The sequence below is a fragment of the Schistocerca americana genome, chromosome 3, assembly GCF_021461395.2.
Source record: "Schistocerca americana isolate TAMUIC-IGC-003095 chromosome 3, iqSchAmer2.1, whole genome shotgun sequence".
NCBI classification, from domain to species: domain Eukaryota; kingdom Metazoa; phylum Arthropoda; class Insecta; order Orthoptera; family Acrididae; genus Schistocerca; species Schistocerca americana.
The window spans coordinates 256,928,183-257,000,271 of NC_060121.1; the positions used below are offsets into that span (position 1 = coordinate 256,928,183).

At 41.6% G+C, this 72,089-nt stretch overlaps 1 protein-coding gene across 2 annotated transcripts; it reads right to left on the reverse strand.

Annotated features, from left to right (window-relative positions):
• Window positions 1-20,282: 20,282 nt before the first annotated feature.
• Window positions 20,283-34,003, reverse strand: LOC124605640. Of its 2 annotated transcripts, XR_006978665.1 has the most exons (4): window positions 33,750-34,003; window positions 32,168-33,663; window positions 28,983-29,096; window positions 20,283-20,570 (listed from the first exon to the last, which is right to left on the reverse strand). XR_006978665.1 is itself a non-coding variant. In XM_047137461.1 (3 exons), exons 2-3 carry the CDS (start codon window positions 29,094-29,096, stop codon window positions 20,376-20,378), a joined length of 309 nt encoding a protein of 102 aa, XP_046993417.1. In that variant the 5' UTR covers window positions 33,750-33,988; the 3' UTR covers window positions 20,283-20,375. The 2 variants fall into 2 exon arrangements, 1 of the variants encoding a protein (XP_046993417.1); XM_047137461.1 differs by lacking the exon at window positions 32,168-33,663 and having other exon boundaries at window positions 33,750-33,988.
• Window positions 34,004-72,089: the final 38,086 nt, after the last annotated feature.

Sequence of the window (72,089 nt, forward strand, 5' to 3'; positions counted from 1 at the left end):
TTTTTCTGTAGCACAATTCTAAGCTTGTATTCTCTTCTTGTCTAGGCTGTTATTAGTTCACTTTTCACTTTTGTACAAGGTTACACCCATGAGAAATACCTTCAGAAAAGAATTCCTTAATAGGCGGTGCTAGGTGGGAGTGTGGGTCACCCAAGAGGTGGGCCGAGATAGTCTGCGCAATTGCGATAAACACTGTGTACAAGTGGCACACTGGTAATAGCTGACATCAATAGTTCCTTTCCTTTCTCCCCACTCCACCTTCAAGTTACATAATATGTATCACATGCAGTGAAGGTTAACCGGTCACCAAGCAACTAAGCCTTTTTCTGTCTGTGTAAAGGACTATATCAAGTAACTTTAAACAGCAGAAATATCAGTTCTTTAACATGGATGGAGCAATTACAATTCCTAGATGCTGACAGGCCAACTCTTAACTTGGACATGGTGGAATATAGCAAGGCCACCACTCTGCCTATAGTTTCGAAAACTATTTTTAATGGCATTTTGTCATGGTGTACTATACAGAGCTGTGGATGGGCAAGAAGATATTTAAATACAGCTTCAAAAGTGCTAAACTAATTACATTACTTCCAGAATGAAATTTTCACTCTGCAGCGGAGTGTGCACTGATGTGAAACTTCCTGGCAGACTAAAACTGTGTGCCGGACCAAGACCCCAACTCAGGACCTTTGCCTTTTGTGGGCAAGTGCTCTGCCAACTGAGCTTTAATTCCACCAGTACCTCATCTCCTACCTTCCAAACTTCACAGAAAGTCTCCTGCATACCTTGCAGAAGTAGCACTCCTGGAAGAGAGCTCGAGTTCGAGTCTCGGTGTGGCACACAGTTTAAATCTGACAGGAAGTTTCATATCAACTCATACTCCACTGCAGAGTGAAAATATCATTCTGGAAACATCCCCCAGGCTGTGGCTAAGCCATGTCTCCACAATATCCTTCCTTCCAGGAGTGTTAGTTCTGCAAGGTTCGCAGAAGAGCTTCTGTGAAGTTTGGAAGGTAGGAGACAAGGTACTGGCAGAATTGAAGCTGTGAGGACAGGTCGTGAGTTGTGCTTGGGTAGCTCAGATGGTGGAGCACTTGCCCACGAAAGGCAGAGGTCCCGAGTTTGAGTCTTGGTCCCACACACAGTTTTAATCTGCCAGGAAGTTTCATATCAGTGCACACTCTGCTGCAGAGTGAAAATCTCATTCTGGATCAGTATGAATTCCTCCGCACCCCAGTTATACAGGGTGATCAAGCCAATACATTGGAAGTTTGTTCCACCAAAGCTCCAGACCAATTCATGCACCAGCTCTTAACAGCCCATCAGTCAGAGCCCGGTCAGAAGCCACTGCAGCTGGAAGCACGAATTTCCGGCGATATCCTGAGACGTACCTGTCGGCCAATACTCTGAACACTCAACTTCCGTCATCAGGGATTATCAGTGGCATAGTCTTCATGTCCCACTACATTTATTCACTGTGTGCTCCAGGCGTATGCCAGTTAGCATCTGAGAAGTTAATCATTTTTATTGAGAAGACTTTTTCCTTTGTTATTAAATCTCTCTACTGTGGTCATATTACACAAGTGTGTGGATTTTCGTCATGCCATACATAGTTATTTCTACTGTTGAACTTGTCCTCTCAATAAAAATGGCCCAATCAGTAAACAACATGAAAGCAGGAAAATTGGGGCCTTCTGTACATTGCTGTAGGAACAAAATTGCAACCACCATGTGAAATGGAAAGTCCGCTGGCTGCAAAGACTGCACCTTCTGTGGATGATATGGGTGCACTTGTTGTTCAAGTAAGACTCTCAAAACGGGTGACTAGCTTTTGTTCCGTGGTGATGCAATGCCATAACTACTAGAGACAGGACTGCCATCAATCACATGTAATACATTCTTTTTCTTGTCAGGTGTTCTAGCACACCTCACACACTCAGTATCTTCTATCTCAACGTGGAAGAAACCAGTTTCTCATAGGCGACTATGTACAGATGCAAACGTACTGCGATGTGGTTGCTGTTGGTGTGGAAACAGCTCAGCATAGCATTGTCGTGCCATTGTTCCACTGCATTAACTGGACTCATTGACAAGGTTCATACCATCCAACTCTTCAAAGTGATTCAGAGTACTGCTGTGCATCATTGTTAACTCACAACTAGCAATGCCAGAAAACAAAATCCTAGACGGAATCGAGCAGCACTGAACACGTACTTGAGGGAGAGGCAAGGACGGCATTATTGTTGTCAACAGGAGATACCATGAGTGAACGAAAATAAGATGCAGCATAGCATATACTGTCAACATTTGCAATGTTGTACACTATTTTAAGTGCAATACAGATACAAAGCTAATGGGGCCAAGTAATCAGATGAAATACAATAACTCTACCGCAAGCCTCTGGTATTCCTGAATATCTGAAAGTTTGTCGGTTAAACTCTGGTTCACCCTGTGTGTCATTCCTGGTCTGATGTGAGAATACAGCCTGAAAACCCTGATCTGGGTAATTTAAATAGAAAAACCAGATACCAATGCATCATTGGACTTTAGCTGGAGAAATAACAATGAACTTTGCAACAGCAGTTACATTTACGGATAAAAACAAATACGGTGTTCTGCAGTCCAGTGATGGTGTTAAAGACAGTGTATATGGTCCAGACCTTGCAAAAGACAATGCGCTGAAAACGAATAATCACTCTGAGAAAAATGAAGATAAACGGGGAACATCAGGTAAAAAGAACAGTGTGCTTCTTCTGACAGACAGCCATGGCAGGAATATATCTAGTATGTTTCGAGAAATAAATCAAGACATAGCAGTAACCAGTGTTGTCAAACCTGGAGCAGGAACTAAACACGTTTTAGACACTTGCATTCAAACAAAATCCAAGCAAGAAAATGACTGTCATATGCATAATGGGATCAAATGATGTTGCGAAAAATGAAGCGGATGTTTGCGTAAAAGTGCTTCAAAACTTTATAGAAAAAAATAAATCAAAGAATACAGTTGTTGCTACAGTGCTTCATAGGCAAGATCTAATCTACAGTTCTGCGTTAATAAGGAAATTCGAAGAACAAATATTAAAATAAAGAAACTGTGCTCTGAATACACAAATTGTGCTGTGGTCAATATAAATAAACTGCAGCGTAACCTTCACACCAGACATGGGCACCACCTAAACTATAAGGGAAAAAGTTTGTGTGAGAACGTGTCAACCAAATAATTAAAGACAGACTCACATGGGATAAAACAATCTACAAAAGTAGTGGTTTGAGTAATACCTGGAATGTACATCATTTTTTAGTATAAAAGTCAGTGGATCGGCAGGTAATAAACCTCCTGTACGTGAACTAGGTGCTAAAAGCAACATTTGAATGAGAGAGTGTTCACAGACAATAAACAGAAATCTGTTACCGTGATGCAAACGAACATTCGCTGCATTAGGAACAAAGTATTACAATTAGAACATTTTTGCAGTATTGAAAACATTGATGTTGTTTGTGTCTCAGAACATTGGCTGACAGAAGTCCAAGCACAATATTTTGTTCCTCAAGGGTACGCTGTTGAAAACATTATGTGTAGAAGTGAAAGAAAGAATGGAGGTGTTCTAATATTTGTTAAAGATACTATAATGTTTACCAAAATAGAGGTTCGCTCTTACTGTGCACAGCTAGATGGAGAATTTAGCTGTATAAGACTAAATGCAGAGAATACTATAATTGTTAGCTTATATAGATCACCAGGTGGAGATGCAAATACATTTTTTGAAAGATTTGAGCTGCTTTTGAGGAAAGTACTAAAATCTAAAACAAAACTAATTATCCGTGGCGATTTCAACATTGAAATGGCCAACAGTGATGAATATGTTACTAGAACATTTTTTAATATCTTAAGATCACTAAATTTGCAATGTACAAATTACATACCAACACAGGATAATGTGTGCTTAGATAATATTATAGTAAATTTTTCTAGAGATACGAATGACGTCAGGATTGCCAGTGGAGCCATAGCTGATCATGAACTGTCGATTTTAACATTCTGCTGTGACCAGTTGCCTAAATCAGACATACCAGTTAGAATTAAGTCTAAAGCCACATGGATAAGAGGGCAGAAAGATGAATGTATTAATTTATTTATTGACAGATTATCTGATGTTAACTGGGACTTTGTATACAACGCACAACCTGGGAAGGGGCTGGTGAAATGGTGTTTAACAACTTCCTGAAAATACTCACACAGAGTTATGGTACTTCTGGTCAACATTAATCAAAAGTAGCCCTGAGCATAAACAGAAAAACAAACAGCTAAAATGGTATACAGATGAGCTAGTTCTCACTAGGGAGGAGATGATCAGACTGTACAGAATATATAAAAATTCTTGTAAACAAGGACCTGAGCTAGATAATACTTCTTATAGAGCTTATTTAAAATAAGTTTATTTAAAATGTAAAAAAAACCTACAAAGACAAACTGTCCTTGGCCAAAAAACATGCGTGTGAACATTACATTGAAAGTGCTCCCAACAAACGTAAAGCAGCATGGGACATCATCAACCAATATAATTCACAAACCCACACACAAGATGCAATGATGGTCCCAGAAGAAGTAAATAATTACTTCCTAAACTCAGTGAGTGAGCTGAAAAACAAAATCAAGCAAAATGGCACTTGTGCACTAGATCATCTTAGTGCTGTGCCCCATAGGAGGTATACTTTCCACTGGAATGTTGTCACTCCAGATGACATTGTAAAAGCTGTGGGAAGGTTCACCAACTTCAAAAGTATGGACTGTTATTGGTTCTCTTACTATGTCATGAAAAAATAATAATGCACTTTATCTGTCAACCTCTTTCTCTCATTTTTAATGTGTGTTTAGAATCTGAAGTTTTCCCAGATGCATTCAAAACTGCTAAAGTGATACCAGCCTTTAAAAAGGGAGACAAGCATCTGTCCCAGAACTATCGACCAGTTTCCATTGTCTCAATTTTCTCTAAAGTTTTAGAATATCTAATGTACAGCCAACTAAACAACTATTTTGAAAAGCATGATCTCCTCTCCAACAGACAGTTTGCATATCAACATGGTAAAAATACCACTACTGCTGTCGCTGAAGTTGTTAACCAGGTGTTAACTGCATTCGAAAATAAGGATCTAGTATCAGTTGTACTTTGTGATCTTAGCAAAGCCTTCGACTGCATACCATTTAACACACTACTTGCAAAACTGGAATTTTATGGCATACACAAACCATCTTTAGATGTAATCGAATCGTACTTAAGTAACAGGAGACAGTTTGTATCAATTAAAAATAGATGCTCTTCACTGAAAGAAGTTCTGACTGGAGTGCCTCAGGGCTCAGTCCTTTTCTGTTCATCATTGCAATTAATGACTTACCTTACTATGTAGGAGCAAATTCAATTGTGTTTCATGCAGATGACACAACACTGCTCAATTAACACCATGACACAACAGAACTGCATCAGGCAACAGGAAAAACTAGAACTAGTAATGAATTGGTTTTCTTCTAATAAGCTCCTACGTAATCCTGATAAAACAGAAGAACTAATACTGGGTTTAACTACAACTGTTGAAAGCAAATTAGTAAAATTGTTAGGATTCCACAGTGATTCAAAATTAAACTGGGAGGAACATATTAGCCATATCTGCAAGAGAATAGCAAGAGTGTGTTATCTCATCTGGAGACTGACAGATGTAGTCACTGATGAGTATCTAAAGGTGGTATATTTTAGCCTGTTTCAATCGCACATTGCCTATGGCATATTGTTATGGGGACATTCTTGCTTTGTCAGTGAAATTCTGAAAATTCAACAAAAAAAAAAAGTAATCAGAATAATGAAAAAAGTTAAGTCTAAGGAACACTGCCACCCCCTCTTTATCAAGCATGTAATATTAACTGTTGTGAATCTATACACCTACAGACCACTGCTTTGTGTCAAAAGCAACTTAAATGACTTCGGGACCAGAGAGAATATACATCCCCACAACGCCAGAGGCAAACTGGACATACCACGACACAGACTCACAAAGACTGCAAACTCACACAAAATAATGAGTTTAAAACTCTTCAATAAACTTCCAGCATCTACTCGGTCACTGACCAGTAATATTTTCAAATGTAAGATTTATGACTGGTTACTCAAACACCCATTTTATAAGATAACAGAATATTTTGAAATAATCATTGACATTAGTATATAAGAATGTTGCTAAAAGAAGTGGAATTAAATTGTAAAAACAATTCGATCATTTGCTCGAATTGTCCAGAATGTTCCTCAAACCATCCACGAACAATTTTGGCCCAGTGACATGGTGCCTTTTCATCCATAAAAGTGCCATTGTTGTTTGGAAACATGAATGGCTGCAAATGGTTTTTAAGTAATCAAATATAACCATTTCTGGTCAATGGTCAGTTCAGTTGGGCCAGAGTACACAGTCCATTCCATGTAAACACAGCTTGCATTATTATGGAGCCACCACCAGCTTGCACAGTATCTTGTTGACAACTTGGGTCCATGGCTTTATGGTGTCTGTGTCACATTCTTACCCTGCCATCAGCTCTTACCAAATGAAATTGGGACTCATCTGACCAGGACACAGTTTTCCAGTCATCTAGGGTTCAAATGCTATGGCCACAAGCACACGAGCTACAGGTAATGTATTGTTAGCAAAGACACTCCCATTGGCAGCCTGCTGACATAGCCCATTAACACCAAATTTGGCCACACTGTCCTAACAGATACGTTCATTCTATGTAGCACATTGATTTCTGTGGTTATTTCACATAGTATTGCTTTTCTGTTAGTACTGGCACCTCTACACAAATGCTGCTGTTCTCTGTTATTAAGTAAAGGCTGTTGGCCACTGCGTTCTCTGTGGTGAGAGGTAATGGCTGAAATTTTGTATTTTCGGCACTCTCTTGACACTATGGCTCTCACAATATTCAATTCTCTAATTATTTCCAAAATGGGACGTCCAATGTGTGTAACTCCAACTAGCATTCTGCATTCAAAGTCCATTGATTCCCGTCATGCAGCCTTAATCACATCAGAAACCTTTCCACATGAATCATCTGAGTTAAATGAAAGCTCTGCCAAAGCACTGCCATTTTATACCGGTTGTTATGTGTGCATATTGCTATCCCATGGCTTTTGTCACCTTAGTTTATTGGCCCTACTCAGTGGTGGTTGCTGTGTAAGAGCAAGTGAACACCCTAACTTTCGACACCTTGAAGATTTATTCGTTATTTTTCTTTGAATGCTGTTAAATGTAACATAGCTGCTGCAATCTGAAAGATACAACACGTAGATTTACTGCGCCACTGCTCTTCTAAGCCTGTGTGAAATTTGGCATCAGGGTTGCGAGCACTTCCTCAGCTGTGCATGTTTTAAGAAGCTTTTGCGCAACTGGGTCACGTAACTGCCTTATGGGCTACCAGGTGGTAGCACACTGCAGCAAACTTTTATCCCCATTTGCTTGGCATAAATCCCACCAGATGATAGCACACTCCTCAGATATGCCAATTCACTCACTATATAGTAAAATTAGACTGGATGTCAGTATATGTTAAAGTTGTACTGAGAGAAAAATCTATTTTGTGGGTTTCTGAATGATTTATATTATATTAAGTTTTGAATTTTATCATATAGTAATCCATTTGAGGTCCGCCCCTCGCGGTAGCGTTCTCGCTTCCCGAGCACGTGGTCCCGGGTTCAACTCCCGGTGGGGTCAGGGATTTTTCCTGCCTCGAGATGACTGGGTGTTGTTGTGTCGTCTTCATCATCATCATCATCATTCATCCCCATTACGGTCGGAGGAAGGCAACGGCAAACCACCTCCATTAGGACCTTGCCTAGTAAGGTGGTGCGGGTCTCCCGCATTGTTCCCCTACGCTCTGTAAAGAAGCATAAGACTTCATTTCCATTTTCCAATCCATTTGAGGCACTGACAATTGTAAGGGCCTAAAACACATCATTGTTGATTGTGAGATTGTAACATTTATTCATGCTTCTGGAATCTGTTGATCATATTGTGGGTCAGGTTCATCTGTGCTGTAGGACATTATGGATCTCAGTGCCCCATTTGTATTCTAGTCAAGTGACCATGTTGGTAGACATTACTACTTGAACTGATCATTTCCACAGACAGCAGTTTGTGTCTGCAGTTGGTTGTTTACTGTGTGGGGATTGGCTTTTGGGTGCAGTGTAAATGTGAACTGTGTTGAATCTATTTTAAATGCTATCAGGAAAGTAAAGCTGTGAGTCATGCTTGGACAGCTCAGTCAGCAGAGCACTTGCCCACGGAAGGCAAAGGTCCCGAGTTCAAGTCTAGATCTGGCACACAGTTTTAATCTGCCAGGAAGTTTCATATCAGTGCAGAGTGAAAATCTCATTCTGGAAACAGGAAAGTAAATTACCAACAAATGTTAGCCACAAAGGAACTATGGCCTCCGAGACCACATCCATTCATTGAGAGAGTGACAAAATCACGTAAGTGTGATTACAAGCAAACATTTAGCAAGAAAGTGTACAATTAGTGCAAGTTGTGTGGGTGCAACGTAAGAATATCTGATTTCCAGCCTGGAAGTAAATTCGTGGACTAATACATATGTTAGACAACGGCCTTGCCCCAGTGGATACACCGGTTCCCATGAGATCACTGAAGTTAAGCGCTGTTGGGCGTGGCTGGCACTTGAATGGGTGACCATCCAGCCGCCATGTGCTGTTGCCATTTTTCGGGGTGCACTCAGCCTCATGATGCCAATTGATGAGCTACTCGATCGAATAGTAGCGGCTTCGGTCAAAGAAAACCGTCATAACAACCGGGAGAGCGGTGTGCTGACCACACGCCCCTCCTATCCGCATCCTCAACTGAGGATGACACGGCAGTCGGATGGTCCCGATGGGCCACTTGTGGCCTGAAGACGGAGTGCTAATACATATGTTAGGGATCTTGTACATTTGCCTGCAAAATGGAAAAGCATGAAAACTCCCACTTACACAAAAATGCGATACAGAGAGTTGCAAAAACTTATACATATTTCAATCTTGCCCTAGACTCTACTGAATTATGCACAAAACAACAAAATTCCATATATTTTCTTTTGTGAGATAAGTTATCCATATTATTATTATTGGCAGTGACTGTAGTTGTATAAACTTGTTGACAAGCATTACTCTCATACATCAGATGCTATTAACCTCATACTCTCAAATTTATCTAAATGCATGAACATCCAGAATGTATACTCATGAACCGCCAGTGGTCCTGTGTACTGTATACACACAACAAAAATTTAATTATTTTTTGTGCTCTCTGGCATTGCAATTTTAATAGGAAGCAAAACATTAGAGGAAGGCAAGAGAAGATTGCAGTGGCATTATTAAGGTAACCCCTGTTACTGTGATGATAAAAAATAATTAATGCATTAAACATTGTAACAAAGCTGACAAATGTAAAGTAAATGATTATCATTTGTCTGTCTTTCGAAGGATTTCTTTGTTCTGGCACTGATTAGTTGACAACAATTATCTGTTAATGGGAAGATTAATTAACTACAATGCCAAGTGAATTGTTTAAATGAAATGTTTTGAAAGAGGGATTTATGGGGTTATTTTTTATTTGCAAAAACTAATAATTTATTGAGGAAGGTTTGAGGCCAGTAGTAACAATGACATTGACATAAACAAAGAAGTTGAATTTTAACATCCTCACTGTATATCACAAGTCTTTTACTGTGACAATGAGTCGGTTGTTTTGACAGAATAATTATGAAACGTTTTATTGAGAAAAATTAGCGTTTCCAAAAAGTCTTCTATCTTCTATATGTAACAACACAATTGTATCTGTAAGAAAAGAATAAAGTATTATTTATAGTAAAGCTGGTATCTGTGTCTGACGGGAATTGCTTTTCACTAGTACATGTCTTTTTTTTCCTTTCCTTTTTTTCAGTCATATCTATGAAGTCCAATGTGTCAACAGACATCGAATCTTTGATACTGGATTACACATAATGTATGTGGATAAAAGAAGTCAATTTTTCATTACAAGCAAATGGAAAACAAAATCTAGAGGTGCTGTTGTATTGGTGGGTATTATTAACGTGCTATCTGGTAATAGTTGTGGACTTTAAATACTTTTTCCACTGTGAAAATATTGTTATCTACAAAAAAATGAGATTCACATTTTTGAGACACTGCTGTATTTGGATTTGATTTGAACAGCAGCAGTCCTAGCCCACTACTACCTGCACCAAAACAAGGTTTATTGTGTGGTTTAATTTCCTGTGGTTCTAGTAATGCTGACCAGTATCCTTGAACAGTAGTACAAGGCCCTTTACTAGTTGCTTATAGACACTCCTTCTGGACTTCATAACCTAAATGTTCTGTGTCTTTTGATCTCCAACACTTCACACTGAAAGGTGTGGTGTGGTTTCATCATCCTCACCACACAGCCTAGAAGTAGGGCTTCTTTCTTTATATCCATCATGTGTAGGTGTTTCCTAAAGTTTCCATGGCCTGTCATGAGTCATACACAAGTGTAGTCTGTCTCCTGTTCAAGCCCAGGATTGAAGAACTTTGACAAAATGCCTTTGGCATCATTAGCTTGACATGTTTTTGTGTCTGGAGCATACTCTAATCTTATACATGCTGCCTTCTGATCTAGTTTCTGACTTTTTATTTAACCATTGCCTTCATGATGATTAGGACGGTTCTGGTCCAACAGAGTTGCCTCACCTGTCCTGGCTACCCTGTCAGCTTGTTCACTGCCACTGATTCCTGGGTGACCAGGAACCCACACCAGGTTTACCCTGCTTTTTTCCCCCGTAGTTTTAGAAGGACTTTATGGCATTCTGAAATGATCTTATACCTTGTTGCAGGCTTTGATAGAGACTTCAGAGCTGCTTGTAGATGCTACATCTATATACCACTTACACAACTCCTCCTCCACACATACTCTGATATCCACCTGGAATACTGTGGCCAGCTTCCCTAGAGAGATGGCACACTTTACTCTAGGTTGTACACAAGATATTCTGACCCCACTGTCTTCATATGTTTTTGACCTGTCAGTAAACCAGACTATTCTCATGCACAGTGTCATGGTTCAGTCTTCCACTGCTCCCTACTTCTGATTGTTACATGGAAAGGTTTACTGAAGCAGCTAAGAGTTTTTGTATAGACAGCAGGTATTTCCCTGACCATTTCTATCTTCACCACATTCCCTTTATTGGTGTGAGATTCAGGATATTCTAAAGGTATCCAGTTTTTAGCCTGTATGCACCTGCCTCCATTTCAACCCACAGGTATGATGGGGGCATGTCCAGTGTGGTCTCCAGCCTGGCAATAAATGTGCTGCTACATCCACCAGTTATGGCTAATCAGGCCAGTCTCTGCACCTTGCAGAGCTCCTCGGCGGCCACCATCTGTTCTACTTCATTCCAGCATACTGTAGCACCATAAACTATCATAAGTCTTAGTACAGAGGTAAATATCCAGCACACACTCTTGGTGTTTAGACCCCATTTGCTACAGGCTTTTCTACTGCTCAAAGACTACCTTTCACTTTTGAACATATATTTTTCATGTGAGGGGTCCATGATATTTTTGCTTCCAGATACTTCACTACCACCTCTCAAGGTAGAGTTTCATTGAGAAATTCACAGTTTCAGTATGTGTGCTGGATATGTTTCCTTGTAAATGGTGCTACAACAGTTTTCTTGCAGCTGAACCTTAAATGCTGTTTTCTGCATCAGTTTTGCACCATATTCAACCCACATTGTGCCACAGTACTAACAGTACACTGGTGTCCAAAATTAAAGCAACAAAGTGCTATTTCCCAGTCCTGTGTCTAATTCACAATATAATCAAACAAACTGTCAACAGATGTCAGTACAATCGTGTTCTGCGTGGAATATGACATTCCGATCCAGGGTGGTCTCACATTCACTATCGCTGTGTACACAGTCACTGACGGCACGGTGAAGGCGCTCATCAGACTATGCGGTGGAGGGTCATAAGAGGAATGGAAGCAGGACAGTCCCAAACTGATGTGGCCCAATGACTTAATATGAATAACTCTGTTGTTTCTCGGATATGGTAACAGTTCATAGAAACCAAAACTGTATCCCAAAGATCAGGGCAGCACCAACCAGTGTGACAACAGAAGGAGAGGACTGTTAATTGGCTGTAAGGGCATGATGGTATCACCTTAGTATTGCATGACAGCTGGCATCTGATCTCGCAGCATCCAATGGACAAGTTGTATCGAGGTAAAAGGTGTACAGAAGGCTTCGACTGATGAAACTGTGTTCATGAATTACTGCACTGATGGCAGTTGAAGGCTTTAGTCTGAAATGGAATATATCTTCTCCAAATTTCAGAGTCTTCTGTTTTCTTCTCCATACTGAATTACCCGGTCTGAATGTAAATATTCTCATTCCTCAGACGCTCTCGTCAAGAGCCACATAAGTTCAAATGGCTCCGAGAACTATGGGACTTAACATCTGAGGTCATCAGTCCCCTAGAACTTTGAACTACTTACACCTAACTAACCTTAGGACATCACACACATCCATGCCCAAGGCAGGATTCGAACCTGCGACCGTAGCAGTCGCCTGGTTCCGGACTGAAGCGCCTAGAACCGCTCGGCCACCGCGGCCGGCAGTCACATAGGGATAACTTCTAGAGGCATTATATTTGGTAAATGTTCAGCACACCGTGTTCTTTCACCCACAGCACTGCATGCTACTGACATTTTGAAAGCTGGCCAAGTTCTTGTTTGTGTACATGTTGATGAAGTCAATGCCGCAATACAATGAGAGACAACAAGAGCAATGCTCCGTGACAACACAACAAACAGTAACTTTGTTAAAATATCATAATATTGGATACATCCAATCTTATCATTTACTGGACAGATTTATACATGCTAGATATTGACCAACTGCTATTTTATGGCAGCAGTTAAACAACGCTGGATTTATGATTACCTGGAAAATATTGCTCAAATTAACATTTTTTGCTTTGCTATGAATTTCATATCAGACAGAGATGGCCTTACAAACTATGCAGTTAATATTCTAAATACGATAAAATGCTCTGTCACAGACACACACTGATCATCATCCTCTTAGTTGTACTTAAACTGTGTGGTAGGCCATATGAATCATCTCGCTGGTGGTCAAACTTAAAATAAGAGGATGTAAAATGATTGGATTTACCTGAGGGAACTACCCATTATAACAACCAAATTTTAATTACTATTGGAAATTAACAATTATTGATCTTGGCTATCATGGCACCCCTGGTAACATGCTGTTTAAGAAGACTGCTGCAACTGCACCTAATAAACCAAAATGGCTTTTCTGTTACGTGTGCTGCTTCTGGCAGCTAATGACATTTGTCTCAATGCTATGCTGACTAGTGCAAGAGAATGCACAAAGTCTGGGTCCAATAGCCATTCTCAAGGAATTGCTCTGTGCTTTTGTGGCTGATTAACCCATACCATTTACTATATATGCATGGAATCTGCATCTCCACCTGCTATATGAGCAGAGACACAAAGTCTCTAGTGGTCATATCCTCAGGAGACTCTGACACCCAGTTCCGTAACATACCTCATCAGCTAATCATCTTTCCATGCAAATATTTCTTATGATAATGTTTGGTCTTTAGGTGAATGGCCATTTGTACTAATATCTCCATATGGAACAATGGCTACTGTGATATTCTTAAGATTGCAAGAGAGTGGTGACAGCTAAGTAAGCATAGTAACTGCATCCACCTGACCTGGAATTGGTAGCAATTAGTTACACTTTTCTCCAGAGTTAATTCTATGCTTCAACAACATACTTTAACTACATTTAAAATCATGCTAATTGGAAGCTATTCTATTAATTGGGTTCATGAAAAAAACTAAAAAATGCTTTGTTCATTCTGACAACAAAACAAAGATTTTGACTGCCACTGTGGCATCTCTTGAACGGTCTTAGTTTGGGCTGAATTTATCTACACACCCACCACCACAATTTATTATTATTATGGCTCAGACTACACTCAGATGTTGATTGACTCGATCGGTGGAGTGCCTCGTGGTATGCTTGATGGAGCTTCTCAATGGCACCAGGGAAGCATTGGATAGGACATTCACTCACAATGTGGCTCATTGTTTGGGGGTCACCATATTCACACATACTGTCACTCGAAAAGCCCCACTTGTGCATGTTGTATTTGCACCTACCCTCTTCAGTCCGATATCTGTTTAACTGCACCCACACCTCCCCTGGTTGGTGGAAGCCTGGAACTGGAACTGTTGGGTTGTCTACAACTTTGTGGTTTCGGGTTCTTGTAGCTTGCCACTCGCGTTTCCACTCTGCGTCCTGGTTGAATCCTGTGGATAGCATTTGGACTCCCATTTCATATGCTGATCTTCTAAATCTGAGGCGTTTCCTGGGCAGTGATAAGAAAATCGTCATGAAGAGGGATCGAGTTGTTTTCAGAAACTTGCTGACAGAGACTGTAAAGAGCAGCCTTTCGACAGAGATCTGGTGGACAGATGTTTGAAAGCACTGGTAGCCAGAGGCGATTTAAAGATAATTCCAACAGCGATTACGAAATTAACAACAATATGAAAACCTATACAAATGGCACTGTTCAGAGCCAACCTGGAAACGTGCTCAGAATATCTCAACTGAATGTTGAGGGACTGTCCAGAAATAAGGGCGAAATACTATCTAAAATTTTGAGAGAGAATAGGGCAGACGACTTAGCGCTGCAAGAGACTCATACTGAAGATGACAACGCTCTGTGGAAGCGAGGGAGCATCCCAGGCTATAAATTAGTGTCCTGAATTAACCACCCTCAATATGGAGTTGCCAGCTTTGTCCGCAACAACTTAAAGGATGTCTCAGTTATTCTTGAGGAGAAATCAGACAAAGAAAACGCGATGGTAGCAGTGATTCAGATCGGAAATATAAAAATAGCAAATATCTACAAACCACTGAATAGCACTTGGCACAAACAACTCCCAGTGCTAGAATGTCCTGCAATATATGTAGGTGATTTTAACAGCCATAGTTATGCTGAAGAGGATGAAAATGGTAGATGTCTGGCAGAATGGATGGAAGCAAACAACTTAAAGCTCCATTATGATGCAAAGGGAAAAGGCACATTCAGGTCTGGAAGATGGGGTACAGAGAGCACACCTGACCTCTGCCTGTCAACTATGGACCCTTCGGAGAGTAGTAGCGGAACCATCATCAGAAAGGTCCTGCATGACTTTTCCAGAAGCCAACATCGCCCCATTCTCATTTCCTATGGGCTACACATTCCCCCAGTGCGATCTGCTACTGTATCCCCCTGGAACTTTCAAAAAGCAGATTGGGATAAATTTTCTAAATTGCTGGACGAGTCAATAACACAGGTCCCTGCACTTCCAAAATCATACTCAAAGTTTTTAAAGATCATAATATCTACTGCCAAAAAGAGCATACCCACAGGATGCCGGAAAGAATACGTTCCTGGCTGGAATTAAGAGATACCAGCTGTTTAACCAATTCAAGGAAATTGGAGGCCAAGAAACAGCTACGAACCTTATGAATTCCTTAAATGAACAAAAGAGAGAAAAATGGCATAAAGAAACAAGGGACCTCCATTTCACACACTCCAGTAGAAAAGCATGGATGCTGATGCACAAACTTGGAGAAGACCCTACCCACAACAAAGAAAACTCAACGGTCTCATGCGACTCAATTGCCAGTCACTTAGTGAGAGTTTACAAGGTCCCAACAGATAAAGCAGATCTTCGGCAAGTAAAGAGAGAGCTTACGGAACTCAAGAAATCTCTGCAACATAACCCGGAATTCTCTTCTTCATTTACAATCACTGAACTGGAGACAGCCCTTAAGCATGCGAAATGTAGATAAGCTGTAGGTGCAGATGGGCTTTACCCTGAATTTTTGGTGCACAGTGGACCGGTAACGGGAAATTGGCTAGTTAAGTCTTTTTAACAAAATTCTTCGTACAACGACATTACCCAAAAAATTATCGCTATAAAAAAGCCAGGGAAAGAGGGTGTAGTGTAACGACGTACTAATTTTGTATAAATGATTTTCTTTTGACATATGACCACGTGCAGACTTCGTCACCTACGTCAGTTACAACACACTTCAAAATTATTTAAATTCTTTTTAAAATTGTCTCTGAATGGTTCTTGAACGAAACTGTAATTAAAACATCATCATTTGAGTCGTATGCGCAGAATTACGTCACCCAGTCCAATTGGTTTGCGCAAATTTTTTTCAATTTAGATGTCGTTTGTTTCTTCTCAGAAATTATATTAATGCAAGTTATCTGCTTTAATAAATATTAGAACCACATTGAATAAACTTTCATGACTCAAACTCGAGATGAACGTTGTCAAAATTAATAATCTTGTCAAATAAATTAGTAATTCATTAACATAACTCTTCATAAATAAATTCTCGGAACACGTATTTAAACTTTAGTAGCATCCACTAGTTTATTATCTTCCTACATATAGACGTGAACCTGAGCCTTGACAAGATAGGACTGAACATTTACAACATGATTAAACTTTCTATGACGTCATTGTTGTAGAAACATTACAAATTCTTATTTTTTCAGTTTTTAGAAGCACAACGCAACAACTCGGTTTCAGGATCTTCTGTTGCTCTTTGGCTGTCGACCCGCGACGTATAGTGGCCAGCAATTTTCTCTCTGGTCTCGATAGTGAAGATGCTGTCTCCGTTCGTTGCGCCGCCCTCTCCATACATGAAACATAAAAATAAATACAAACTTTAGACAATTCACAACCATTACAAATATTACAAAATACATAAACAAAACACTAAATTAAACTTATATTCACCTGCAAACTGGGCTGACACTGGTGGATGGGTGACGCTTCAATTTCGTGTCCCACTACAAGGAAACAACTGCAGAACACTTCCACCCAATATCTCTACTTAGCTGTGCTTACAAGCTATTGCAAAGAATGATTCTAAACTGAATCCAAGATCAAATTAAAGCTATGATACCACCTGAACAAGTTGGATTCAGACCTTATAGAAGCTGCTGTGAACAAGTGCTCTCCTTGACTACTCACATAGAATCTGGATACCAAAAGAAACTTAAAACTGGAGTAGTGTTCATTGACCTGTCAGCAGCTTATGACACAGTGTGGCGCGAGGGCATATTACTGAAATTTTTGAGAGCAATACCTTGCAAAACTCTAGGCAATAGGCAGTTTTAAGTACCACCACAATTGAAGTATCTTAAGAAATACACGAAAAAGTAAAAGCTTATTAGTCTTAGGAGAGGCATCCATTGCATATCCAACATGCTTGTTGCGAATTAATATATAAGAAAATAATGTGTAGTGAAACTGAATTTTGCGGTATGCTTCTCTTCCTGCTGGCCCAGCTGGTTTTGCTCGCGAAGGCCTGGTGCGTAAGAGTCTCACAAGAGGGCACATTTGATGGCATATGGACAGTACACGCATCACTCCAAGCTTCTCTACCTCAACGCTATTTGGCAGTGGACAGTCTTCTGTACGGAGAAATGCTGTCAACATCATCTTGAGGTCACCGCAGTGGCCATTGGAAATGGCTGACAGTCCTGCGTTGTGTCATTGGGGAATAGGCATTGGCATGACGGCTGTGGTTATATGTCGGTGGGCTGGCCTTGGATGTGCTGGTCAGCAGTAAGGAGCAGACACACAACACCAACTTGAGCCAGTGCCAGATGCCCAGTGAGGATTGACTTCATGGGGCTGTGTTGGGGTACTGTTTTGGTTTTGGCGTTGCTACTCCAAATAGTTGCTGCAGTTCGTTGGTGCCCTGCAAGGAACATGGAAACAGGAAAAGTCTGGAAGTTGAGTGCTGTGGGGTCGGACAGGGTGTGAAGAGTTACAACGGTCAATGCAGGACATGACCAAGCTGTATGCGGATGTTGCCCACTTGGAGAATGGACAGGATCTTTTTTCGGTGTCCAGAAGAAGATGGCAGCCACAGACAGACACAAGGAATAGTGGAGGCTAGCTACTGCGGTACTGTACAAAGCACTAAGTGTTATTCATTAATGACCCATATCTACTGATGGGCAGCTGATGTGTTGTCAGAGGGAAATTACTGAGCAGCAGGTGCTGAGATCAGGGGAGATAGCCAGTGGCTGTTAACGTGTTTGCAAACAGAGATTAACCGTTACCAGTTGTAATACCTATCCTGAACGGCATGACCATGACAGCATGAGAGAGGGATTTCTATAGTGTGTATTGTATTCACACTGGGAGGAGGGGGGGGGGGTGTTTTTATCATTGTACATAGTCACAAGTTTTCTGTGTCTAGATCTGTGTAGTCTGTAGTGTTAATGAGTGGTTGGTGGACGTTCTTGGTAGTGGAGCGTAGCTCTTGTTATGGCTTTATTAATTTAACATACTGTGTTATTATGGTTGATCATTTAGAAGTTACAGTCGTCTGATACTCTGATTTCTGTTCGTTTGTTCCGGATCGATGCCTGTTTTATGTCACCTGGGCTGAATAAGATTATTGCTTTCAAATATTGTATCTGCTTAGAATAAGTTTATTAATTATCATTATTATCTGTACTGTGCCCATTTCAAGTAAGAAGTATTTCTCGGCAGAATACCATATACTTTTATATAAACCACCACGCATTGCTATTGATGTTATATGGGTTTTAAAAGAATATATGCCATTGTAAAATAAGTCCACTATTGCACTACCCCCAGCCCAAAACCCACTCCACTCAGATATTTAAGTCTGTCACCAAGTGTATGTATTTTACCATCCTGCATTTTATGAGCTAAAATTCATAAAAAAGTAGAACGGAAGGAGTTGAAAAAAAAAAAAAAATTAGAAGGAATAATTACTGATGTTTTTTATTTTTTTAGTCAATAAACCATACTCCCTAAACAATGAATCCTCCATAATGTACTTTTTTTCTTTTGGTATTTTTCTGCAAAATAATCTTTCTATTTTACTTAACTCTCTTCAAATACAGGTTGTACATAAAGTCCAGGAACACTTTCAATTATTTATTGCACAAGAACTAAACAATGTACAAATGTCATACATATTGCATTTTGAAGAGACACACAGAATTTTTTTTTTTTTTTTTTTTTTTTTTTTTTTTTTTTTTTTTTTTTTACAAACATTCAAGATGCGAACCATGAGTGACTCAGCAGACATCAATACGGCAATCGAATTCTTGCCATACCTGTCATGGCATTGTCGACTGTGGCAGTCGCTTCCCATATTCTCTCCCGGAGCTCTGCTACAAAACTTGGTAGAGGCGGTACATACACCAGATTCTCACAGGAAAAAGTCACACAGAGAGAGATCTGGTAATCAGGGAGGCCATTTCATGAAACAGCTCTCCCGGCACCTGAACTCACCATGTTTGCAACTGGCGCTGACTACCAGCAAATTGCCAAACTATGCTGTGGTGTTATACATGAAAAAAACTTTCATGATTTCTCTTCAAAATGATGTATGGATGACATCTTTACAATGTTTGGTTCTTGTGCAATAAATAATTGAAGTGTTCCTGGACTTTACACCCTGTACTTGTAACAGCATGTGTCTGTACAACTCATAGAATCCTATTACTTCAATTTTCCCTTTGCAGGGAGGGGGGGAGGGGGGGGTGGCATTAAATCCCTGATCATCAATCTTTGTGCCAATTTCTAACTTCTCCACACTGTCTCCAGAAGTGAGAGCATGCAACACTGTTGATGGTGATCCATCTGTCGGACAGAGACATTAAACTCAGCAACCCTCTTGGTGCTGCATATCGTTTCGCCCTCTCCCTTCTATCATCAAAACACACACACACACACACACACACACACACACACACACACACACACACTGATAAGGGCGGGGAGGGGGCAACAGGGAAGAGTGGGGGGGACAGGGAAGAGGGGAAGCGGGGGAGCCAAGGTAATGGGAGGGAGAGGGAGGGGGAGAGGGAGGGGGAGAGGGAGGGAGGCAGGGAGGGAGGGAGGGAGGGAGAGAGAGAGGGAGAGAGCTAAGGGGAGGAAGAGGGATGTGTGCAGGGGGGAAGAGGGCTACGGGGAGGGGCTGAAGATGGCTACAGGGAGGGTTTGAAGAGGACTACACGAGTATGGGGTATGAGCGATAGTTATTGACAGAGGCATCAAAAGTACATGTAAAATATAGTAGTGATAAGGAGAATTAAAAAATAAATAAAAACAACAGCTCACTCTAAAATAGAAATTTGTATTCATTAGCGTGATCAACAACAGTCATAAAAACATTTATTCACCAGACACAAAAGATAACACAAAAAAGTTCAGAGCTTCATTGCACAAACTTTTTCTGTTGCTTCTGTAGTTTCCACTGGTGCCTTCTGTAGACTGACAGAAGGCAGAGGCCTTTTCTCCTCTGTCTTCTGAGCTGCAGTTTTTGAGGGCTGTGTCAGCTGTGTATGTAGTTCTACCAGCTGATTATCAATGTCTTTTATCATTTTGCGATTTATTTCACTTATCTGAAACAAAAAATCAAGCATAAAACAACACTCAGAAACAATTGTTTGTAAATGAATACACACCGACGAGCCAAGATGTTACTGCCAGTTAATAGTGGAATACAACAGGGATTATGCATGACACTGATTTGACAAGACTTTGTTAGAATTCCAGGCGTACATGGCACCACATGTCTATGTACAGGCTACACTATTCCTGTACATTATGGGTGCGGAGCTGGCACGTGATAGTGTCCCACATATATTCCATCGGGTTCCGATCAGGCAAATTTTGTTGCCACCACAACATAACATCTGGATCATCAAATCAACCATGTTTGACACAATTTCTGTGTGCATTACATGTTTCAGTAAATGGACTAGACTGGTCTACCTGCCCCCCACCCCTGACTTAAATCCCACTTGGATGCACTGGGCAGATATATTGCAGCATGTTCACATGTACCAACGAACCTCCAGCAGCTGTCAACTGCTTTGGTAGATGAATAGAATGCCCTCTTATAACAGCTCCTTACCAATGATATGACCTGCATGAGAGCACATTAGAGAGCGTGCAATGCTGTCCATGGTGGTCACAAACCCAACTCAGAATGACATTCCGCAGTCTGTAATGACCAAGGGACTCATGAATTTCTGTGAGTTCGGTGTATTTACTGCTTCAGACTAAAAGTGTAATTATCTTTGTGTATTTATTTCAGTTACCTCCTATACCATACTGTAGCAATTCTTCCTACGTAAGTTTCATCGAGATATGTTTCTTGGCAGTGATATGTCACACGAAAGTTGCTTTCTCCTTAAATTCCCACTAGTGTATTTTGCTTAACAGTGTTAGTTTTATTTAGGGAAAAAATGGTGCACAGAGTTTCATCTATGAAAGTCAAATTCAAATTAAGTGAGATATATAGAAGTACTACTATTACCTCTTCTTCTTCTTGGGTAGCTCATACAACAAAAGTTTTGCCTGTCAAAGAAACAGAACAGGAATGAGTTCTCATCTGGCACTTCATTTTATTCTGCCATGAACAGGGTGCATACGTGGACAAGGAAAAAAAATTTCCAGATTTTTCCAGGATCTCCCAGTTAAAAATACACTTTCTCCCAGGTGAAAATACACTTTTTCCTTGTTAAGTGACAGTATACTTTCCCTCGGAACTGTAAAATTTGTAAATCATTTGAATGGTTATGGTTTTTTACAGCAGCTTATAATTTACCGGCACTTTAAAAAACGAAACACAGGGGAAAAAAACATGTTTTGGAATGTTCTTTGATGTGCAGCAACATGTACGCTGCATATTTTTGTTTTACGAAAGTATAAATTCACATTCCACCGAAGACCGCATGTTACTTTCCGAAGCACTGAAATCAAGATTGCGATGCGCTTTTGTAAGCCTGTCGTAGCTCATATCACGTGATCTCGACAGTGGATATTCAGAGCATAGGACACGTGATGTAGTCAGTCAATTGCAACATCACTGTTAAGTAGCGTAAACACACGAACAGGAAAAGTTAATGGTTTAAATTAATATACATAGTGTTTTTCCCAAGGGCATGCAGCTTTACTGTATGATTACATGATGATGGCGTCCTCTTGGGTAAAATATTCCGGAGGTAAAATAGTCCCCCATTCGGATCTCCGGGCGGGGACTACTCAAGAGGATGTCGTTATCAGGAGAAAGAAAACTGGCGTTCTACGGATCGGAGCGTGGAATGTCAGATCCCTTAATCGGGCAGGTAGGTTAGAAAATTTAAAAAGGGAAATGGATAGGTTAAAGTTAGATATAGTGGGAATTAGTGAAGTTCGGTGGCAGGAGGAACAAGACTTCTGGTCAGGTGACTACAGGGTTATAAACACAAAATCAAATAGGGGTAATGCAGGAGTAGGTTTAATAATGAATAGGAAAATAGGAATGCGGGTAAGCTACTACAAACAGCATAGTGAACGCATTATTGTGGCCAAGATAGATACGAAGCCCACGCCTACTACAGTAGTACAAGTTTATATGCCAACTAGCTCTGCAGATGACGAAGAAATTGAAGAAATGTATGATGAAATAAAAGAAATTATTCAGATTGTGAAGGGAGACGAAAATTTAATAGTCATGGGTGACTGGAATTCGAGTGTAGGAAAAGGGAGAGAAGGAAACATAGTAGGTGAATATGGATTGGGGGACAGAAATGAAAGAGGAAGCCGCCTGGTCGAATTTTGCACAGAGCACAACATAATCATAACTAACACTTGGTTTAAGAATCATGAAAGAAGGTTGTATACATGGAAGAACCCTGGAGATACTAAAAGGTATCAGATAGATTATATAATGGTAAGACAGAGATTTAGGAACCAGGTTTTAAATTGTAAGACATTTCCAGGGGCAGATGTGGACTCTGACCACAATCTATTGGTTATGACCTGTAGATTAAAACTGAAGAAAGTGCAAAAAGGTGGGAATTTAAGGAGATGGGACCTGGATAAACTAAAAGAACCAGAGGTTGTACAGAGATTCAGGGAGAGCATAAGGGAGCAATTGACAGGAATGGGGGAAATAAATACAGTAGAAGAAGAATGGGTAGCTTTGAGGGATGAAGTAGTGAAGGCAGCAGAGGATCAAGTAGGTAAAAAGACGAGGGCTAGTAGAAATCCTTGGGTAACAGAAGAAATATTGAATTTAATTGATGAAAGGAGAAAATATAAAAATGCAGTAAGTGAAACAGGCAAAAAGGAATACAAACGTCTCAAAAATGAGATCGACAGGAAGTGCAAAATGGCTAAGCAGGGATGGCTAGAGGACAAATGTAAGGATGTAGAGGCCTATCTCACTAGGGGTAAGATAGATACCGCCTACAGGAAAATTAAAGAGACCTTTGGAGATAAGAGAACGACTTGTATGAATATCAAGAGCTCAGATGGAAACCCAGTTCTAAGCAAAGAAGGGAAAGCAGAAAGGTGGAAGGAGTATATAGAGGGTCTATACAAGGGCGATGTACTTGAGGACAATATTATGGAAATGGAAGAGGATGTAGATGAAGATGAAATGGGAGATATGATACTGCGCGAAGAGTTTGACAGAGCACTGAAAGACCTGAGTCGAAAGAAGGCCCCCGGAGTAGACAATATTCCATTGGAACTACTGACGGCCGTGGGAGAGCCAGTCCTGACAAAACTCTACCATCTGGTGAGGAAGATGTATGAGACAGGCGAAATACCCTCAGACTTCAAGAAGAATATAATAATTCCAATCCCAAAGAAAGCAGGTGTTGACAGATGTGAAAATTACCGAACTATCAGCTTAATAAGTCACAGCTGCAAAATACTAACACGAATTCTTTGCAGACGAATGGAAAAACTAGTAGAAGCCAACCTCGGGGAAGATCAGTTTGGATTCCGTAGAAACACTGGAACACGTGAGGCAATACTGACCTTACGACTTATCTTAGAAGAAAGATTAAGGAAAGGCAAACCTACGTTTCTAGCATTTGTAGACTTAGAGAAAGCTTTTGACAATGTTGACTGGAATACTCTCTTTCAAATTCTAAAGGTGGCAGGGGTAAATTACAGGGAGCGAAAGGCTATTTACAATTTGTACAGAAACCAGATGGCAGTTATAAGAGTCGAGGGACATGAAAGGGAAGCAGTGGTTGGGAAGGGAGTGAGACAGGGTTGTAGCCTATCCCCGATGTTATTCAATCTGTATATTGAGCAAGCAGTAAAGGAAACAAAAGAAAAATTCAGAGTAGGTATTAAAATTCATGGAGAAGAAATAAAAACTTTGAGGTTCGCCGATGACATTGTAATTCTGTCAGAGACAGCAAAGGACTTGGAAGAGCAGTTGAATGGAATGGACAGTGTCTTGAAAGGAGGATATAAGATGAACATCAACAAAAGCAAAACAAGGATAATGGAATGTAGTCTAATTAAGTCGGGTGATGCTGAGGGAATTAGATTAGGAAATGAGGCACTTAAAGTAGTAAAGGAGTTTTGCTATTTGGGGAGCAAAATAACTGATGATGGTCGAAGTAAAGAGGATATAAAATGTAGGCTGGCAATGGCAAGGAAAGCGTTTCTGAAGAAGAGAAATTTGTTAACATCCAGTATTGATTTAAGTCTCAGGAAGTCATTTCTGAAAGTATTCGTATGGAGTGTAGCCATGTATGGAAGTGAAACATGGACGATAAATAGTTTGGACAAGAAGAGAATAGAAGCTTTCGAAATGTGGTGCTACAGAAGAATGCTGAAGATTAGATGGGTAGATCACATAACTAATGAGGAAGTATTGAACAGGATTGGGGAGAAGAGAAGTTTGTGGCACAACTTGACCAGAAGAAGGGATCGGTTGGTAGGACATATTCTGAGGCATCAAGGGATCACCAATTTAGTATTGGAGGGCAGCGTGGACGGTAAAAATCGTAGAGGGAGACCAAGAGATGAATACACTAAGCAGATTCAGAAGGATGTAGGTTGCAGTAGGTACTGGGAGATGAAAAAGCTTGCACAGGATAGAGTAGCATGGAGAGCTGCATCAAACCAGTCTCAGGACTGAAGACCACAACAACAACAACATAGTGTTGCTTCAAAAAGCAAAGCTTTCATATATAATATTTAAGATTAATAACCTACAAGAGAAGCTAAGCTTTCACATATAATGTTGATCTTTTTTTTTTTCGCGTTTTACACTTTAAGATACTTCATACAAGTGTGCCAGTAAAATGTTTAATACTGACATAACTTTCTAATCTTCTGGGCTCGAAATTCTTCTGAATGGCTTGCCATCAAAGAGTTGACTTTTAAATGAGAGTCAAATGCTCTGTGATTTAAGAAACTCATCGTACATTCTCGCACATAGTTCATCTTGCGTAAGAGGAAATTTACTTACAAACTAACGCTTTTCAAACCACAATTCGTAATATTTTCCCGCAATCTATTAGAAATAGATTTGTTCCAGCAGTTGTCAGAGAGCGTGAGATAAGAGGTGTCACTGCGATTGTGCAGCTACGATGACTTAGGATGCCTGTATGTTCCTATGTTTAAAACATTAAAAGATCTAAAATTATGTCATAAAAGAAACAAGACATCAGAGGATACTCCAAGAGCATTGCAATTTTTTGAACCATACTGAAATGAATAACTTGCCTTAAAGTGCACTTTTGTATATCCAGATTCCCAACAATATAAGCCTCAACCTGATATTAAGCTTTTCAGTGTAGTTTTTGGGATGTAAATCATCTTGGAGTACCAGTACTACCGTATTATCTCATATTTGGTTCTTTATTATGGCATAATGCCATACATGCTAGAAGATGAAAATGTGCACCTGAAATGCAGTGAACAGTTGAAACTAGTCAGTAGTGTGAAATTAAACACTTCGTTTCAAATAAATTGGCTGCCTCAATGGAAACGATAAAAAAAAGTCGGATTTCTTTAGCAATGCGACAAAAATAACTTCATTGTTCTGCAAGGCGATTAATGCTTGACTGTCAGAAAGGCAGAAATAAAATAAAATCTGAAACTAATAACATATTTTAGCCCTCTGTAATTATGTGAATGTATATGTATTCACTTGATAGCTCCCAGCCACAGATACCACTTTTTTTTTTTTTTTTTTTTCCTTCATTTGACGTGAGAGCTATAACCAAAGAGGAAACAGCAAAATCACTAACTGTAGACACAGACCACAAGGAAACCCCCCCCCAAAACTCAGACTGCTCTGCGCATCAGCCCCAGATCTACGATATTTCGAACCAGGGCAATACTATATGGTGATGTCCCCTCCGCCCGTCTCCCTAGAGTGTTTGAGATAGGACGTCAAAAAAAAAAAATAAATAAATAAATAAATAAATAAATAAATAAAAATAAATACTTTTCAAAAATATGTTCATTTTGTAGCGCATGTCTTTCTGAAGAGTCTGATCTATATAACATATAACTTCGAGGAAATGTAAGAAGTGTTATTTGGTCTTAAGTGTGCCAAAGTGCAGTGCCACGCCTCTTCACACAGCATTCTTCTGCCGCACGTCACTGTATTTGGCACTGTGGAATTCAAATGGGTATATTTTGTAATGGATGCCATTCAGGATAGTGGAAATTAAAACGTCCTGTAGTGCCTCTCCTACTCCCAGTCAGCCAATGAGACTGTTTTGGTAATGCGATTCTTCAGTTTCTCCCGGTGTATTTGTTGCTCGAACGGTCCATGGGAATACTGCCGGTTCATAGTGCCCGTTGGACACTATGAACCGGCTGTTTTGGTAATAATTGTCATTTTCATAATACGAGAGAATATAATTCGTGAAGTACCAATATGAAATGCCTATTTAGCCTACTACAAGCAAAATGGTTTATATTAGGAAATAGTTTCACATTTCATTCATATGCTCCAGTTTGTCACGCATGAGATCGAAAAGTAGTAGTACGAAATTTTCGTATAAATTCGGTATTGTCTCATTCGTCCATAATTTGTGTGATGTCACAATCTTCTCATCACTAATTCTGTAACTATTCCTACCACTGACAAAACTCATTCTCCAGTTAACTCTACTAACCCTGACAGAATCACCGATTTAGTTATCCAGCGATTATTCTCTGGTTGGGCATTATTATGTGTTCGTACAACGCGTTTTCCACGCTACTTGCAGAATAGAACATAAGCGGCTGCTAGCCGGGGACTGTAGAACTTGCCCTTTATAGGTAGCAATCTGGCCAAAAATTTTCTGTCAAATTTTTCTTGCATACACCGAGAAGATGACATGTAATATTTCTTAGCTACTTGTTATTCCTGTTAGTAGTTTATTTCCACTCTGGTAGTCTGAATCTACGGACTTCGCTAGTAATTATAACAACGCTGATCATTTGCATACCCAATCAATCACATAGGCAAACAGCAGTTGGCACTCACCTGTTCAGCTTTATTCCGTTCAGCTCGTATAGCCCCGTCCCCGTTTGTCTGCAGGAAAGTTTATTTCTAGATGGTTTCCCCTGGCAGGGACATCACGTACACTATGCACGCATTCAAATATTTATTCAGAAATCAACTTGGAATGTGTTCAAAAACCAATAAGGATGCATTTCGAAATCAACTAAATAATCGATAGACCAATGTGCACTAGATGCTAGGCGCTTTGTGAAACAAGGTTTTTTTCTTCCTCAAGAATATGAAACTCTGGGTTGACAGTTTGTCCTGCAGGAACAAATTCTTTATGCACAATACCCCTACAGTCAAAAAAGCAAATCAGCATTGTTTTCATCTTTAATTTGCTCATTTGAGCAGTTTTTGGTCGAGATGTCTCAGTGTGCCACTCCTCTATTTGCTGCTTTGTATCAGGATTGTACTCAAAAATTGAGGCTTCATCACCTGTGATCACATGGCTGAACCATTCATGGTCCTTGATAATCCTTCACTCTCGGTCCTTGGCAATCCTCTCAAGAGGATCAATGCTCATGTTTCCTCAAATGTCAGTCATATGCCTTTTGGGCACAATTTTGACACAAACCTCTTACATGTGCAAATCTTTGGTCAAAATTTGATGTACAATGGAAGTGTTAAAATTTAACAGGTCAACCATCATCCTTATTGTTAAACGTCAGTCTGATCTCACAACAACACCCACATGTTCGATGTTTTCACCAGTTTTTGAAGTTCAAGGTCTCCCTGGGTGAAGGTTCATCTTCAAAATGTTCTCAGTCTTCCAAAAATAATTTGTGCCAGAAAAAAATTAAGGTACTGATAAGAAATGTTCCCCGTAGGCCTCTTTCAATTTCTCAAAGGTTATGTCCACAGATACCCCAAGTTTAACACGAAAGATGATTGCATAAATTTGCTACAAATTTAACTGTTCCATTTTCTTACCACACAAGAAAAACACATCATCACTGATAGCGCTCTAAAAAAACCATGTGATAGTTGTACGTAGCTGGAACTCATACTGAGCATCTGGAAGGGATAAGGACACTGGTCTAAACAAGTGGAACAACATAGCATTGCCAGATAACTTGCAGTGTTGTCAGTCCCATCTCTGGCACACCTTGTATTAATTATTTTACAGCAATTTTTATGGACATTCCTCTACTAGACAATATGCAAAATAAGGTAAAGGCAACCACTCACCTATAGTGGATGGATGTACAGAGCATAGAAATACGTTACAGAAAAATGTATTCACAGAAGCTTTCAAGCTATCACTGTTTTTCTTGTAAAATACAGGCATTCTCTCTCTCTCTCTCTCTCTCACACACACACACACACACACACACACACACACCATATGGACACCCAAATGTACATTGTGTGTGTGTGTGTGTGTGTGTCACGTTTCTATGCACCACACACCAATCTCCTATAGATAAATGGTCGCCTTTGCCTTTCTTTAATCATTTTTGAGCAACAGATGTATGTACTGTTTTATAATTCAATAAATTAAACCTACCTTTTTCAACTGAGTGTTCACTGGTTTAGCCTTATTTTTCACTTTTAAGCTCTTTGCACCAGCAACCTTAAAGACACTGTTTTTACTCTTTTTGTTATGTTTTTCCTTCCCCATCTAAAAAAAAACATACACATGTAACATTAACTGTCTCATTTAAAGGTCAATAGCACAACATGATTTAAAATACGAACAACTTAAATAAAGCAATATGCCCAACATCAATTACAAAGTAGTTCACACACAAATACTGTTGTAAAACTGTGCAATAAAAAGCATAAATCCAGTTAGAGTGAAGGACACAGCTGTCAACTAAAAATTTTGTTGAACTATCAGAAAGAGCTGTACATCTTTAGCTCCACACTTTTTGTATCAAAGCACTAAGCACGATGTCTGAACGTGAAGTTCTGAATCTAAAACCTGGAGAAGTAGTGGCACCAAGGATTTGGCAGAAAACTAACAATCAGACAACTGGCCTTCCTGTTATGACAAACTTTTTCGAAAATGAACAACTGCTGTGGAATTTTTGTGCAATACAACTAATGGAGTAAAAACACGCACATGTTTCTGTAATGTATGAAAGATGAGAGTGTGAATGTGAGAGAGAGTGAGAGAGAGAGAGAGGGGGGGGGGGGGGGTCTTCAGTGATGGCTCTGTTGCCCAGTATAATAATTTTAGGAACTTTTCAGATTTATGTAATCATTTTGCAAATTTTGGGATTTATTTGGGCTGCGTGTAATTTTTTAGACTTGCCATGGGTGATCCTTTTGTGATGGTATTGGCACAGCAGCAAAGTGATCGCAGGTTTGTACTCTTCAGAAGATAATCAAATTCTTACACAATTTGACTTACAAAAACTTTGTGATGGTCATTTACAATATAATATTTGTATTTATTGAACAATAAGAAATTTAACAAGCTTAAACAACTCTGCTTCCACCTTTGCTGACACAAGAGGAAACCATAGGTCCAATCCTCCTCATTTACAGAGGATACAAGTCAATAGCATTTCAGATGACTCAAGTCAACTTTCAGTAAAGCGCTACGATGTCAGTGCTGAACTAACATATGATGCAGCTGCGACAGCCAGAGCAGTGCGTTGCTTGCCTTACAATGACGAATAACAGGCTGGAAATGCTAGATTCCAGCTGAGCAGCATGATGCACTGATAAAGTTTGTGCATCCTTGTTGGCCCTCACACTCTTTCCACTGGCCATTGAGGAAAACAATGTAACCGTCAGTTCCTTTTTTGTGTTGCTGTCAAACAGGTTGTGGAACCAATAAGACTGCATTCCCAGTGGCACTGACAACAGTCACCAGCTGCTGTTGCCAGAGGTCACCTGATCACGTTGGTTGAAAGCTTGGTCACACTGTGTTTGATCGCCTTTGTCAGTTTTTGGCAGAGTGAAAGGGGTTAGGTTAGAATCTATTCTATGCACAAACTAGGTTAGATTCAGAACCCTGAGGGTGGGATGGATACCACGGCAACTCTGTGCTTAGAGAAGAGTCCTGCAGTCCAGTCTTTGCAATTAAAAAGATGTTAAATGCACTTAAATGAGCTATATCTGTCCCAAATAGAACATGATAGTTACTGTACACTTTGTCTTCAATTATTAGAATAACAAACAAGTCTTACAAATATATGAGATGGAGAGAGAAACATTCAGTTTCACAATGCAAATTACAAGCATCAACTTACTATTATGATTCCACTCATCTGCTCTGACCCACAACGTACCTGTGTTGTTATATATCATTGAGGTGCGATGTGTTTGAAATATATTGTGTTTGCAGAGAGCATATTGGAGTAAGCAGTGGCGCACTGTAGTGTGGGATATTTGTTTCTAAATTGTTTGTGAGTGATGTTAGTGCAGTATGGGACTTAGTGCTGAGTGTTATTCTATATTTTGGAAGTTGGGTTTTTGTTGACTTGGCAGCAAGTTATTTTGATGTCATTAGTTATTGGTTGCTAACTTGTTTTCAGTTTTGAAACTGTTAGTCACGTTGTTAATAGCTTGAAAGTCTCTTTCTGGTGTTTTGTTTGGTACTATGTATTTATCTCACAACAAACTTAACTAGTCATTCGTTGTTGGCTGCTATGGTTGACAATATGGTGTCTACAATGAAATTCCTTCAGTTATATGGCCTCTTGGTAGAGTGTGTGAAGTGTCAGCAGTGTGCAGAGTTTATGAAATTGATCAAAGTCCATGCTTCTCAAACCAAGGATGAATATGTGGTGGTATTTTCAGAGGGGTTTCAGCTATGGTTATTTTGGTGTGTGTGTGTGTGTGTGTGTGTGTGTGTGTGTGAGAGAGAGAGAGAGAGAGAGAGAGAGAGAGAGAGAGAGAGAGAGAGAGAGAGACTGACGTTTGTGGTGTCCGGTATCACTATATTCGTTTCAGCTTTCAGATTTGTTTGTTTTGGAATGGGGACCGTCTTAGTGTTGTATATTCAGCTCTTCACCATCCTATTTTATTGCTGCGATGAAATATTTCACAGTGTTTATATCTTTGTTCACATATGTATTTAGTGATGTTATGGAAGTCATATTGTATATGCTGGAAATAGGGGTGTGTTCATCATCATGATGACTTGACGGATCAAAGCAGGTGGGTAGAATTGGAATTTTTGGTATTGCCAAATGCAAAAGAGAAAGTCTACCTAAAATGTGAACTTTCATGTAATATGCTGAAGATGTGTACCTAGAAGATCAACAGTTCCTATCAATCTCTGTACTGTAGACCCTACAGTAGTCCCCTACAAATTAAATGGCATAGGCGAACAACACTGGCTGATGATACATTCGACATGACAACTTGCTGGAAGTCTATGGAAATAAAGAGCATGTTTATCAATAGTCATACATAATAAAATAAAACTTTGTACAGATAGGTGTGGAATATTATAAGCACAAAAAAGGATGTCAAAACTAAACTAAAAGCACCGCTCTCAGTTGCATACTATTAACTTACGTATGAAAACTGTTGCAATTCCAAAATTATAATGAAATCTGTAACTGAACATTATCAAACTAGGAAATGTACAAGGAGACAAAATTTAAACAAGTTTTTATATCTTTTATCCCACGAATGCAAGCGAATGCACTTTCCCGTGTTCATGAAGAAAGTTACTGCTCTGAGAACTAGTTCCCTAGCCAGATAATAAAATTAGTAATTTGAATGTCTCACCATCAGAGTCTGGTCGTCGTCGTTTCATGGATGGTTCTCCATCTTGACACAAGTCTCTAGACTGATTGTTAACTAGAATTTCTTTCGTAAGCTTAAATGTAACACGCATCATATCTTTGTTCACTGCAACATTTCTAATGTTGTAGACTTCTAAAAGATTCTGTGAAATTTTATGGCCCAAGTTCTCTTCCACCAAACTGATAGCTGCATTATCTGAAGTGTCACCTTTGCAAAAGCAGTACACATGAACAACTGGTTCAATGAACGTATCAGGTGGCACATTGTCACCCTGTTCAAATAGTCCACTGAACACCTTCAGAAACGTTACTGCCAATGCTGGCAAGTTCATTGTAATGTGCATTGTACTACCATCACATTTTCCATTCTTCCAGCGTTCAAGCATATCTTTCTTAACGTCATTTATTATGAAATCTGTTCCATCCTTATTGAATGTTGTCAAATATTCTGACACCTTGTTTAGCTGCCCATTACGTACAAGCCACTTGTGCGCCTCAGGATTCAAATCATTTGCCAAAACAAAACATTTACGTTTGCACGCAGGTATTGCGAATGGACCGATCCCTGCGAACACATCATACAATACGTCACGTGGCTTTAGCTTAGTTATTATTCTCTCATGCTCTGTAGACAAGCGAGGATTCCAATAAACTGTGGCGAAGTCAAGCTCAAATGTACAGTGATTCTCTCTTACTTGAGTAATCAGATTGTTCTCCCCACACAGAATTTCCATTTTGAAGTTCCTGTAGGTGTTGTCAATGATGTCAGTCTTATTAACAACTGTTTTAGCGTTCTTAATTTTTTCCAACAATATTTCTCCAATGATAATCTTAAATGGGAAGAGATGTTCTCGTATATTCACATGGATAATGTGCCCAATAATCGAGTATGAAGTGAGTGGCTCCAAGTCTAAAGGCAACACAGACTTCAGCAACACCTCTGCTTTCCAATTGTCAAAATTCAACATTATATTCGTGAAACAAAGAGAATTTTCGGTAATGTTTTGTTTCAACAATTGTATTTTTTCTTCTTCTGAGAAGTCATTAAAAGAAGTTATAATTGTAGGATTTAACAGAAATCTCCGCATTACACTTTTCGCATCATCATTAGCAGCTTCTGCATTTCCGATAACTTGCAATGGTTTCAAGTTTTCCATTCTTAATAAATATTTATGCACGGTTTTCCTTAGTTCCTGTAATTTCACAGATGTGACATTAAACTCTATACAAGGGACCACAACATTTTTCGAAAAAGCTACTTTGTCTAATTTTGTTAGCCCACGAACAGTAGCTGGTGGATGGAGAGCTGTCTCTCTGGCTTCACTGTTGTCACTCTGTAAACTATCACCCATTTTAAATTTGTTATGAGAAGTGTAAGACCTAGAGGCAAATTTCTTCAGCTGTTTGGGATGCACTATAGTGTCAAAACAGACACTCCGGAAGCATTTCTGGTACAAGTGAATACTTCTCATCGGGTAACTTAAACAAGAACAGAAGTTTAACGTAAAACGAACACAGCGAGAAACATATTCCCAACAAAACAAACACTTTTGAGAACAAAATACCTTATTCCGCAAAAGCACAATAATTATGTCTGCGCAGTTTCCAATACACACGCAATCAAGTTTCACATAACCTCAAATTCCTACACACGCTACTATTCACATTTCACAACCACATGTATTTTTGTGTACAATTTCAAAGATCTCGGCGTATTTTCGCGGTACTATCTGTTCGCGCAGCTAGATCACCACATGCCAATAAGGTGACGCCAAAGCTAGTCGCATACTGCAGTGGCGCCGGTGGGCTACTGTTCACAAAGGACTCTACATTTCGTATGTTATTTGCCAGTTTTGACTATGGTGTCAGCTGAAATCATATGGACGGTATTAACGTTGAAGTACAGGTTTTGACATTAGAGTTGAGCCAAAAGCTAAATAAAAGGAAAAGATAACGCAACACGGGATCTGAGAATGGTTTTTGCGCATAAGTAAAATAGGACCAACAAACACACTTATGAAAGAAATAACATTCTAAGACGAAAATTCATACATAAACTATTTCCGAAGTACTAAAACAAATCCTGATACTGTGTCGTTATAGAGCTCAATTCAAAAATCAGATGCAATCCCAGCTCTAGCAAAATTCTCCCCATGTTTCGGGAATTTGTCCGTCATTGCAAACCATAATTGTCTTGTAAATACCATCTGCGGACGCAACCTTCTTTCAAAGACTTAGAAATATATTGCATTGATTAATGTCTGCATTTTTAATCCTTCTAGTTTTTGATTTCGTACCTATCACAACCCACTAGAGGGTTGTTTCTCACATAAAATTCACAAGTTATAGTGATTTTTAGCATCTCAAGCCATGATGATTGTTACGACTCGTCATTTTGGTTCCATAAGCAAGGTAGCTCCTTGTGTCCTTCAAGTAATTATACCTCCAGGCCGGACGTTTGTTTTGGGTAGGAAAATGAAAGCACAATGACACCGAAATTATTTCACGAAAACTGGGACAGAATGCTAAGTTTTCAGAATTCTAATGTTCCGGAATACAATGACCAGGGATCAGTCGAATGATGCCATTTAATAGTGGGGGGAAACTATTTGGCTCAATAAGTAAAACGACTTTAATTTTTAGTGGCACAACAGAAAGTGGTATCAAAGCAGTGGCACCACTGAAACCTGGGTGCCATTGCAGTATGCCATGAGCTGGGGAGTCACTTTAATTGCGTGCCTGAATGCGTAGTGAACAACAGTGGCGCAATGAGTTATCATTTCCACAGGCTGTAGTGGCAAAATTTTCAGAAAGGTGTCAACTGGGACGACATGATCGAGCATTATTACAACTATACTAAGGACTCAATAAATATACAGAAATCACAAATATTGATTCACAATGCGAAAAATGCATGTGTGCTTCAAATACACAGAATAACACAAAAAATTAATTAGTTATCCCTTAACACAATTTAAGCTGTCATGCTTTATGCACGTTAAAATGGGATACATTTTAAGTTTGTCATTAAATTCCCAGTAACAGCAAGATCCTAATGAAAGCATTCTCTTGTAATATCAGTTTTCAGATTTATCAGTGCATTTGTAACAAGATTATGCAGTAATTACCATAGTCTGAAAGCACAGCCGTAATGAATGAGATTGTTTAATCGTGCAGACCTTTACTTTTGAGTTCGAATCTACTAAAAGTAGTAATTTCTGCTTGGATCTGCAATTGGAAGCCTTTAGTTGTGAATGAGTGCTACCAGAAAAGGCATTTCCAACAGTACAGGACGAAGACATTCACTGGGACACTTTCAAATACTCTTAGAACAAAATGAGTCATTGTTATGACCATCTAACAGGAATAAGAAATCAGATGATAATTGTGCATCAATAACTGGCAGTAAGTACTGGGAGATGAAGAAGCTTGCACAGGATAGAGTAGCATGGAGAGCTGCATCAAACCAGTCTCAGGACTGAAGACTACAACAACAAACAACAAGCAGTACCCGGAGGGGCCAAAGTACAAACACATTGGGTGGTTATTGTCTCAGACTGTGCAGGGAACACCTGATTCAGCATCTAGCCAAAAGTGCAGAGCAGACACAACACTCTTCTGTAACAGGGTTACGCAACATAACTACACCTACAGACGATGCACAAACGCCTTTCAGGCTGCAAACTTTGCATAAAGAAACGACCTGAAGCTCCTAAATTAAACATCAGGCTAGAAAAGAGCGCTGACAGGCTTGGAAATTGGGAGGTCACCAGCACAGGGGCATAACATCATTGACTACTGTAAAACTCTCGCAGTTGGATGATTCTTGGGCATCCGTCTGTTGTGATTTATACATCACTAGTCAATGTTAAGCTCTAGAGCATTTCAGCCCTGACTCATGCACATTTAAGAATCTATATTATTCACACATATTGTTATACATATTAAATAATCAACAGCTGAAAACTGAACTATTATTTGCTGAAACAGGGAAACTGAAATCGGTACCTAGTTATACTTGTATAAAGAAACCATGCAGTACAAAAGGAATTAATACTTACTAATACTTATTATTAATATTTCCGGATGTGTAAAACTTGTGATGGTATATTTGAAGCTTTGGTGCACTTGAGATGGATAAGTGTGTCACTTCCGACATTTTTATGGGTCAAGTTCCACGGTGTCAGATACCTTGAGTTGTAGCATTAGAGTGAATAAATCGAATGGACATAAAATTGTCCTGTTCTTTAAAGAGTCAGTCAGTCTCTTCCAGTTCACTGATGTCGATGTCTGTTTCCTCAACAATTTCCATAATATCTACTTTTTCTTCACTTTTTTACATAACAATTCTGAAACGTTTCCACAGTTGACTCCACTGTACTTCTGGCACGTGGAATAACATCTCAAACCTGGTTTTCTGCAGGAACACACTCCACCAAAGCCCAGCTTACATGAGCAGAAACAATATGAAAAACTGATTCAGGTTCTGTATCTTGGCTCATTAGAACAGTCTGTGGTTACTGTGAGACCAGCTCCATTTCTCAGCAGATTTTCAGTTTCCCAGACAACTTTGAACTTTCTGGTAACTCCTTAATGAATGCCATTTCAGAGCATCTTTGTGGGTGAAAACCTTGCAAGATACAATTTGCTTTATGTAGCAGACTTGGAGACTAGCTGGTAATGCAGATCATCTAGCATTTGGGGACTGCTGACATCTCCACAATACAATGTGGTAATGAATTGTCTACAGCTGTTAATACAATGCCTTAATGAATTGTTCTCCAGCTGTTATTGTTTCTTCACAGGAAGTGTTGCACATGCTAAGTGCTGAGCTTACACATTCATGTTGCTTAATAATGTTGCTAAACTTCATTTTCCTGGAACGTAAAAAAGGGAAATTGTATTATATCTACTAATGGTGTGAGTGAACAGAAAATGTTTACTGTAGAATTTGTAGGGGCTGAAGTACATAGCCACTTATCTCTGCTCTTCCTCGTCCTGGCTCAGAAAAAATAAGTTTTCGATGCCTTTTCCTAAATCAGTTATGTGTGCAAGGAGATCAACATTTTCTCCCACTATGGCCACAGTTCCAAAACAGTCAATTCATGAATTTGCAGATTTTTGCAAACATAAATTCAGCATATTCTTGTGCCTGGTCCATCTCAAAGCTACACTGTCAAAATTCCTTTGTAATGTGTATGATCAAACGATTTTTGTTTCTTTTGTTGTACGAAGACTTGTCCTGAGGGACTTAGGTTACTATCTCTGATTCAACTACAACTTCAACCAAAGAATGTTTTTTCTAGACCTATGAATACTCTCAGCACTGTTTGTGCTACACTGCTATCCCTCAGATGGTTACCCATCAAATGCAGCAGCAAATTGAAATACAAAATGACATTGCTGGTAAGAAAAATAATTTTGGGCTGCTGATTTGAAGGAAACATTTTCGAGTCAAGTTACATACTTTGTGTATAAGGTACTCGCATCAAAGACAAAAATTTATTCGTTTAAATTGAATTCACTTTGTATGGGGTTCATTACTATTTGCTAGCGCACTTGAACAGATGTAATTTCAATGGGTTGCTCACGCATTGCCTGCGATATGGAATATATATGCTACAATAGAATCGCAAGTCAGACCAGTGTTGGCAGTAATTCGAGTTGAGTAACTCACAGAGAGCAGTCATGTTTTCTAGCTCGCACAGAGCACTTTGAGTTATGGAGTTCGGACAGGGCAGTGCAGCGGTTGACTTTTGTTGGGCTGGTCATGCAGAATAATGGCAGTGCCTGAGCGATGTGGTATAAGGTAAAAAACAATATACTTTATTGTTCTTTGTTGCCGCATGCATATGTTAATTGTCACAACTGATTTAACCACAATTGTAAGGTTAAAGTCCCATGTAATTCCTTGAAGAAATGTTTCAATAATAACTTTTGTTCTGAAGCAAACTTTTGCCAATCATTTATATGAGTTTAAAGATTTTACGAATTTTTACTGTGCATACTCATGTTGATCCGGCAAAAGAAAATCAGTTGTTTTCCTACAAATGAAAATCTAGTGGCCAGCATTGCACTGGGCTATGCCAAAAATTTCTTATAGGACCAGATATATAGATAGCGTTATCCGGCGACATCATTGTGAGGTAAGAATTTTTCAGTTTATTCAGGACGATTTCACAGGGCCATGATGCAGTGCTGCTGACGTCAAACCTTATTAATCTTGATATGGAGTCAGTCTTAAATGGAAGGTCACATTAAAACTTGAAATTTTTTTTGTGTTGGGAGGTTACACTGAATGTGAATGTTATAATTATGTTTTTCTGTTGGCAGGTTACAACATCCTTCACTGGAAAACTGCATTGAGAATGAAGATCCTGTTCCTTTTTGCAGGCCTTTTTCTAAGAATAGAGGCAATGGATATGGAACAAGTTCATATTTCAGAAAGGTTTTTAATTATTCTTCACTTTGTTTCATGAGACAAAGGACCAGCAGGAGTAACTTCAGTGCTCTCACCTTTTATAATATAGGTCACAGAAAGGGGATTCAGAACCTTATCTTTTCTATGGGAATTTCCAATGGAGAAATTGACAACTATTACTTTCATACCTTTCTCCCTCTTTTCATGACACATATAATAATTAAATTCCCCACTTCAACAACATCACTGCTAGTAGACATTGTAAAATAAGATATTTTTTGAAGTGTCAAACATCTGTGATGTATATGTGCAGACTTAAATGACAGATGACAATTTGCACCAATGCTGTTCGTGTTTAGTGGCAATAACAAGTGGGCTGAGGTGTGAATGAGAATTTGGATTGAGGAGCGAGGTGTGCTAGAGTAGTGTGTGCAGTTGTGCAAAGCCACTGTGCCAAGGTGGTGTAGCGGTTAGCACATCTGCATGGTGAGCAGGAGTGAGCAGGAGACCTCGGTTCAAATCCTGTCCTTGGTACAAGTTTTCATTCATCGCTTCCGTCTGCATATAGTTATATATATTACAAAATCACTTCCACGAAAGAAAAGATGCAGTGAAAACCAATCATTGAGCTTTTGCAAGTCCATACCACGTTCATCGGTGCAATGCCATCTTGCATCTACATTCTATTCTCAGGTTACACTGCTCACTTCACATGTTTCAATTTCTTCACAAGTGCTCTGTATTTGAATCATTCCCAAAGTACATCTTGTTAATGCACTATCTGTAGTTTCTTGACATAAAGTAAATCCTCTCATCAATGTTTGTTCTATAGTGATGTGAGAAGGAATCCCTGATCAAAACTTTTCTGATAGCTGTATAATAAAATGCCATTTGCCTGTGAACTTTTCATATTCTGATATGTTCATTTTTTCTTGAGTCTCAGAATATCCTGTATGCAGAGATGTGCACATTTAATATACAATAAATGCCCGGTGGAATGGAGACTGGAAAGCATTCTCCAAACATTACTGAGATGAGTTTTTGTACGTCCATCCTTGTGATGGAGATTTGAGGGTCTTCAGTTGACCACTTAGGCAATGAAATGCAACATCTACAACTGTTCCTTATAACTCCATCTGCATACACAATTCATCAGTGGCCAACTACTAACTGAGTCAGTTGGCAATTGACAGTTGAAGAGCCGCGCGGGATTAGCTGAGCGGTCTAAGGTGCTGCAGTCATGGACTGTGCGGCTGGTCCTGGCGGAAGTTCGAGTCCTCCCTTGGGCATGGGTGTGTGTGTTTGTCCTTAGGATACTTTAGGTTAAGTAGTGTGTAAGCCTAGGGACTGATGACCTTAGCAGTTAAGTCCCATAAGATTTCACACACATTTGAACATTTTTTGGCAGTTGAAAACACAACATCGTTGTTACAGCTAGCCTGCAGAAACCAGTTAATAGATATTGACCACTGATGAATCGTGTATATGGATGGAGTTAACCCCCTCAGATAAGGCCTGAAGATGGTCCACTGAAGCACCAAAACTGGTAGCCATATAAAAAATGGCTGTAGGCGCTGCATTTCATTACACTATTGAGATTACTTTTACAACTGCCTGTTCAATCTGCTTCAATAAAGTGTCTTATGAGAGTTAGTGTCTTAGTAGAGTGACCATCCTATAGTACTGAACCGATAATTTTGCTGTGGGGTCCCTTTCTTTCAGTCATATTCTAGGTATTTCCAAATTTTTTTATGACTTGCTGAATGAAAATACTTGAGTCCTGGCCCACTGATAGTTCTGATTCATCACAAGAAGCAGCCATGTCATTCAACACAGCATGTTCATTTTCTGTTAGCTCAGTGTGATCCAACACTAGGTTGGTAAAAGCAAGGCGATGCAATAAATGCGTTGAATGCACTCGTGATGATACTGACACTACATATATGTCGGCCATGCTGCCAAGTGACATGTTCAGTTTCACTGTATAACATAACACATAATAAGTTTTTAACATTGAAACTGAAACTGAAGTAAAAGTTCTTTGCTAATGATAGAAGCTTCACAAATGAACTAAAATTTGTGCCGTGGCCAGGACTTGAACGTGGGTCTTCTGCATGTTAGACAGATGTGCTAGATATTACACGACCATAGCACTGTGGCTACCTCAACTGCATAGACTACTTAAGTCCAGTGCCCACCCTAACACAAACTTGAATTCAGACTTTCAGCCCATTTTCCCCTTCTCACATCATCACTATTGGCAAGGCTGTCCGACACTGGTATAGCGCCCCAGTTTTGTACATAATGGAGAAATCCTGCCTGTATCTCAGGCATAGGTGATCTATTGATCTGATGGAATTAAATTTACCTTATGACATTTGATTCTCAACTTTATCTTCGATCATAATAGAAGCTGAAGAAATAAATCAGCTTCCATCTTTAACAAAGATAAAGTTGAGACTCATATGTCTTAAGATAAATTTAATTCCATCAGCTCAACAGATTGCATACACCTGAGGAACAGGCAGGATATCTCCATTACATACATAGCTGGGGTGCTACTCCAATGTCGGAGAGCCTCGGCAATAATGATGATGTGAGAAGGGAAAAATGGGCTGAATGTTTAAACTGAAGTTTGTGTTAGGGAGGTTACTGTATTTAGGCAGTCCATGCAGCCATAGTAACCACAATGCTATGGTGGTGTAATGGCTAGCACTTATGCCTAGTAAGCAGGAGCGTAAGCAGGAGACCTGGGTTCAGATCCATTGTACTTAGGCAGTCCATACAGCCGTAATAGCCACAAACTTTAATTCACTTCAATTTCTGTCATTATCAAAGGTAAAGTTGAGACTCAAGTGTCTCCAGGTAAAATCAAGTCCATCCAATAAATAGATGAAATAAAAGTACTCAAAACTTGGTATTTTGCCATTTTGGCCAAATTTTGAAAAATCATCACTTTTTGACGAACTGTAACGCCCTTGGTACTGGGTGCAGAAAATCTGTAGAGAATTCTGTGCTCTTTTGAGAAGGAAACAGACGCCAAAGCGCTAAGATGACAAGAAACTGACATTTTTCGAAAAAGTGAAAAAGGCCGAAGTGTTCAAAGTTGTGTTCCACTAGAAAGCTTAGCCAATATAAGTTTTGTTGGCAAAACTTGGTTTTCCAATCTTTCCAATCATACAAACGTGTTAAAAAATAAAATCTTCTACTCTCAGTTTTAAATTCAAGTGGGAACGTTTCCATCCTTTCCGAATATGTTAGCTCACAAGTCATGAGCCATTATGCATAAGAAAATCCTCATCAGTAAGTTGAACAGCCATTTGATCATGTCACGTTTGGTGTTTGATGTGCAGTACCTGCGCCAATTTAATTTTAACCAGAGTGTTTAGCGTAAAACAAAAAGATACATTAAGCATGTGATGATGACAATAGAAAAGGAAGTGGAGAAAGAGTGATGGTGGTGGTTGATGAAGAGGAGGAAGAGGAAGAAGAAGAAGAAAAAGAAGAAATAGAGGAGGAAGAGACAGTTCCCTGTAGCTTATACTTCCCCAATGGCCTGCGCATTCTGAGGGTTGCCCTGTCATTTGGGCGCTCTGTAGAACAATGTGATGATACCAATGTAGAGCTTGAGAAGCATTCTTCGTATCGCGAATGATTGTCGCCGCCAAAGCTGTAAAAACAGATAATGGCACGCAAGTATGTATACTTTCCTTCCAGAGTATCAATGGGCGAGATTAAACTTTACTAAACCCTCCTTTTAGAGAACTGTTTCCCGCAGCTCTCCATATTTCTCTTTATGTAATATCCCAGTCGTTTGTGATGGTTAGTTCTTCTGTCAGACGTTACTTTGAATTCAAACAGAACATCAAATTCCATTGTCACAGCTGTTATTTCCATAGTCTGTTCATATTTGTTCTTCATGGCGACCGACTATTGTTATCCTGAATCTCTGGAAACCAGTAGCGATAGTTATGTAAATTAAACTGTGGTAACAATTTACTCAGTTTTGTGTTGAAGTTCTTAATTTACTCTATACAATTTTATGTTACTGACAGAAACATAAAGCATTCTACAATTGTGATAATTATAACATTTAACGTCTGGGCGACAATCTCTGACTATAGTAAAATTTTCTAAGGAATATCATTGTTTTACTTCAGCTAAGTGAGTCATACCCAAACCTTTTGGCGTACCAGCCGGCCGCTTGTGGTCGAGCGGTTCTAGGCGCTTCAGTCGGGAAGCGCGCGACCGCTACGGTCGCAGGCTCGAATCCTGCCTTGGGCATGGATGTGTGTGATGTCCTTAGGTTAGTTAGGTTTAAGTAGTTCTAAGTTCTAGGGGACTGATGACCTGAGGTGTTAAGTCCTATAGTGCTCAGAGCCATTTGAACCATTTTTTTTGGCGTACCAAATTCTGATGGATTTGTTAAACAAGTAGGGGCTATAACTTTTTTTGTTTAAATATATTCTCTGTTATCCTTTCTCATAATCCACACTTTTTGGAGACTGTCATGCGCCGTGCTAACCTCGAACCTTTCCTTTGGTATTAGGGACCATGAAATAACCGCCAGCCACGTGCAAGGGACGATGGAGCAGCACTTACACCTTACGTGTTTGTACAATGTGCACAGTTTTCGCTAGTTTGTCAGCTGATACGTTGACGTACTTCGAGAGTGGACGACTTTACTGTGACTTCTGGTACGTCTCTATGCAAAAGACAGTGTTTCAATATATGTAGAGTATTAAAACTCCGTCAGCAGTCACGATGTTCATACGTTGAGTGGTCAGATATATGGTGTTCATGATGAATGAACCGACCATCTTCATCCCAATACGAATCTTTTTCAGCTTGTCCCCTCTTCATTGTGGAAAAAGAAAAAGGCTATAGTGGTATAATCATTTCTCGTTAGCATTCACTAAACAGCATGTGGCGCATTGAACTTTCCGAACATGAATCGACACCTCTTCTACATCTTTATCTATGCTTCACAACTAGGGTTGGCGCATCTAGCTGCGACCTCGTCGGAACACTTTGAGGTGTGGGTATAGATATGTAAAAAAATTAATATAATTACTTTTTATTTAGAACAAAATTACATGGAATTTCTTACGGCAAGAGCACTTGGTGCACCATATTTTTCGGAAGATTTCAGCTTTTTCAGCAAGTCTGTATCCTTTTTATAGATTTACAAAACTCCATGCAAGTCAGCTTGTAGTTAAACTGGCACTGTAGTCCCTGGCAGCAGTCGATTTCTTTCATCAGATCACTGGGCCAACATCAGCTAAAGCATTCTTTCCACAGTGGCGTTGTGTGCGATAATTGAAAACAATTACTCGCATAATTTTAGCAGTTTGGCATTTGCGTTCAGGATTTTCGGTTTCCTTAAGAAAGTCAATCCACCTTTCTTCCACGGAGTGTTTCTACTTCCATTCTTCCGATACAAGCTTGGTTTCTAAAATGCTCTTCAGATACATATATTCCTGGAAACGATTGTCGCCTGAAATCTTCACACCATTTTGTCAGGTGTATAATAGTGTTCTTATCCATCGCTCAGTCTGGGTTTTCAGATAGCGTTATCCAATCAAATACTTGATAGTTATTAAAAGAAATAGCCCGTTTCTCTAAGTAATATGGTATAGAAATCCATTGTCTCTGCCTCAAATTTCCAAATCAAATTGATTATTCCTTGGTTAGGTCTCTCATTCTTTAATTTGTTCCTCTTCAACTTGGTATGCAGACCAATAAAACTGGCAGTCTTCCTTTCATTCATACATCATTGAGTGTCGAATACTATATTTCTTATTTCAGTTATCGAGACTTTATCCTTTCCATGCTTTTTACATTTTTTTTTTGAAACAGAGCTAAGTTTGACTGCAGAAAAATGAAGTAAATTTCACTGATCGGGCTGCAGAAAAAATTTCAAATTATTTTAGGTGGCCTGTCTTCGGCGTCAAAAACTTGTTTTAACGGGATCCAGAGCTTAAGAATTCTCTCAACTGCGGGCATTGACGACAGCCATCTTGTTTTTGAGTGAGATTGAAGATTCTGATGATTGACATTAACGTATAAGCAGAAATCTTTCAGCTTCTCTATCCTTACTGTGTATACTGAAACATACACTGATATGATGATAATGAGGTCCCATACTCCGAGGAGTGCAGGGATCGATGCGGGAGACCCGCACCGCCGACTAGGCAAGGTCGTAGCGGGTTTGCTCTGCCTTCCTCCGACAGTAATGGGGATGAATGATGATGATGAAGACAACACAACACCCAGTCATTTCGAGGCAGGAATCCCTGACCCCGCCGGGAATCGAGCCTGGGACCCCGTGCGCAGGAAGCGAGAACGCTACCGCAAGACCACCAGCTGCGGACTACACTGTTATAGGCATGCGTAATCAAATACAGGGATATGTAAACAAGCAGAATATGACGCTGCGACCGGCAGCGCCTACATCAGACAACAAGTGTCTGGCGCAGTTGTTAGATCGGTTACTGCTGCTACAGTGGCAGGTTATCATGATTTAAGTGAGTTTGTACAAGGTGTTATAGTCGGCTCACAAGCAATGGAATACAATATCTCCGAGGCAGCGATGAAGTAGGGTTTTTCCCTTACGACCATTTCTAAAACATGTTCAAATGTGTGTGAATTCCTAAGGGATCAAACTGCTGAGGTCATCGGTCCCTAGACTTACACACTACTTAAACTAAGTTATGCTAAGAACAACACACACTCATGTCCGAGGGAGGATTCGAGCCTCCGGTGGGAGGGGCCGCCAATTCGTGACATGGTGCCTCGAACCACGCGGCCACTCCGTGCGGCGACCATTTCACGAATGTACCGTACATATCAGGAATCCGGTAAAACATCAAATCTCCGACATCGCTGCTGCGTACAAGAATGGGACCAACGACCACTGAAGAGAATCTTTCAACGTGACAGAAGTGCAGCCCTTCTGCAGATTGCTCCAGATTTCAATGCAGGGCCATCAACAAGTGTCAGCTTGCGAACCATTCAGCGAAACATCAACGATATGGACCTTTGGAGCCGAAGGCCCGTTCGTTTACCCTTGACGACTGCACGACACGAAGCATTACGCCTCGCCTGGGCCCATCAACACCCACATTGGACTGTTGATGACTGGAAACATGTTGCCTGGTCGGACAAGTCTCATTTCAAATTGTATCGAGCGGATGGACGTGTACGGGTATGAAGACAGGCTAATGAATCCATGGACCCTGCATATCAGCAGGGGACTGTTCAAGCTGGTGGAGGCTCTGTAATGGTGAGGGGCTTCTGTAGTTGGAGTGGTACGGGACCCCTGATACGTCTAGATACGACTGTGACAGGTGACACGTCCGGAAGCATCCTGTCTGATCACCTGCATCCATTCATGTCTGTTGTGCATTCCAACGGACTTGGGCAATTTCAGCAGGACAATGCGACACTCCACACGTCCAGAATTGCTACAGAGTGGCTCCAGGAGCACTCTTCTGAGTTTGAACACTTCCGCTGGCCACCAGACTCCCCAGACATGAACATTATTGACCATATCTGGGATGGCTTGCAATGTGCTGTTCAGACGAGATCTCTACCTCTCGTACTCTTACGGATTTATGGCCAGCCCTGCAGGATTCATGGTGTCAGTTCCCTCCAGCACTATTTTAGATACTAGTCGAGTCCATGCCACGTCATGTTGCGCACTTCTGCGTGCTCGCGGGGCCCCTTCACGATACTAGGCAGGTGTACCAGTTTTTTGGCTCATCAGTGTAGTTCAATCTTCTAGGAACGTACGCTCTCGGAAATTTAAAAGTGAACCACACTGCGAAGCAAATCACGTTTCTTGGATTGTCTGTCACTCGAGTTGCCTGAGCATCTCCGTGACCCTTTCTCGCTTGCTAAATGAACCTGTAACGAAACGTTCTGCTGTCCTTCGGATCTTCTCTATTTCCTCTATCAATTGTATCTGGTGCGAATCCCAGACTGACGAACAATATTCAAGTACCGGTCGAACGAGTGTTTCGTAAGCTACTTCCTTTGCGGATGGACTACATTTCTTGATAGTCTTTCCACTGAATCTCAGTCTGGCATCCTCCTTATTTGCGATTAGTTTTATGTGGTCGTTCTGCTTCGCTCCGTACGCATACTCGTAGATGATTTATGGATATAACTGCTTCAAGTGATTGCTTTGCAATCGTGTAATCATACAATTGTGAATCTTTCGCCTATTTTTGCGTAACACATTATTGTTGTTTATGCTGAGGTTAACTGCCAATACTGAGCGCAAGGGTCGACGCTCTCCAGGACTACCTGCATTTCGCTACAATTTTCTAGTGCTTCGACTTCTCTGTATAAAATATCATCATCATCATCATCATCATCACTATAATCATCCGCAGAAAGCATCTTGTAACTTCCGACGTTAAGCACTATGTCATTTACATATATTGTGGAAAGCAAATGTCCAGCAACAGTCCTTTCAGGTACGCGGAATTTACTTCTACATCTCAAGATTTCTCTTCGTTGAGAGTGGGCACGTTGTGTCCTGCTTGCTAGAAACTCTTCAGTCCACTCACACAGCTGTACTGATATTCTGTACCCACGTGTTTTGGCCATTAGGTGGCAGTGTGGAACTGTATCGAACACCTTCCGGAAGTCAAGAAACACGGTATCAACCGGGGCGTCGGTATCTACTGCTTTCTGGTTCTCGTGGGCGAACAGGTAGGTTTCTCACAATAATTGTTTTCGGAACCAATGTGGATATCTGCGGAGATTTTCGGTCTCCAGAAACGTCATAATACGCGAGTATAAAACCTAATCCAAAATTCTTCAACAGATCGACATCTCGCGCTTGTCATAAATAATCGCGGCGAAAATTGCCTACCTTCTTCGGACCTTCTCTGTCTCCTCTATTAATTCTACCTGACTTCCGCTACTTTGTTACAGTTTCTTTCAGTCACCGCTGTTTAGGCTAGTGGATTACGTGTTTCTCAAATCATAATCTAGATAAATGTTGTGATCTGGACGTGTCAATTCGACAGTTTACGCCTTTTTTTTTTTTTTTTTTTAACTACATCGTAGTATCGTATGGAAGTGTCTCTAGCTCATTGCTCGTACTGGCTGTTTTGCAAACGTCCACTTTGTTCCGACGAAACGCTAAGGTCCTCCGCACACTGAGCGACTCAAAAGCAACTCGTTGCCGACGTGAGTTGGTAACTGGTCGGCGGCGATCCGCTTCCTGTATAGTTAAATAGGCCTCCGCAGGTGACACGACGGACGAGTGAGTCATCAATCATTTGCAACGCGTTGACAACCAGCTGCCAGCGACTTGGCCCCCTCGTTGCCCAGCGATCTGAGTTGGTTATTGTCCCCGAACACAGCAATGTGCTAGTTTCGTTTGAAGATGAACGGTCAGGTTGTCAACAGTAGCTTTGCACGCGAAATCGAATGACATCCCATTTTATACATATGTACTGTACTGCACGTGAGATTTGACAGAAAAAGTGGGGTTTGAACAGGGAAAAGAACTTCTAATGGCAAGTGTAATGTACTGCACAGCCATTGCTTAAAATAAAATTAACGGTACGTCACTGGAAGCAAACGTACAAAAGATGGTATATAATTTTGTGTGACAAGCACTCATTATCGTTGTGTAAAATTACATTGTCAAGTCGAAACGAACAGTGAATAGCCAAATTACACAATACATAGTGGTGTTTACATACGAGGGTTGGAACTTAAACAGCAGCAACTATTTATTCACAACCGATACAAAAGAGTTACATGTTTGCACCCGTTACTGTCCTTCAAAGTAGTCACCAGCGTTGTGTAGAACCCGTTGCCAGCGATTTGGAAGGCGTAGTATACCGTTAGCAGAGCCTGTTCTGTTGGTGGTGCGAATGGAGAGGTCTACCGCCTGTCGAATTTGGGTTGCGCAGAAAGTGCCGCTGCTTCTTTCTCAAAGCATTATGGGTCGCCGCGAAAGTCGAAAGTGCTTCAGAGCCCCATTATGGTAGAAGTTATGGTAATTTTCGTGTATGACTGTGATCGTGTTACCCTAAAGCATTACGTTCCTCCACGGCAGACCGTCAATGCACAGTATTACTGTTCGTATTTGGAGCATCAACTGCGATCAGCTTTGCGAAAGAAGCGACGACACTTTCTGCGCAACCCACCCATCATTTTGCATGACAATGCGCGGGCGCAAACAGAGCAAATTGTGGCTGCTTGCTCGGTCGATGGGACTGGGAAGTACTGTACCATCCACCATACTCCCCAGACTCAAGTCCTCGTGACTTTGATTTGATTGCGAAGATGAAGAAACCACTTCGTGGCATTCGCATCAGAACTGTTGCAGAGATGCGACAGGCAGTAGACCTCTCCATTCGCACCATCAACAGAACAGGCTATGCTAACGGTGTACTACACCTTCCACATCGCTGGCAACGGGTTCTATACAACGCTGGTGACTACTTTGAAGGACAGTAACGGGTGCAAACATGTAACTCTTTTGTATCGGTTGTGAATAAATAGTTGCCACTATTTAAGTTCCAACCCTCTTACAAATGATTTTACGAGCACAAACCATAATCATTACATTTCCGTGTGTATAAATCTCAAGATATTTGGGTTTGCAAACTACAAGTAACGATGTGTTATCGCGGAAAAAATCAACTGCACCAAATCACTGTATCTCTGTTTAATGGTTCTATAAAAAGCTATGAACTTCGAATCTGACTGTCGCAGCTCCTGCGCTGCGCTACTACATACAGCCTGTAGGTTATATTTATTTCCATGTATGGATGATTCCAGGATTTTTTCCTTTTTCTTATTGAACACAGTGCGTCCGCAAAGTCTTTCCGCAGCTGTGAGCTCCGCGTGTCTCACCTAGCTGGCATCACATTCATGTCGCTGTATAAGCTAGGGGCGGGATTAACTGCTACTGGCTGCAGTTATGTTGGGAGATGGGTTTCAAGATTATTACAATTAAAACAATGTAATTAATTAATTATATGTATTACAATTAAATACACTATACTCACCAACGTCATGGAAATGTTTTTCTCTGTCTTAAGAGCATAATTCAACAAGTTTACATTTATTTGCGAACAGGTTTACCAATGTTTCAGACGTAACAGAAAGCACATAAGTAATTACTGCTGCCTTCCGTTCATCTATTGTCTTTGGATTATTTTGATGTTTTAGCCGCATTCCGAAGGAAATAGTCGGGCAGAAACAAATTCGGTGATCATGGGGTCCAGAGACCTTCTGTAATAACTCTGCCTCCAAAGATGTCATCTAAACGTCGTAGGGACAGGTGTGCAGTATGAGCAGTATCGTTGTCTTGTTGGAAAAATGAGTGATTGATCTCATTTTCATCCAGCATGGCAATAAATGCATAAATTATGTGGAAGAACAGACATCGGAAGTGACGGTAAAAGCTTCCTACTTTCTTTTGCAATCAAGACTTTAATAAAATGGAAATGGTAATGTTAATGAGAACACAGGGAGGAGCTGGGATCTAAATAACAATAGATTTATTCATTCTTAACATCACAAGACAAAGAAAAAAGTCTAAAGAAGCGTCACTCAAACATTTTTATTTGACAAACGCTTTCACTAATTGGGATCTATGGTGGACAAAGTGATCAGCTGGGGACCGACACACGACACTAACCAGTACACTAATCACTTTATCTGACTCCATACACCTGTCCCAAAAGCTACGGTACTATCACGGTACTATCAAAGATCGATACTCTACTATGCCATACCGAAAAATATGGTTCCAAAGAATGGAGTGCTGAGAAGCATATAGCCCTACACCATATCACCGAATACTTTACTCTTCTGCTGGTCAGGGCGGTCCACCACGATACGTTCGGCGACTGGAGGCATGGACTGCAGCAATCTGTGATTAATGGCGCGTGCTAGAAAAGTGCATGTACGCGGTCTCATGTTAGGCTAATTCAGAATGCAGGTACTTCTCCATGAGCCTCTGAAATCCTGGTGGATTCCAGTGTGCAGGTGGACCCATTTGCTGGTCTGCCAAACTAGTTTGACTCTGTGCCACAACTATGCATGATGGAATGTGTCAAATGTTTAGACGGCCAACTCAAAACAATTAAGTACACCCATGCATCACTCGTTGTGTGTGTGATGCTAGAATCAGTACCTCTGACGGTTCAGATGGTGACTGGCACAGGCTCTAAGTGGCACACTAGCATAGGACACAAGTCTCACCATTTGGCTAAAGACCTGCAGTTCTATAATAGCAAAGTGCCAGTACAAGAGTGTCCACCTCTGTTTCTCTCCGCTTTACTCACCAGTTCGGTGACAAAGCACATTTACATCTTAGACTACTCCCACTTTAGCACAAGCCAATCATGAGCTGGAGCGCCGCATTCGAAGATGGGAGACTGCCCCTTGCTCTGCATACACACATTTGACCAATCAGAGACTTTAAAGTTAATTGGGAGGAAAGGAAAAAGAGATTCAGCTTCGTGGCCTCTTTCCCATGCGTTTACGGCATGTCTTTTGATATCAACTTGACCTGGATGGCACCACAACCCTCCTTAAAAAGATTGTTATCTCCCCTGTCGTGTCCATTGCGAACATTCCAAAGAACAGCCTTAAACTCGGTAAAAGTCTCGTGCCTTCACAAATATGTTTTGTAACAGAGTCTGGACGTCTGGGTGCCAGTGACTTGTCGCACGGAAATTCGCAGAAGGCACACAGTTGTCTCATCGGCTTTCTGCCTAACAAGAGCCCATCTCTGCTTTATTGTCGGTCTTTAATGCTCTGCCCATTGCAGTGGCGACGTCTCGGCACTAGTCAGCCTGCCTGGATGTGGCCGCCGACTGACCGGTGCCATCCAATGTGTCCATCAGTAGAGCACACAAGCAAGAGCGTTAACTACTGCCCGGCATTTTATCATGATGTATGAAGACAGATCGTATCCAGGTATAGTAACCAAGTAATAAAGATCAACTTCCCTAAGAACATTACGCAGCATAACACCATATTAGAAGTGAGAGTGCCCTGCAGTCTCTCAATGGTAGTATCGAAGAACATCGGCCTTATAATTTGCTCTTGCTTTATGGCAGCCCCCTCTCGTGCAATGGTGTTTTTCAGGCATGTGTATTTTCAGATGGCCAAATTCTTGAACTTTGGGAACAAATGTAGCCAGATAGATGAAACGAAGCCTTATCAATGAAAAGGGTTCGATCTAAAACACCAACTCTATGTCGATTAACAACAACAATTCACAATACGCTAAGCATTTCACATGATCCATACAATGTAATTGCTCAAAAATGGCTCTGAGCACTATGGGACTTAACATCTATGGTCATCAGTCCCCTAGAACTTAGAACTACTTAAACCTAACTAACCTAAGGACATCACACAACACCCAGCCATCACGAGGCAGAGAAAATCCCTGACCCCGCCGGGAATCGAACCCGGGAACCCGGGCGTGGGAAACGAGAACGCTACCGCACGACAATGTAATTGTTGCACAGCTATAGTTTTATATGGATACATTCTCAGGTCTTTGGTTATGGCCTAATGTACTGTCATATGACAGACTTGTCATAATCTCCTCACTGACTTTGATGGACTCCACAAAATGATGGCTGAAATGTCGTCGAGCATCATTTCTGTTAAAATTGTGGGCCAGTTCGTGGCGCATCATGAACTGAACCTGTTGTGTAAAATTTGCGAATTAGATTAAGTACAGTTGTAACGTCCCCTTTCAACAATTATACAGGACTGTGCTTAACCTGACACACAATATTTTTAGCGCAACGCAATCTGACTTTCAAAATTTCCTACTAAAGAATGGCCCTGACAAACATTAAACTATACCTTTCACAAATCACTTACCTCACAAAAATCTTCGCTGCTCAAGCTACTGCAATACAGCGAGCGCCACTACTGCCAGCTAAATAAAAGATTCAAACTACTGAAGGCACTAACTACTGATAGGGATAGTTAGCAAATGAAAGATATTAATAGAGAACAAACAATGTATTTACCTTGATATCATCATATATAAATATATCAGTTCATGAAAAATTACAAAACTCCGCCATCTCTCTCCCCACATCCACCACTGCTGGCGGCTCACCTCCAACTGCTCAACGCTACGCGCTGTTCACAGCCAGCTGCCTCTGCCCAACACTACAATGGCAGACAACAATGCAAACTACCCACAGACTGCACACAGCACAGCCAGTGATTTTCATACAGAGGTGGCGTTACCAATAAAAAAACCTAAACAGCCTACTTACATAAAGAAAACATAAACAGCCTACTTACATAAAGAAAACATAAACAGCCTACTTACACAGTGTCACCATGTGGACACCTCATAGCAGGACAATGCAGTTTCAGTTGCTGCCTCATATGCTCTGTAAAACTTCCCCCTGCACGGAAAACCTCTTCCACTAAAAACACTATCTCTCTGCAATAGTAAGCAATCTCGCTACGGTCAGCTTACACGCGAACTAGACACTAACACAACTAACAGCTGCAAGGCACACACAACACAGCTTCTCCCGCCTCACCACTGCAGGTCCATGGAACACATGCGAGCGAAACTGCAGACACACGGTAGTAAAGAACCAAGTCTTCCTCTGAGCTTGAATTTGTGCTCGACATGCCGAGTGTAACCAGGAGATGCTCTGGTGCGACAAGCAATACTCTCTCTCCTCCACGCTCGCATGTGACAACTGCAGATTGTCGTTTCTGAGTTGCTCGGTGTGCGGAACTGCGTTGCCAGCTAGTCAGCAACCAGTTGCTGTTCTAGATCGCCTGGCCATTGTGTTCCTTTTCAGCCGCTCTGTGTGCAGATGGCCTTACACTTTAATGATCCAAGATTTTCGCTACGACTTCCCAGTATGCTGTTAGATTATTTTTATGACAAATTATTTTCGGTAATGTATACAAACTCATTAAGATATACACTATGATCAGCTGCTTAGTAACGCACGGGTCTACATTTGGAAGGTAATCCAGCAACGGTTCTGTGTAGAATGAAATCGATAAGCCCTTGGTAGGTTTTTGGAGGTATGTGGTACTAGATGTGTACGGACAGTTCGTGCAAATCCTGTTAATTACGGGTCGGTGGTTTGAGGGAGCGGAGTGCCACCTGATAGTGTCCCAGGCTTCTGCTATTAGCGTCAGAGAAGGGGAATTTGGTGGCTGAGGCATTAGTTCTCCAAATCATCATAGCACAACTCTGGCCTTGCAACAAGGACAGTATTCCTGCTGGAAGAGGGCATCACACTAAACGAAAACGTCACATATGAGGGAAGCATGTTGCTTGAAATAATGTCCTCATAGCCGAGTCTCGTATTCCTATCACAGTTCTCATAGAAGCTCAGGTTAACGTTTCCCATAGCACAATACTGCTGCCACTGGCCTGCGTTCGTGATGCGATGCATGTCACGAGCCGCTGGCCGCCTTTGCAGCGACATATCCAGACATGACCATCCAACAAGGTGGTACATGAAAGTGATTCATCCGAACAGGCGACACGTTTCCATTTATCGATGGTCGAATCCCGATAATCCCGTGCCTACTGCAATTCTAACTGCCGATGCCACTGAGTCAACATGAGAACATGTAGTCGTCGTCTGCTGTGGAATTTTGTGGTAAGTTCCTATGGGACTAAACTGCTGATGTCATTGCTCCCTAGGCTTACACACTACTTAATCTAACGTAAACTAACTTACGCTAAGGACAATACACACACACACACACCCGTGTTCGAGGGAGGACTCGAACCTCCCACGGGGATGTAGCTGCGCGAACCGTGGTAAGGCGCCTTGGAGCACATGGCTACTCCGCGCGGCTCTGCTGTGGAACATCATGTTCAGCTGTGTGCTCTAAACAGTGTTTTCCGAAACTCTTGTGCCTGGACCAGCATTATGCTCTGGCGACAGACTTGCCACAGATCATCGCCTGTCGTGGTTTGCACAAACCTCCGACCCAAACGTTCTGTGAGGAGCTGTGGACAACTAACCAACTAACACACTGTCGCCCACTCGTGGCTTCATCGTCCATCAACCACTTCCCATACATGCTCTCTTCAGTAGCAGGCGACCAGCAGATGAGTTTCGCCGTTTTCGAGACGCCTGTTCCCAGACGCCATGCCGTAACAACCTGCAATTTACAAAAATCGATAATTTTAGTGGATTTCCGCATTTCCGAGCCGTATCGTCACTCAGAATGGTCTAAATGGCTTTAAGCACTATGAGACTTTACATCTGAGGTCATCAGTCCCCTAGACTTAGAACTAATTAAACCTAACTAACCTAAGGACATCACACACATCCATGCCCGAGGCAGGATTCGAACCTGCGACCGTAGCAGTCGCGTGGTTCCGGACTGAAGCGCCTAGAACCGCTCGGTTACAACGACCGGCCATTCGTCTCTGGCCATTGTATGTATAGATATGTATCTACTTTCCTTACATGCCTGCAACTTCACCATGGCGTTCATTCTAGCGGTGGATAGTGGTCATAACGCTGTGACTAATCACTGTAAGTAGGATTTTATGTTACATCCACATGACTCATTGTTCAGAGAAATTAAATGCTTGTCCATGATTGTCTGTGCGTGAAGTCGATATGGTAGTCTTCTAGTTCAAAATGGTTCAAATGGCTCTGAGCACTATGGGACTTAACATCTATGGTCATCAGTCCCCTAGAACTTAGGACTACTGAAACCTAACTAACCTAAGGACATCACACAACACCCATTCATCACGAGGCAGAGAAAATCCCTGACCCCGCCGTGAATCGAACTAGGGAACTCGGGCGCGGGAAGCGAGAACGCTACCGCATGACCACGAGCTGCGGACAGTCTTCTAGTCATCCATAAATATAATACTTGGATCTTCTTTTCCCTGAGCATCAAAGTTTTTTGATATCAGTGCTGTTGCGAGACATTAGAGTGCCGGTAATCTTGGAAATAGAGACTTAACCTTCAAACTCAAGATACCAGATAACAATTTCCCATTTTCGGCCTAAAAGGTAAACTCTCGAATCACGAGACAAGGCATAGTATCAGTCTTCTACATTAGACACTGTTTTACTTATAGAAAATCTAAGCGTGAATATCACGCCACGAGAGCTCCTTCTCGGAATGATGTTTCTTCATAACGAGCTCTCTTTATCCATCATAACTGGCGCCAGCAGGATGAAACAAGCCGTTTACAGTGAGATCTCTAGGCAATAAATTGACAACTCTGATATTGTATGTGTATCTGCTTTGACACTTGTGTATTCAAACACTCTCGTAAATGGATCTGTATCGACCTCTAACTAAGTAGACGGGGAAATAAACAAGGCCTGTATGAAACGAGCAGTGATCTGTCGTTAATTTCCCTCCTCCCCCCCCCCCCCCCATTTTCCTTCATCATTTGCTGTAGCAGACACAGAGTATGTAAAAAGTTAGAATATGTAATCTAGAAAACAAGGGTTTACATATTTCATAGAAAAACAGCGTTTAGGGCACTCCTCTCTAACTTCGGCAAGGTGAGGTGACGACAGGGAACTACAGAAACAAAACTAAGAACCACAATAAAAGTCTGGCGGTATCTGTTAGGCACAGTGAAGAAGCGTATGGTCTCGTTCCTTTATCAGTCGATGCTCGTACACACTCTCTTGCAGATCCTTTTCTTTCTTCTCTCCATAAGAAATCGAGCTACTTCTGCCAATAGTAAAGGAACACCACTTCACTCCGTTCACTAACACATTGGTGTGATATGAGTCATGGAATAGCGATATGCACATAAACAGATATTGGTAGTAACGCATACACAAAGTGCAAAGGGGAGGTTCATGGAATAACGATATGCACATAAACAGATGGTGGTAGTATCACATACACAAAGTATAAATGGGCGGTGTACTAGCGGAGCTATCATTTCTACTCGGGTGATTCGTATGAAAAGTTTCACTAACGCACTGGGTTGGTTGGTTGTTTCTGGGAAGGAGACCAGACGGCGAGGTCATCGGTCTCATCGGATTAGGGAAGGACGGGGAAGGAAGTCGGCCGTGCCCTTTGAAAGGAACCATCCCGGCATTTGCCTGGAGCGATTTAGGGAAATCACGGAAAACCTAAATCAGGATGGCCGGACGCGGGATTGAACCGTCGTCCTCCCGAATGCGAGTCCAGTGTCTAACGCACTGGGGTGACATGAGTTATGAGTTAGCGATATAGACATTAACAGATGGCGATAGTACCGCGTACACAAAGTATAAAAGGGTGGAGCTGTCATTTGTACTCGGGCGATTCGCATGAAAAGGCTTCCGGAGTGATTATGGGCGCACAATGGGAATCAACAGCCTTTGAACGCGGAGTGGTAGTTGGAGCTGGCCCACGGCCTTCACTTAACGATCGAGAGCAGCGTCTTTCGTGAAGAGATGTCAGAGCTAACACACAAGCAACACTGCGTGAAGTAGCCGCAGAAATCAATGTGGAGCGTACAACACACCTATCCGTTAGGACAATGCGGCGAAATTAATGGCGTTAGTGAGCTATGCCAGTAGACGACCAACGCGAGTGCCTTTGCTAACAGCACGACATCGCATGGAGCGACCCTCTTGGGCTCGCGACCGCATCGGCTGGACCCTAGACTACTGGAAAACCGTGTCCTGGTCATACGAGCCTCGACTGCAGCTGGTAGAGTTCGAGAGTGGTACGGACCCCACGAAGCCATGAACCCAAGTTGTCAACAACGCACTGTGAAAGCTGGTGGTGGCTCCATAATGGTGTGGGCTGTGTTTACCTGGAATGGACTGGGTCATCTGGTCCAACTGAACCGATCATTGACGGGAAATGGTCATATTTGGTTACTTGGAGACCGTTTGCAGCCACTCACTTCAAGTTTCCAACCAACGAGCTCCATATCATCGCTCACAATAGTTCGCGACTCATTTGAAGAACAATCCGGATAATTCGAGCATATAATTTGGCCACCCAGATTGCTTGACATGAATCCCATCGAACATTTTGGGACATAATCGGGAGGTCAACCAGTGAACAAAATCATGCATCATACACCGGCACTTTCGCAGTTATGGACAGCTATAGAGGTAGCATGATTTAATATTTACGCAGAGGACTTTCAGCGATTTGTTGAGTCCATGTCACCTCGAGTTGCAGCACTAGGCCGGGCAAACGGAGGTCAGACACGATGTCAGGAGTATCCCATGACTTTTGACACCTCCGTGTATACATCTTATGCATACACAACTTTTTAACTTCTAATTGGGACAACATCGTTAACGAAGGACGATGTTGCAGAAGCTTCTAATCCATCGGTGCTGATCAAGGTTTTCGGGAGGTTTCTCTTAGTTGTAAGGCGAATGCCGAAACTGGTAAGCCTCTCCCATTAATTCCCAATTGAGACTCCCCATTTGCCCCAGTATCAGCTCGTCTGTTAATTGACCGAAAAGAACAGAGACCCTTTAATGGGCTGGAGCCCAAAAAATCCGCTGTAATCCTTAGAGAATGAAAAGATTTTAAAAAAAGCATGAAGCCTATAACGAACACAAATTTTTTTCTCTGTGTGTATTTGCCTTCTTTACAAAATAGTTGTTATTTTATTTTTAAATTGGATTTACTGCAGAGTGCATGCTAAATGACTTGAACCGTAACTGTGCAGATGGCGCGATAGTTGTGGGATGGGTGGTGATGGGTCTCCATTGTGGACAACTGCTCTGTAGGGGAGCTGCAGTTCGACAGCTGAAGTCTTGGCAAAAACAAGTACGGTAGCTCACGTTACATGTAAGCTACAGCTAACGATCATATTACCAGGTAACGTCAGTAGGACCAGTAATTCGACAAATATTGATGTTAAGTGTCAATAGTTCCTTTTTTACGGACATGTCTGGAAGAACAGACACCATTCTTGATCTTGCTGTTGTGCATATACAAGATTAAATGAAATAAATTCTGAAATCGGCCAAACTGGGCACTGAAACGAATTCAATGGCGAGAAGTGAAAATTTATGCCAGACCAGTACTCAAAGCCGGATTTCACACTTTACTGTAGCGGTCGGCTTAACCATTACGGCTATCCGTGCACGTATTGCATCCGACCCAAATTTCCATCTTTTCACACACACTACTTTCGTAGCACGCCCTGTCCACCACACTCAATCCTCGCCGAATCACGTTGGATTGCCGCAAGAGTTCAGGAGAGAGACTGCATCCGCACTGAAATGGTCTGATGGCCATCATGCCGTATACATATACAGACATCAAAAAAAGTTTTGCCTCACCTCGGTTCCAGGAGTTCCGGAACCTGTGCAGAAAACTGGAATAGAGATCAACATAAACATCATTTCCGCCTTTTTTATTGCTCATGAAAACCACACATTTTGTGTTGTACCACACCATACAGCGAGACCTTGGTGGTCCAGATTGCTATACACACCAGCACCTTTAATACCTCTTGCACTGACGCATGCCTGTATTCGTCGTGGCATACTATCCACAAGTTCATCAAGGCACTGTCGGTCCAGATTGGCCCACTCCTAAACAGCGGGTTGACCTAGAACCCTCAGAGTTCAGTCTCTCCCAAGCATGTCCGATAGGGTTCATGTCTGGAGGACATGCTGGCCACTCTAGTCGACCGATGTTGTTATCCTGAAGGAAGTTTGGGTTGTTTGGGAAGGAGACCAGACAGCGAGGTCATCGGTCTCACCACATTTTCAGCTAGGTACCTCGTCTGCTTATGTCTAGACAGTACGACGGGAGCCTGAAAACCGGCCTTCGTTTTCTTGTTGTATGGAAGATAGCGCAGGGAGTCGAAAAGTCGCTACACTGACATGCAGCAGGGTGTTGTGCTTAGAGATGCTACCACGAGAAAGCCATATTGCCCATGTCCGCCAACACTTAACTGTTCAAGATGAACCTTGGAATTGAAAATCCAATCAAAATGAGAAATTATTTATTTAATACGATATTCGACGCTGATGGCATTTATCACGAAATTTGCAATGTATACTGACTAAATGAGATAAGTAAGTGTTATGCGTCAATGGTGTCGTTTGTTTCAGAGTGGAAGGACGAATGTTCATGTTAGTGATAGAAGTCGTCACCATTCTGTACTCAGCAAGGACCTGGCACAGTAAATTGATGAAAAAGATCTGAAAATTGACGTTTCAAGATATCTCAGCTGTTCAATAGCTTTCCACCGATTTCTCGGAGTGTTCTGAATGAGTTCGTAACCGACAAGTTACGGTTATGCTAGTACCACGCTTGTTAGGCTCCAGCACTACAATACTTAACACATGAAAACTTCTCAATAGTTTCTTTTTCGTTGCGATGGAGGAGGAGTAAGCCCGATGAACAGAGTCGGGAACGGTGACAAGTCAGGTGTTCCCTATGCTAACGTGTAGACAAAACAGCAGTCGATGCTATGATTCCGTACCACACTGCCTAATAAACCAAAAAAAGTACGCCAAACTCTGCCAGCCAGAAAGGTTGTGATTGCATTTTTTTAGGACGTTAAAGAAATCTCCGGATTTTATGGAAGGCCTGCTGGAGACATAAAGAAAACTGAGAAGCGCCATTCGAGACAGGCTGTCTGCTCGACTACCCTCTTCCCAGCAAGAAAAGAATTGTTTCGTCAGGTCAAAGGGACGTTTTTGAACTCAACGTTTTCCAAGTGAGTTGAATTTCTTCATGTACAGCAATAACTTGCTTGGCTCTCAACGCTTTGACCCCAGGGAAGAAAATGCTGTCACAGATTGGGTACAATTTCAGGTGACAGAAAGTGTTTGTAATCTGGTTAAGAAATATGGGATAATGGTTAAATTTAAATAGCGATTCTCTAGGGAAGTAATATAAAGATTTACACTCCTGGAAATTGAAATAAGAACACCGTGAATTCATTGTCCCAGGAAGGGGAAACTTTATTGACAAATTCCTGGGGTCAGATACATCACATGATCACACTGACAGAACCACAGGCACATAGACACAGGCAACAGAGCATGCACAATGTCGGCACTAGTACAGTGTATATCCACCTTTCGCAGCAATGCAGGCTGCTATTCTCCCATGGAGACGATCGTAGAGATGCTGGATGTAGTCCTGTGGAACGGCTTGCCATGCCATTTCCACCTGGCGCCTCAGTTGGACCAGCGTTCGTGCTGGACGTGCAGACCGCGTGAGACGACGCTTCATCCAGTCCCAAACATGCTCAATGGGGGACAGATCCGGAGATCTTGCTGGCCAGGGTAGTTGACTTACACTTTCTAGAGCAGGTTGGGTGGCACGGGATACATGCGGACGTGCATTGTCCTGTTGGAACAGCAAGTTCCCTTGCCGGTCTAGGAATGTTAGAACGATGGGTTCGATGACGGTTTGGATGTACCGTGCACTATTCAGTGTCCCCTCGACGATCACCAGTGGTGTACGGCCAGTGTAGGAGATCGCTCCCCACACCATGATGCCGGGTGTTGGCCCTGTGTGCCTCGGTCGTATGCAGTCCTGATTGTGGCGCTCACCTGCACGGCGCCAAACACGCATACGACCATCATTGGCACCAAGGCAGAAGCGGCTCTCATCGCTGAAGATGACACGTCTCCATTCGTCCCTCCATTCACGCCTGTCGCGACACCACTGGAGGCGGGCTGCACGATGTTGGGGCGTGAGCGGAAGACGGCCTAACGGTGTGCGGGACCGTAGCCCAGCTTCATGGAGACGGTTGCGAATGGTCCTCGCCGATACCCCAGGAGCAACAGTGTCCCTAATTTGCTGGGAAGTGGCGGTGCGGTCCCCTACGGCACTGCGTAGGATCCTACGGTCTTGGCGTGCATCCGTGCGTCGCTGCGGTCCGGTCCCAGGTCGACGGGCACGTGCACCTTCCGCCGACTACTGGCGACAACATCGATGTACTGTGGAGACCTCACGCCCCACGTGTTGAGCAATTCGGCGGTACGTCCACCCGGCCTCCCGCATGCCCACTATACGCCCTCGCTCAAAGTCCGTCAACTGCACATACGGTTCACGTCCACGCTGTCGCGGCATGCTACCAGTGTTAAAGACTGCGATGGAGCTCCGTATGCCACAGCAAACTGGCTGACACTGACGGCGGCGGTGCACAAATGCTGCGCAGCTAGCGCCATTCGACGGCCAACACCACGGTTCCTGGTGTGTCCGCTGTGCCGTGCGTGTGATCATTGCTTGTACAGCCCTCTCGCAGTGTCAGGAGCAAGTATGGTGGGTCTGACACACCGGTGTCAATGTGTTCTTTTTTCCATTTCCAGGAGTGTAGTTTCAGTATTTCGCACATCTTTGTTTTCTTCTAGACGTTAACTCTTTACGAGGCTTTTGCAACACAAAGTTCAGCCGAAGTTCCGTAGTGATTATAATTTGTGTCCTTTTATACACGGGGCTGATAATACCAACACAGCCATATTTGTAAATAAAAATTTATCGTCGTCTGACGTTCACTATAAAATACAGCATTAATACTGGAACGTAACCCTTGATATGTATGTTATACAAAGAAAATATCATAGTGAGTAGTTATATATATATATATATATAGCTGTAGTAACAGTGGCAAAAACCGCAAACTCTGAAAGTTTTTGTGGGCGCTGAAGACAAGATAACCTCATTGCTCAATGGTACACATAGTTAGGGCGTGAGAGTGACCTAGAGGTGTAATTGCGAACTTGTTCTTGTAATTGATACATTCACCACCAGAAAGAGCAGCTTTCTTCATGAAATGTTGAAGCGGCCAAAATTACTAGCAGGGGCCCACGATACCATCCTTACTCCTACTTTTAAACAAAGAAAAAATTAAGCACGTAACTTTATACACTCTTTTAAGACAAAAAAGAAAGACGTAGCATGAAGGGATTATGTGAATGCGACTAAAATCGGCAGATGTGATATACATGTAAGGACGAACAAATGATTGTAATCTGATAAAAACGGATTATTTATTCAAGAGAACGAGCTTCACAAACCGAGCAAGTCAATAACGTGTTGGACCACCTATGGCCCTTATGCAAAAAAATTTTCGGCTTTGCATTGATTGATAGATGTCCTCCTGAGGGATATCGTGCCAAATTCTGTCCAACTGGCGCGGTAGATTGTCAAAATCCCGAGATGTCCATAATGCTCCAAACGTTCTCAACTGGGGAGAGAGCTGCTAACCTTGTTGGTCAAGGATTTGGCAAGCGCTAAGACAAGTAGAATAAATTGTCACCGTTTGAGGGCGGGCATTGTCTTGTTGAAATGTAAGCTCGTGATGGATTCCCATGAAAGGTAATGAAAAGGGACATGGAATATCGTCACGGATCGCTGATGACAACGGAAGGGGTCCTGCCATGAAAAGAAAAGGCACGCCAGACCACCACTCCTGGCTGTTATGCCATATGGCGGGCGACAGTCAGGTTGGTATCTCATCACTGACCGGGGCGTCTCCGGACACATCTTTGGTGGTCATTGGGTCTCATTTCGAAGCGGGACTCATCACTGAAGACAATGCTACTCCAGTCGACGAGATTCCGGGATGAAGACGTGTTTGGTGACACCCCGGACAGCGGTGGGGTACCAGTCTGACTGTCGAGCGCTTTCGACCCGACTTCCAGGAGTTTAGGTCTGAGGTGCCATTTCATTTCACAGCAGAACCTCTCTGGTTGTCACCTGCGGCAGCCTCACAGCACAGCGATTCGTGACGATACTCTACACCCCATTTCGTTGCCTTTCATGGCAAGCCATCCTGGGCTTATATTTCAGCAAGATAATGCCCGTTCGCTCACGGCGCGAGTTTCTGCTGCTTGTCTTCGTGCTTGCCAAACCCAGCAAGGTCGCCGGATCTTTGTCCATTTGAGAACGTTTGCAGCATTATGGGCAGGGCCCTTCAACCAGATCAGGATTCTGACGTTCTAAAGCGTCAATTGGACAGAGTCTGGCACGATATCCCTCAGAAGGACATCCAACAACTCTAGTGCGCGCCGGCCGCTGTGGCCGAGCGGTTCTAGGCACTTCAGCCCGGAACCGCGCTGCTGCTACGGTCGCAGGTTCGAATCCTGCCTCGGACATAGATGTGTGTGATGTCCTTAGGTTAGTTAGGTTTAAGTAGTTCTAAGTCCAGGGGACTGATGACCTCAGATGTTAAGTCCCATAGAGCTTAGAGGCATTTGAACCATTTTTTCAACTCTATTGTTTTTTGTTTAGAATTTATTTTGAGTGATAATCAACACTTTTTGACTACCTTCGTAAATGCTTCCTAGGCAGCTGTGAAGAAACTGTGTGATTCGTATTCCTCCATCAGCGGCAATACTCAAGGTCTCACGCGTATCGGCATTTGCCCGAGGTTGTGCAGGAACGGAGTTCTGGGTGGGATTATCGGGTAACGAAGCGTGAAGCGATGAAGGCATTAGACCGCGCGCTCATGTCCGGCGGCTATGTTTGTGCACGCGGAGCCCCTGACCAGCCGGGGTTTATTTGCCGTGACGGTCAAGTGTGGCCGCGACGTGCTCACGCTCGCTTATGGCCATTTTATTCGCGCGCCGCCACCGCCAGTGCAAGAAGCCTCTATGTAACACAGAGACGGAAGCCAGCCGACGTTCTCACCTTCACTGTCTTGGCCGTACAATGTTGCGGGCCGCACGCTCTACAATGACCGTCCACTACATCCAGAAGGCCCTAGAAGTGATGCCGATTTTCTTCACTACAGCAACGCCCGCGAGGTACAGTTCTAGACTGTTGTTGAACAAAAAAAAAAAAAAAAAAAAAATCTTTATTGTACATCTGACCTGATCTGATACCGCTGCGATGATAACATGTCTGTGCTGTTTAGACTTGAGGTTCTGTCTGACGCAAAGCCAACGAAAAGTAGTTATGGATCGACGTGCATAATATTTAGAAGCTCTATGACCGAGTACCTCGATGTGTGTCTTCGTGAAATTCTTGCTCATTCTTGTCAAGGAATTTCTTTCGTTCAGAAAGTCATGCCGCTTTATTTTTTTTATTTTTTCCAAACACCGGTTCCCAGCCTGCGATATACGACCAAACTAATTTCCAGTCCTGTACAGACAATCGATAGATAAATACAGGAGCCTCTTGTGACTGTACCTAAGAGTTACTGCTGCTGGGCAGCTGTTATAATCAGCATTTCATAAGAGCAAACCGGTTGCATCTTTGCCTGCGGTTACCCGTACGTCAGGTACTTGGTCTGTATACGGATCTGTTTAAAAAGAATAGCTCGATATAGTCATAGGGTCGAGCAGAACACGTCTGCTTTCATGCCCTGCAGCTAATTTGCTGCAAATTACCTGTAACAGTGATCCTTCAGTCAAACAGTCTATGCATTGGCTAGAATTGCGAGTTAATAAAATACAAAGAAATACAAAATAAAAGTTAAATGTTTTTTAACAACAAGGGATCTATTCTAACGTCTGTAATTGATCTAGATGAAAACACAGAAAAAGCATCGGATTGAATACAATAGGCACCATGCCGGCTTCTCTTCCAGGCGAGTAACGCTTTAAAGGGTTTGGCTAGGAACCTTTCCCGGGAGTCCAGTAGTAGTTTCCCATGCACCACTGCAGGTTTACTGTTACCCTTGGACTTTCACATTGACGATGAAACTGAGAAATTGCATCGGGATCGAATACAACAGGCACCACGCCGCCTTCTGTCCATTGGAGTAACGTCCGCAGCTCGTGGTCGTGCGGTAGCTTCCCGCGCCCGGGTTCCCGGGTTCGATTCCCGGCGGGGTCAGGGATTTTCTCTGCCTCGTGATGACTGGGTGTTGGGTGATGTCCTTAGGTTAGTTAGGTTTAAGTAGTTCTAAGTTCTAGGGGACTGATGACCATAGATGTTAAGTCCCATAGTGCTCAGAGCCATTTGAACCATTTTGGAGTAACGCTTCAAAAGGTCTGTGCTTTGAAACTTTCCTTGGAGTCCAGTAGTAGTTTCGGATGCACCACTGCAAGTTTACTGTAACGCTAGGACCTTCATATTGACGATGAACCACAGAAATTGCATCGGGATTGAATGCAACGGGCAGCATGCTGCCTTATGAAAAGGGGAGTGCAGCTTCAAACGGTCTGTGCTTGGAATCTTTCCTGAGAGACCAGTAGCAGTTTCCGATTCACCACTGCAGGTTCACTGTAACCCTTGCACCTTCACATTGACGATGAAACACAGAAATTGCATTGGGATTGAATACAACACGCACCATGCCGACTTCTGACTAGGGGAGTACAGCTTCAAACAGTCTGTGTTTGGAACCTTTCCTTTGAGTCCAGTAGTAGTTTCCGAAGCACCACTGCAGGTGTACTGTAACCCTTGGACCTTCACATTGACTTTAAAACACAGAAATCGCATCGGGACTGAATACCATGCTCATTTCTCTTCCAGCCGAGTAACGCTTCAAACGGTCTGTGCTTGGAACCCTTCCTGGGAGTCCAGTAGCAGATTTCGATGCACCACTGCAGGTTTACTGTAACCCTTGAACCTTCACATTGACGATGAAACACGGAAATGGCATCCGGCACCATGCCGACTTCTGTCCAGGCGAGTAACGCTACAAACGGTCTGTGCTTGAAATTTTTCTGGGAGTTATGTTGAATAATGTTTATTCAAGGAAGGAGATCTTAAATAAACAGGATGTGGTCCTACAATATGCAATTAAAATACAGACAGAAAATACTGTTAATAAGTGCAGTAAAGTTATGTTAAGAGCCTTACTATAATGGTAGCAAAATCGGCTGAAGGCTGTCCCCACCAAAAATACATCGTTTTTAAGCTCTACAGAAATGATTTGGCTCAACATGAACACTTCCTGGACTGAACTAATACATTACAACAATATTTAAATAAAGAAATGTCGTATCAATAGGTTACACTCAGATCATTTACAATAAATACCAGTAATAGTTGGCTGATAAATAAATAAGCCAGCTGTCTTGCGCAAGTGCGCTCATGATAAATGATAACAGACCGTCATGAAATATTGGTTACACGATTAGTTGTGCCTTCTTGACACAAGCGTTTTTTGCTTCTATTTTTCAATTGCGGTACCCACTAACATGTACGATTGATCAGGTTTAAATTAGCAAAGTTTTTTAATAGCACTTGCCATCAACGCTCAAATAAAGTTACTGGCAAAACAGTAAACTATTCATTAAATAAAAACACAAGTATGACAAAATATGAGGTACTGATGCTATGTTCATTTGCTGTGTAAATGTAGAGAATATGATTTTCTGACAAACGTTTGCGTAATAAAAAGACTTGGAATACATAATAAATCAAGAAATAAAATAGATACAGATACGTAGCTTTCAGAGATGATAGCTATAGTCCAACGCTATCATCTGAGATATCGTATCTTGAAATCGCATGAAGAGTTTAACAGTTGTTAATTCAGAGGTTCATTGTGAAAATGCTTATTCGCTGTGAAATACACTGAAGCACCATAGAAACTGTTATTGACATGCGTATTCAAATACAAAGGTACGTAAACAGGCAGAATACGGCGCTGCGGTCGGCAACGCTAACGCCAGTGTAAGACAAGTGTCTGGCGCAGTTGTTAAATCGGTTACTGCCGCTACAATGGCAGGTATCAAGATTTAAGTGAGTTTGAACATGGTGTTATAGTCGGCGCACGAGCGATGGGACACAGCATCTCCGAAGTAGCGATGAAGTGGAGATTTTCCGGTACGACAATTTCACGAGTGTACCGCGAAAATCAGGAATCCGGTAAAACATCTCATCTTCGACATAGCTGCGGCCGGAAAAAGATCCTGCCAGAACGTGACCAACGAGGACTGAAGACAACCGTTCAACGTGACAGAAGTGCAACCCTTCCGCAAATTGCTGCAGATTTCAGTGCTGGGCCATCAAAAAGTGTCAGTGTGCGAATCATTCAACGAAACATCATCGATATGGGCTTTCGGAACTGAAAGCCCACTCGTCTACGCTTAATGACTGCACCACACAAAGCTTTACGCCTCGCCCTGGCCCGTTGACACCGACATTGGACTGTTGATGACTGGAAACATGTTTCCTGGTCGGACAAGTCTCGTTTAAAACTGTATCGAGTGGATGGACGTGTACGGGTATGGAGACAACCTCATGAATCCATGGACCCTGCATTTTAGCAGGGGACTGTTCAAGTTGGTAGAGGCTCTGTAATGGTGTGGGGCGTGTGCAGTTCGAGTGATATGGGACCCGTGAAACGTTTAAATACGAATGTGACTGGTGACACATACGTAAGCATCCTTACTAATCACTTGCATCCATTAATGTCCATTGTGGATTCCGATGGGCTTGGGCAATTCCAGCTGCACAATGCGACGCCACATATGTCTAGAACTGGCTCCAGGAACACTTCTGAGTTTAAACACTTACGATGGCCACCAAACTACCAAGAGTTGAACATTATTGAGCATAAGTGGGATGTCTTGCAACGTGCTCTCCAGAAGAGGTCTCCACCCCCTCGTACTCTTATGGATTTATGGACAGCCGTGCAGGGTTCATGGTGTCAGATTCAGACGTTAGTCGAGCCCATGCCACGTCGTGTTGAGGCACATCTGCGTGCTCGCGGGGGCCCTACACGATATTAGGCAGGTGTACCAGTTTCTTTGCCTCTTCAGTATATTAACTTCTGTTGTTTTAAAGACATCGAAATATTGTTGTGTCATTAGATGCACATAATTTTTTTCAGGATCACAGATGTATTCAGATTTGCATTAATATTTGACTGTAATTATTACAAATTCTCAAAGAGCTGCAAGAAGCCATGGGACCCGTGAAACGTTTAAATACGAATGTGACTGGTGACACATACGTGAGCATCCTTACTAATCACTTGCATCCATTAATGTCCATTGTGGATTCCGACAGACTTCTCAGTTCGAATATAATTAATTTCCTTGAGACAGAGAAGTTGCTGTCCATGCATCAGCACGGCTTTAGAAAGCATCGCTCATGTAATGATATCTTGCGAACCACGGATGAAGGGTATCAGACGGATGCCATATTCCTTGACTTCCGGGAAGCGTTTGACTCGGTGCCCCACTGCAGACTCCTAACTAAGGTACGAGCATATGGGATTGGTTCCCAAATTTGTGAGTGGCTCGAAGACTTCTTAAGTAATAGAACCCAACACGTTGTCCTCGATGGTGAGTGTTCATCGGAGGTGAGGGTATCATCTGGAGTGCCCCAGGGAAGTGTGGTAGGGCCGCTGTTGTTTTCTATCTACATAAATGATATTTTGGATAGGGTGGATAGCAATGTGCGACTGTTTGCTGATGATGCTGTGGTGTATGGGAAGGTGTCGTCGTTGAGTGACTGTAGGAGGATACAAGAAGACTTGGACAGGATTTGTGATTGGTGTAAAGAATGGCAGCTAACTCTAAATATAGATAAATGTAAATTAATGCAGATGAATAGGAAAAAGAATCCCATAATGTTTGAATACTCCATTATTAGTGTAGCGCTTGACACAGTCACGTCGATTAAATGTTTCGGCGTAACATTGCAGAGCGATATGAAGTGGGACAAGCATGTAATGGCAGTTGTGGGGAAGGCGGATAGTCGTCTTCGGTTCATTGGCAGAATTTTGGGAAGATGTGGTTCATCTGTAAAGGAGACCGCTTATAAAACACTAATACGACCTATTCTTGAGTACTGCTCCAGCGTTTGGGATCCCTATCAGGGAGGACATAGAAGCAATTCAGAGGCGGGCTGCTAGATTTGTTACTGGTAGGTTTGATCATCACGCGAGTGTTACGGAAATGCTTCAGGAACTCGGGTGGGAGCCTCTAGAGGAAAGGAGGCGTTCTTTTCTTGAATCGCTACTGAGGAAATTTAGAGAACCAGCATTTGAGGCTGACTGCAGTACAATTTTACTGCCGCCAACTTAGATTTCGCGGAAAGACCACAAAGATAAGATAAGAGAGATTAGGGCTCGTACAGTGGCATATAGGCAGCAATTTTTCCCTCGTTCTGTTTGGGAGTGGAACAGGGAGAGAAGATGCTAGTTGTGGTACGAGGTACCCTCCGCCACGCACCGTATGGTGGATTGCGGAGTATGTATGTAGATGTAGATGTTTCAGCTTATCTGACACTCCGCCTTTTCCTGGAGCGTTGTCTGTCCTATTAAGCGTCAAACTTCGACGCACTAGGATTTTCCCCATTTCCGGGCACGCCTTTGTACCTGCACCTGGACTCATCAGAAACAGTCGCAGCCTCTGTACAGGCCGCGGCGCTTTAACGGCACTGGGGCTGTCGGCCAACGCTCAGCTGTACAACAGATTCCTCTTACCTCATACCGGTACTGGACGGCCGCTTAGCCCGCCTAAATATGCATAACTCTACACTCCCACTTCTGCTTCATTTTGAGTGTACACTACCTGACAAAAAAAGTGCCAGAAGACTTAGTCGCTGTCAATGTAACTTCGTACATACGAACGCCTTGGTGCGGGTATTAATGATTATACAGCTTTCAATCTCCTCCCTCCTTCCTTCTTCCCTGTATTGTCCACATTAAACAATGTCCAGTCCAAGTAATTGATAAGCAAAGTCTTTTATGAAGATTTGAGAGGAGCGAAGATTACAATAAATTTTCAAGTTTACTTAGCTTCTCATGTTGAGATGGCTCCAGTTGTTCTTGTCTAGGGATCTGATTCTTGAAGCTGAAAATCTAACGTCAGGTCCTCACGGCTGGTCTGAACTAAAAATATTGGAAGATTGTTGTTGCAGAATTTTTACGTATATAAGTTTCCCACTGTTCTCACAATTTAGTATATCATACAGTATTTTGATTTTGCACATTAACAAGGTCGAAATTACGTTGTTCGCACCTCTTACAGACAAATATGTCAGATCACATCAGAGGCAAGCTTACGACTCCAACACTCTGCGGAAATAACAATATTCCAAAGGGTTTACAATTTTTCTTAATAAATGAACTGCTACTAGTTTTCGTTGCATTATTAATTTCGATTGTTATTTCATGAATGAATCCAGGAGCAATCGTAGTAGACAATACAGGATTGCGTAATTAATAACAGAAATTTTTAAGTGTGCTAATAATTCGTTACTTCAAATGTTTCTAAAAAAATAATTTTAACTGTACATTCAGAACTAGTACTTAGCGATTATAACATAGAAACAAAATTTTTTTATAAAGTAATTCCTTTTCATAAATTTTAGCTTGAAATATAACATACTGTATATAAAATTACATGAAAGTTTTCAGAAAAGCGACTGAGATACTATTGACCTGTCAAAAATTCGAAGAATTATATTAGTATCTACAACTACTGTTGAGGAAAAGTAATTCTAGAGAAGGATGCCCCGTCACAAGCTGTAATTCTCTATGGCATCACCACGAGAGTGCATTACTATCGTTCGTGTTTAGTGTTATTACCACACTTGGTAGGATATATGGGGGCGTGAGCAATGTTTGACGTTGATTGGTTACTGTGAAGGAGACGGAGTAGCCATATTTTGTGAGTTACATGCTTCATAGACCATTTGAACTATTCTTTTATCGAAATGATGTGGAATGATTCAGTTTGCAGGATATGTGCACATGATTAGGTTAACATTAATGAATACAGTATCATTTTATTCCTATTCATGCAACCACACTTAAAAACTAGATTTTTTCTGGCTACTAGTTTTTAGTAGAAATTCATCAGCGGAATAGGAGTTGTGCAGTAGAGATGATCTTAAGTTAGGTTTAGAACCTGATTTGCTCCCTGTCAGACTTTTTACGGTGTTGGGCAAATTATCAAAAATTATTGATGCTGCATGTTGAAATCAGTTCTGAGCAACTGACAGCTTCAATAATGGTTGATAAAAGTAATTTTTCTCTTTAGTTTTGTAAGTATGGACACCACTGTCCTTCTCAAATCGTGATGGATTATTTGTGACTAATTTCATTAGCTTATATACAGGATGTTGCAGTTAAGACAGGCCACTCGCAATATGTCCGGAGTGAATAATACAGGGTGATTCAAAAAGAATACCACAACTTTAAAAATGTGTATTTAATGAAAGAAACATAATATAGCCTTCTGTTATACATCATTACAAAGAGTATTTAAAAAGGTTTTTTTTTCACTCAAAAACAAGTTCAGAGATGTTCAATATGGCCCCCTCCAGACACACGAGCAATATCAACCCGATACTCCAACTCGTTCCACACTCTCTGTAGCATATCAGGCGTAACAGTTTGGATAGCTGCTGTTATTTCTCGTTTCAAATCATCAATGGTGGCTGGGAGAGGTGGCCGAAACACCATATCCTTAACATACCCCCATAAGAAAAAATCGCAGGGGGTAAGATCAGGGCTTCTTGGAGGCCAGTGATGAAGTGCTCTGTCACGGGCTGCCTGGCGGCCGATCCATCGCCTCGGGTAGTTGACGTTCAGGTAGTTACGGACAGCGCCTCAAGCGAACAAATGTACAACTAAATG

Coding starts and splice junctions, on each gene's coding strand:
- LOC124605640 (XM_047137461.1), bottom strand. CDS start 29,096: ATGGGGAAGGAAAAACATAACAAAAAGAGTAAAAACAGTGTCTTTAAG. Junction 20,571..28,982: donor TGAACACTCAGTTGAAAAAG/GTAGGTTTAATT, acceptor TTTTTGTTTCAG/ATAAGTGAAATAAATCGCAA.